Source organism: Nuphar pumila, chromosome 12 (assembly GCF_984573655.1).
Source record: "Nuphar pumila chromosome 12, dmNupPumi1.hap1.1, whole genome shotgun sequence".
Taxonomy (NCBI): Eukaryota; Viridiplantae; Streptophyta; class Magnoliopsida; order Nymphaeales; family Nymphaeaceae; genus Nuphar; species Nuphar pumila.
In genome coordinates this window covers 81598493-81670581 of record NC_143260.1, presented here as the reverse complement: position 1 = coordinate 81670581, position 72089 = coordinate 81598493, and the positions used below count along the sequence as shown (strand labels likewise).

Below are 72089 nucleotides of genomic sequence, written 5' to 3'. Positions count from 1 at the left end.
AATTGAGGCCCAAACACTAGCTCAACTGATTGAACTCAGCTCAATTGCAGCTGAAAGAGCTGAAATGGAATAAAATGGGCTCCTAGACACTTGAAATAGTTTTGAACTGAAACTGGAGTGCTTGAACTCCTAGTGAGCTCAAGTTAGACTCTGGGGAACATGACTGACTGGGAATGATTGACTCGGAGACAATTGGTTTGGATTTGAATGAGAAATGAGCTCATTTCTGAAGAAATGATCTCATTTTGGCTGGAATGGTCAGAAATGAAAATGGTCTGTTCATTGTGAGCTCAGATGAGCTTGAAATAACTGATACTCTAAATGTTCTGAACTGATCAGTGAGCTTGGTTGACTTTGACTGACTGAGGTCCGGGATGACCTAGGGGTAAAATGGTATTTTTCCTAATGAAAATGGGTAAAATGGTGATTTTCTGAAACTGACTCGAGGTTTGACTCCTACACTGACCTAACAGGGTTGTCACTGCACTAGGAGGATTATTTGAGAATGGATGATGAAAATTTGGGGTGTTTACACTTATCAAGATTATCTTTGGTATTTAACAAGAAGCATTTACTATCAAAAATTTTGAAATATGAGATCTTTGGTATACGATCATAATATAATTCAAAACATGTTTTATATAAGATTGGTCGAATAAGAACACGGTTTAAAACATAACATGCCGAATTTATTGCTTCAGCCCAAAAATATTTTGGTAAATGGTTCTAGCATATTCTTGCAAAGTTCTATTCTTTCTTTCAACAACTCCATTTTGTGGAGCCGCTCTAGGAAAAGCAAAGTTGTGAGATATACCATGTAAATCACAATACTTTATAAAAGATTCATTTTCAAATTCACCACCATGATCACTACGAATTTTAATTATAGATGTAGATTTTTCATTTGTAATTCTTCTACAAAGTTTGGAAAATTCAGAAAAAGCATCATTTTTGCTTTTTAGAAAAATCACTCATGTAAATCGAGAATAATCATCTACTATAACAAAAGCATACTTGCTACCATTTAAACTTTGAATTCTAGATGGTCCAAATAGATCTAAATATAAGAGTTCAAGAGGACATTTTGTTGAAACTATATCTTTTGCTTTAAAAGAACTCTTGATTTGTTTACCCCTTTGGCAAGCATCACATAAGTGATCTTTCTTATATGGTATTCTAGGTAGGCCTCTTACAAGATCATTCTTGGATATCTTTGAAATAATTTTAAAGTTAACATGTTCAAGTCTCTTGTGCCATAACCATTGAATTTCATTTGAAACAATAAGACATTTTTCATTAAAAGTTGGTAACTCATCTAGATAAAGTTCATACACATTGTTCCTTCTTTTACCTTTAAAAATGATCTTTTTAGATTGAAAATCAGAAACTAAGCATAAATCATATTTAAAAGAAACATGAAAACCTTTATCACATAATTGACTAATGGATAATAAATTATGCATTAAACCATCTACTAAAAGAACATTTTCTATCAAGGGAAATTTTGGATTACCAATATTACCAATACCTATTACTTTTTCCTTGTTATTGTCACCAAAGGTGACAGTTCCTCCATCCTTATTTTGGAGGGTGGAAAATAACTCTGGCCTTCCAGTCATATGTTTGGAACAACCGCTGTCCAATATCCATTTGCTCCTTATTTTGTGTACCTACAACAAAATTAGAAGACAAAGCATTTGACCCCTTTCTATTTTTGGGTCCATGAGAGTTAGTCTTAGGAACCCATATCCATTTGGATTTTGGTTTCCTTTGATAAAAAGTATTCTTTTTATAACAAGATTTAGCATTTCTCGAATAATCATGTCTAGGCTTATAAGCATTATAAGTTCCATGATTAGATGCATTTCTATTAGAACAGAAAAATTTAGTTCTGTGAACAAATGGTTGAGAATATTGTCTTTGATTCTTCACAAAATAGTTTGGTCTATTTTGAGTATCCAAGAAGCTATATCCCAATCTGGTTTTATTAACCGAGCATCTTTGAGAACCAAGAAGTCTTTCTAGATTCTCTTGACCATTTGTGAATTTGGTCACTATAGAAAGAAGATCATTTGATTTTTCTTTTAGACTAGTTATTTCTTTTTGTAAGATATTGGTTCTAATTCCAATTTCTTTTATCTCAAATGCTTGACAGGAGTTTTCCTTCTTGAGATCTTCTATCTCTTGAAGTAACACTTTGTTTTGAGAGTCAAGAGTTGAATTTTCAGTTTTTAACTCTTTGTTTTTAGAACTTAGACTCTTAAATTTGGCATATAAACCATTGAATGCTTCTAATAAATCATCATAGTCAAATTGACTTGCCGAGTCTTCTTGAGCTACAAAACACATGTTGGCGACTTCTTCATTTGATTCTTCATCAGAAGAGGAGTCACTATCATCCCAACATGCTTGAAATGCCTTTTTCTTCTTGAATTGGTCCTTGGGCTTGATTTTGAAAAGAGGACAATCTTTCTTGATGTGTCCTACCTTTTTGCAGTTAAAGCACTTGACTTTATTAGGATTGGAAGAATCTGCTTTCTTTACCTTTCTTTGAAATCTTCCCTTTTTGATGAATCTTTTGAATTGCATTATAATAAGGGCAATATCTTCATCTTCATCTTCATCTTCTTCTGAATTTTCAGAATCAGAAGTAGCCTTAAAAGCAAGAGATTTTTTTTTGGGTTCTTCTTCTTGTCTGTCTTGAAGTTGAACTTCATATGCCATTAAGTTACCAACCAAATCTTCAAGAGTGAGAGTGTTTAAATCATTTGCTTCCTCAATAGCAGTGGTTTTTCTCTCTCATTCAAGAGTTAAACACCTTAGAATCTTTCTGACTAAATCCACTTGTGAATATTCTTTTCCAAGGGATTTCATAGTGTTAGTTATATCGATCATTCTTGTTACCATGTCCGATATAGATTCATTTTGCTTCATTTTAAACAATTCAAATTTATGAACTAAAGAAGCAATTTTAGATTCATTTACCTTTGACGTACCTTCGTGAGTCACGAGAAGAGTATGTCATATTTCATTTGTTGTAGAGCATTGAGAGATGTGATTGAACTCTACCTTGTCAACGACACAATACAATGCATTCATAGCTTTGGCATTAAGTGAAGCAGTCTTCTTTTCTTCATCGGTCCATCGGTTGAAATCAGTTGATGGAGTTTGGTACTTATCTAAAACAACTCTCCAAATATCAAGATTCATGGATTGCAACAATATTGTTATTCTCACTTTTCAGTATCCATAGTTAGTTCCGTTAAAGAGAGTAGGACGAACAAAGGAGCATCCTTCTTTGTGCTGAGATGTTGTAGTTGCCATGCTAGATAATGATCAAATCAAAATAATAGTAAACCTGCTCTTATACCAAATGAAAGTGCAGTAGGATCGAGGCAACGAGCACTAGAGGGGGGGTGAATAGTGCTTTTAAATATCGTCTGCAGAATTTTGATGGATTTTGCAATTCGCAAAGCAAACACATAATGAAAACAATAATTTATCCTGGTTCGAACTTTCCCGACCTACATCCAGTCCCCAAGCAAAACCCGCTTGAGATTTCCACTATCAACCTTGTGTAACTACAAGATCAGACAGACCAAATCTGGTCCCACTACCAGTAACACACCTACTGAAAGCAAACAACTTCTTTAAACCAAGGACTCCTTCCTTTTATAGAAAATTGAAACAAGTAACAACTTACAATACAACCTATGAGCCCTTCTTTTGAATGCAAATGAGATGCAATTGGCTTTTGAGGTTGTTGAAATACTCTACTCACGAATTCACTGTCTCTCAAAGGAATTTGAGTGAAAAACTGAAGTGAAAAATATCACGTGAGTGAGAAAATAAATATGAGTGAAAAGCAGAGAGTAATTGATTGAATTGCAGTGCTTTGAGTGTAAAATGCACTCATATTTATAGTTGAAAGTTTTCATACGTTGAGGGTATGAAAGGGTGTCAAAACAGTTCATTTTGAACGATCAAAATGTTTGAAAAATGAAAAGACATGACTTTTTAAAGTTTCAGGAAAAATGGTAAAATTACTCGACTGAAACAGTAGTTAGTCGATTAATAATTAGTTATTAGTAGAGTGACAGTTATCGTCGGTCGACTGATCTGTTAATCAAGCCATTTGAAAATCTAAACTTTTGAAACTTAGTCGACTAGAGAAAAGTTAGTCGACTGATAATATCATCAGTAGACTGAAAAACCTTTCAGTCGACTGCTGCTAGAATTTTCTGAAAAACATAAGTTTTGTCCGGTCGACTGATAAAAGCATTAGTCGACTGCTGCTAAATTTCCAGAAAACAGACATTTTGTCTGGTTGACTAATAAAACCTTTGGTCGACTAATTTGATAAAAATGACTTTTTAGAAAATATGGCGCGAAAGGGTTAGTCGACTGGTGATTCTATTGGTCAACTAATAAACACGAAAATTTAAGAAAAGAGTTTTCTAAAAAGATTTTCATGAAGGGTTCTTTTAGAAAAGTTTTTCTAAAGACATTTTAGGTAAAATGCAACCTAAATATGCACTCTAAGTAAGGCTCTTACAAGAATCTAAGACTTTTAATGAATTTAACATTTGCACACTAGTCTTTAAAGATTCTTCATCAATATCTTCAATGTCTTCATTGCCTTAGCTGAAATGCAGTTGATTTCACTTGCTCATCATCAAAATCTTGTACTTGAAGTATCATGTACGGCTTCATTGTCGTAACATAAACATCATGGCGATTTGTAAATCAATTTGTATTTATGAAGTTACCTCGATTTATAGTTTATCTAGTCTGAATAACATCTCGATTTGTGTGATGGGTTTAGGTGGGGGAGTGACCCGACCTAACCCGTTGTCCAGGTCTAAAACCCTAATCTATTTAACCTCTCTTCATCTTTCTTTTCTATGGCAGAGCAACTTCTTCTTCTTCTTTTTTCTCCTACACCTTCATCTTCTTCTTCTTTTCCTTCTTCTTCTTCCTTGTATTTTTTCTTCTTCTTTGTTCTTCTATGTTCCTTCCACCTGTGCTTGATGGATGGGGTTTAATGTTGATACCATAGTTGTTTCATGTCGTGCAGAAAGATCTGTATAATCTTTGATAATGATTATAGTGGTTATCTTCTGTAGATACATCGATAGATTCATGACACATACGACTGTTATGTATTTGTCATAAAGTATATTGAAGCTTACGCAGAATATAACGACCATAATCATCCTCAATCTTTGTCATCATATCGGAGCAAGCACAAATATTCTGCATGATAGACAGGTGGGTGTTGATGACCATCTATTTGATCTATTCCTACTGTCGGACTCTCAATCGTTCGCAAACAATACTTTTCAGTTGGAAAAATATTCACCTAATCTTTGATATACTCCATGACAAATATGCTAGTCGTGTGGGCTGCATCTTCTCTGCATGTTGGGATCCATACCTTTATCTGTTGCCATTATACATCATGAAAAAAAACTTACAAACAGATAAGGACCTCTATTGGTAGATAGATTTGCCTCCAATCGTTCTCAGTGACCAGCAAAGGCTACTCAGTAAACTGAAGGTGTTGATGTTGATGTTGATGTTGATGATGTATGTTCCAATGCACATCACTATTTGGACATGGGTTGATGTTGATGATTATGCATGTTTTCTTTTATGATGGTCATGTATTATATCTAAGCCAAACCATTAGTCATGATGTATTGTAACTAAATACTCATGTAAATGAATGTGGTTGTAATATATCGTTAAAATTATTTATAATAACTAGTGCTAAATATCTTACGACTGTTACTAAGAATGCTAAAGATTACAACTACTTACACTAATGAAAGTTAAATGCTAAAGTGATACTAATTTGTACTAAGGAATACAAAATCCTGCAATGAGCATTATTTAAGAATGCAAACGATTACAATGATTTACAGTACTGAAAGTTAAATGCTAAAGTGATAATGATTTGTACTAAGGAATACAAAATCCTGCAACGATCATTACTTAAGAATGCAAATGATTACAATGATTTACAGTACTGAAAGTTAAATGCTAAAGTGATAATGATTTGTACTAACAAAGATAAAATCATAGAGCGATGATTACTTAAGAATGCAAATGATCACAACGATTTACAGTACTGAAAGTTAAATGCTTAAGCAATAACGATTTGTACTAAGGAATACAAAATCCTGCAATGATCATTACTTAAGAATATAAACGACTACAATGATTTACAGTACTGAAAGTTAAATGCTTAAGCGATAACGATTTGTACTAAGGAATATAAAATCCTGCAATGATCATTATTTAAAAATGCAAACGATTACAATGATTTATAGTACTGAAAGTTAAATGCTAAAACGATAATGATTTGTACTAACGAAAACAAAATTTTTCAGTGATGATTACTTAAGAATGCAAACGATTATAACAATTTACAGTACTAAAAGTTAAATGCTTAAGGGATAATGATTTGTACTAAGAAATACAAAATCCTGTAATGATCATTACTTAAGAATGCAAATGATTATAATGATTTATAGTACTAAAAGTTAAATGCTTAAGTAATAACGATTTGTACTAAGGAATACAAAATCCTGCAATGATCATTACTTAAGAATGCAAACGATTACAACAATTTATAGTACTGAAAGTTAAATGCTAAAGCGACAACGATTTGTACTAACAAAGACAAAATTTTGCAATGATGATTACTTAAGAATGCAAACGATTACAACGATTTACAGTACTGAAAGTTAAATGCTTAAGCGATAACGATTATTACTAAGGAATACAAAATCCTGTAATGATCATTACTTAAGAATGCAAACGATTACAATGATTTACAGTACTGAAAGTTAAATGCTTAAGCGATAACGATTTGTACTAAGGAATACAAAATTCTGCAACGATCATTACTTTAGAATGCAAACGATTATAATGTTTTACAGTACTGAAAGTTAAATGCTAAAGCGATAACGATTTGTACTAACGAAAATAAACCGATTACAATGATTTATAGTACTGAAAGTTAAATGCTTAAGCGATAACAATTTGTACTAAGGAATACAAAATTCTGCAACAATCATTACTTAAGAATGCAAATGATTACAACAATTTACAGTACTAAAAGTTAAATGCTAAAGCGATAATGATTTGTATTAACGAAGACAAAATCCTACAGCAATGATTACTTAAGAATGTTAAATATTTCAACGATTTATACTAATGAATGATAAATGTTGAAATGATTGTAAGCAATTTTAAACCATTTACATCATTTAATTGCAGACCATCTAAAATGAACTTAGCATTATCTTACCTTACATTGATTCTAGCTCACCGCAACGCGACAATATGCTCCCATGCCAGGCCTACAAAATCAATATATTAGTAAGACTATAACCTTCAACAATTTTTTCTTTCTACTCTTCACTTTTTATCAGTCATTATGTAATTCGTGATAAGACAAATCGTTGTATATGTATTGTATCTTAATCATTATACCAGATATTGTCCCAAAGCGATATACACAATGACGTCTGTACCGGTGAAGTTAACTTGATTTGTTTTTCACTAAGTCTAAACATCGTGTCGATTTGTTTATTTTTTCTTTTCTACCATTTTTGAATGTCATTGTGTAAATCGCAATGGAACGTATTGTTTCCTAGGCCAAAGCTCGTGAAGTAAAATCGCAATACGATATTTAAACATATTTGGTTAAATTATTTGATGAGTTTAGGTGGGATGGTTGTACAGATTGTGATGGAATACCTTCTATAAGAGACAAATTGCTATCTCTTATATACAATTGGTTGCAAGCCAATCGTGATCTCTTATAAAAAACAAATGTGATCACTTTTATTTATGAAGACCGAACATTACAACAAACTGTTCGGTGGCACTTGTGTGTTATACTTATTAAAAAAAGAAATAAACAATTAAAGAATGTCACGTTATAAAAAATAATTATAGAATTACAATAAATAATTATAGAATTACAACAAATCACTCTCGTTTAGTTAAGGGCACTTGACGACTCAGATGGACAATGGCGACATACAAATCGTCTCTTTCTTTTACTTAGTGGACTCTCATTCCTCGGTGGCCTCTTGGTTCCCTCGATCTTATTATAAACATCGGTCATCATCTCTACTAGTGACCACATTTGTCTCCCCAAATTGCTCACCTCCTTCTGTAAGTCCTTATTCACCCTCTCCAATAACTCGAACCTTGTGCCAGAGACTACATTCTCTTTTGTGAGCTGTGTTCGCTTCTCAACGTGTACTATTATTGAAATAGTCATTGTTGTAGCCAAAGGGAGATGATGAACGTGTTTTCTATGCTGGGATGCGACATGATGGGGGACAAAAGGAAGGCACGAGTTCCCAATATTTTCAATCTCCAGATTTTGATGTGATGATGCATGAAATGCACATCATTTTATTATTATATTCATGCATTTTTATGTGATTTTAAGGTTTAGAACCCATGATTGGAGGTATTTAGACATAATGGAATCTTGGTTCGAATTTCAAGTAAATCAGAGTTAAATTGAGTGAGATATTACAATTTTAGTGCTTGGGCATGGATTTCAAGGTAATTCGGATCCAGATCCGACCCAAATAGATCATCTTGGGCCTTGGATCAGTTCTTAAAACATCATAATCCATCTCACATGTGATCCAAAACCCATTTAGAAAAAAGAGGCGTAGAACAAAATTTTTTATTTTAAACCTCGTTTGAAATTTTGGAAATTTGAGCCAAAATATAAAAACGTCTTTTCTGAAAACCCTAGGCATCTTTGCCTAGGGACTTGCACCACATTTGTTGATTCTTGCTCCAGCCATTTCCTTTCCAGCCATCACACGCCATCATACTTGTTTTTCTTTGGGTTTTACTTGAGATTCATGCATTGTCCCTTGTTATTTCTCTTTGTTTTCATATATCTTTTTCATTTCTACTCCTCCTTGTTGGGTGTTGATCATATGTGCTCTCTTTTGTAGGTGTAGCAGAGATTGAAGACGTCAATCTTGCGTGGAGTGCTGTCTACTCCAACAAGATAGATCGGCTCTACCTCCATCTGATCCTCTACTCCAACCGATTGTGAATTGGATCACCTTCCACCTTCGGTGTGCTTCAACCGTGTTGCAACTGCAAGAAAGAGTTCCATCGTGCTGCTCCAGCATCATTGAAGAAGATTGGACAAATTTCCATTGGCAAATTCCGCTCTTTCCACCCCCACATTCGTCGGATCGCCCTTGAGGTAGGTCTTTCCCTTCTCTTTCTTTTAGATAATATTGTGTCATCCTATAGTCGAGTTTCTCTAAATCTCAGCCCCTTTCTTATTTTCCATTTCTTTTGACAGCAAAACCACTGTCATTAATTGAGTCTTTGCTGTGATTGAATGTCAAGTATGGTTTCAGTTTAGGCGTTAATCACTTTCAATAGTCAGTTTTCACAAAAAGTTCAAGAATCGGCTAGAAGTGATCTAGCCGATTTTAACGTTTTGTTTCGTTGTCTTTTCTGCGTTTTCTAGGCATGCAGCATGTTCAAATTGTGTCTTCTACCCAGCTATGGTTGCATTTGAGTTTAATTAGGTGATTTAATTGTGGTCGTGTAGGGTGTCTAGTTCAAGTGTATAAATCGGCTAGTTGTGTCTTGTTAAGGTCTAACGATTTTTTTTGTTTCAGTTTAGTCAATTCTTTTTGGGTTACAATTTCAGTGAGTTATGTTTTAGGCAGTTCTAAATTGGATTTAGCTGATAATTAGGTTAAAGTTTGGTTTTAATTTAGTTTGAAATATGTTTCAAAAAGAAAAAGAAAGAAAAAATTCTCATTTTTTTTTATAGTTTAGGCAAAACTCATTTTAGGCGTGTTAATGGCTGTCATTTCCTTCATGCAGAAGGTAGTCGTGGCTGTAGCTTAAATTTTAGGAAAGTGTGTCTTCATTCTATTTAGCTTTAGTAATTTTAGGTAAGTCAGTAATGTCGATTTAGGTGTATTATTCAAAATAGTTAGTTCTTTCCAATTCGTGTTTTACATGCTATTCATATTCTTTGAGTTATTTGTGTATAGGTTAATTTAGTTAGGTTAATGATAGATTAGATTAGCTAAGTAATTAGTTTTGCAATTTAGATAAAGGGCACTTGGGTAATTTTGGTGGAAAAACGATTTTGGTATGTTGAAAAATTCACTCAAATTCGTGGAATCCAATTGAGGAATTTTGTAACCCCCTTCTAGTCCAGCCAATATAGAAATATTTATTCTTTCAAAGTTTGGAAACAAAATTGAGTTTCAAATTCCTTTCTAAAATTTGTTTGTAAGGCTTTGGGAAAGAGTTTAAAAAGGGGCTACCTTCTTTTAATGAAACCCTAAAAACGTGTGGGTCCCTCAAGCTGGACGGTTTTTGCAATTGTGATCTTTCCAATTGGATTATTAAGGTAAGAGTGGATGGGTGTTGTCATTTCCAATTTCATTGTCTAGCATTTATAACCCTTCATTAAATCCATATCTTGACCTAGCATAGATATAGTACTAACCATTTTAGTAAGTGTTGAATTATCCTTAGATTTTAGAAATCGTGATTTATCATTTAGGTAGGTCTTCATTAGTGTTAATTGAATCCCATTTAGGCGTGTAATTTAGATAGATTCATTTAATTATTTTTCTTCCTTTTCAGTTTTAACAAATAGTCTCTTTTATTAGGTGTCTATTTTAGTTAAGTCTCAAATTTAGTTAACCCTAGTGGGTCCATTTAGGTAGGGCGTGAGCTTAGTCAAAGTCAAACATGAATTGTCCTACTTAGTGTCTTGAGTCAACTAACCCTAGTTAAATATTAACTTTAGTAGATTCAAATTCATATTTAACTCTAATTTAGAAGTATCTAACATGGATAGTGTAGTTAGTTTTGCAAAGTAGTTTAGCATAGTTTAAAAATAGTGTTTTGTTAGGATTAGATTTAGTGATACTTGTGTAATTCATTGCATGTTTGCTTAGTCACTCCATTTGATTTCATTTTCTGTAGTTAACAGAAAATTAGAACATTTATGATTGTTTTTACATATCATTCAATGTCATAGTGCAATTAGATGGTTATTTCAAATGAATAGTGCATTGATTTAAAAACTCGATTTTTACTGCATCTTGCACTTGTCATTTTATGTGCAAATTTTTGAAGTTTTTCCAGAATTTTTCTTCTATTCTCTTCATTTGGGTGTTCACTGTTAGCAGTCCAAAAATCAGCTCATTTCGAGTTGATTTGGTCTGACTTTTAACCGTTTTTCAAAATCAGTTTTTTCGGGTTTTTCAGTTTCGGGACATACGATTTCCAGATTTTTCACGAATTTGAAACGCTTATATCTGGAGCTTCAGAAGAATTTTTTAAAATACTTAACATCTGACAGATTCTTAAATCTGTCAGGAACAAAACAAAAGATATTTTGTGAAAATTGGACTTTGTTTTCTTCTTCAAATTCTCTGTTTGCGAAAAGTTGTCAGAATCCACTTTTGCACTAGTTGAGGGTAAAACAGTCATTTTCTTAGTTTTGTGATTTTCAGTAGTTTTAGTGTTTTTATGCATGTTAGTTAGTGCATTTGCAATAATTAACCTAGTTAGACATAGGATAATTAGTTGGTGCTCTTAGAATTGATATCTTAGTTAATTTTGAATTTTTATTATATTAATTGTTTGTAGAATTAGGTTTAGTATAATTTTAGATTTAATTATCATAATTGTGTGCTGACTTGTTCTTTTCTTTGTGTTAGGTTGATAAACTTACTACAGATTATAAGGTTAATCTTGTCAAGCGCGAAAAAAAAATTATACTTGGTGAAAGGACGAAATTGCCCTTGGTGATCTAGAGGAGAATTTAGATTTGTGTTTCTAGTTATTGTAATTTTAGTTGTAATTTCTTTAGAAGTTGTATCTATTAACTTAGATTAAGAGTTTGATATTAATAAATTGAAATCTTTAGAAGTAATTTGGATAGTTCTTGTTCCGTGTGGATTCGACTCATACTTTCCACATTTGTGGAAAGTCGGTTTTTATTATCTTTGGTTAACGATTTTCTAACTGTTTTACTGAAAAATATTGTTTAAAAATAACCACTACAAAAAGTGCAATCAAATTTTGGTGCCATTGCCGGGGAACGACGAATATATTCTGTTATTTCTGAGATTTCAGTTTATTAATTTGTGTTTAGTTAGTTAGTTGTTCTTATTTTTCTAGTTAGTAGGATTAACATAGTTAGTAAATATAGGATTCACTTACTGTTTTCCTAGGATTCACTGAATTTCATTATTCAAGGAGCGATTAGACAAGTGGGTTTTAGAGAACATAGTTTGTAATTTCTTGCATTTCTTTATTTTGGTAATTTAGATTAGGTTTTGTTTTGTTCTTTATCTAGCATAGTTAGTTAATTGTGACATAGTTAGCATAGTATTGTTAGTTAGTCTTTGCTTTTGTAATTTGAATTACAGTATTTAGATTAGTTTAGTTTATTTAGATTTAGGTTAGTGTATGCAGGGGCGAAGAGCTTTGGGTACTCCATTGCATCCGTTTGTTGACAACCCAGAGAGAATTTTACATTCTCCTCGAAGTTCAACAGCAGTGGGTGATATGGATCCTCCAGCACCAGTTCCTCCTCGCGCTCTGAGGGAGTACTTCACTCCCACAGACTATGTTCAGGCATCCTGCATTCGGAGACCCGATGTAGGAGCGCCTCATTACAAGATTAAGGCCAGTATCATTCAGATGCTTCTATCCTTCTACGACCTTAGTCATGAGGATCCCTATAGGCACTTAGATGAATTCCTTGAAATCTGTTCTACAGTGAAGATGCAGAATTTCGATGATGATGCTTTGAGATTGACCCTGTTCCCGTTCTCATTGAAGGACAAGACCAAGTATTAGCTAAAGTCCTTAGATTCCATAGAAATAGGGTCCTGAGATCAGTTGCAGCAGGAGTTCCTAAGAAAATACTTTCCTATAGGTAGGACAAACCAGTATAGGCAAGCCATCACTAGCTTTTCAGAGCTAGATGGTGAGTAGTTTCATGAGACCTGGGAGAGGATGAAGGATCTCCTTAGGAAATGTCCCCACCATCAGGTGCCGAGATGGCAACTGGTGCAGAGTTTCTACGATGGATTGTCTGACAGGAATCGTCAGATGATTGATTCTTCTTGCGGAGGGACATTCATGTTGAAGAGTGAAGATAAAGCATGAAGATTGTTTGACAGATTAGCAAAGAATTCCCTCCATCATGCTTCTAGCTCTTAGTCCGATAGAACCACACCTAGCATTCCTAAGAAAGGTGGTGTTCTCGAAATTGGTTCATCTACTGCATTACAATGCAAAGTGGGTATGATTGCACAGAAGTTAGATCAACTTCTCGCAGACCCATCTACCAGTCATCAGGTGTGTACTCTCTGTGTCAGTCCAACACATTCGATCACTGAGTGCCCTTCGGCAACTCAGTACCCTGAATTTGTGCAAGAGCAAGTTCAGGTTGCTCAGGGTTACGCCAGACCCCCGAACAATCCATATTCACCTACATATAACCTGGGGTGGCGTAATCATCCTAACTTTTCATGGAAGAATCCTCAGCCTTCTACTCAGCTTCCCCCCTCTCAGCCTGCTCGGTCACCACCATTCACTCAGACATTTCAGAGGTCGAGCTATCCTCAGAACACTTCTTCTTTTTCTCCTCAGCTCTCACAAGAGTCTACTCCGCAGACTTTTTTCGAGGAGAGACTTCTCCAAGCGTTCCGAGAGGTGAAAACCTCTAATCAGAATGCCTTCGAGAAGTGCAGTCAGATCTTGAGCTCGCACACTCAGTCCATTGCGAAGTTAGAATCGCAAATGGGGCAGTTAGCAGAAGCGATCAGTCGGAGACCTGAGGGTAGTTTGCCGAGTCAGGCAGTGATGAACCCAAAGGGCAAGGAATCAATAACAGGAGGCATGTACATCACAGAGTCACAGCAACAGGCCAAATCTGTTATGGCCCTTAGGAGTGGACGTGAGTATCATGTCGAGAGTAGAGAGAGGACAGATGAGTCAGACTCGACACACCATCTTCTGCGACTCAGTCCTTCACCTCAGTTCAGGAGCAGGATAGGAGTGAGCCTTCTCACAAAGAGGAGGACCCCCAGATGTATATTCCAAAACCACCTTATCCCAAAGCGTTAGAATCTCCCGTGGGCAGAGGAAAGCAAAGCACGAAGGTCCAGGACATGCTCAAGATCTTCAAGCATGTACGGATCAACCTGCCTTTGCTAGATGCCATTCATCAGGTGCCGGCTTATGCTAAATTCCTTAAGGAACTATGTACCCAGAAGAGGAAATCCAGAGGAAGAGTTCCTACCAAGATGCATCTGGCTGAGCAGATGAGTTCAGTGATTCAGCATCAGACTCCACCAAAGCTCAAGGACCCTAGAGCCCTGATCATTGCATGTGCCATAGGAAACATCCGCATAGAACACGCTTTACTCAACCTTGGAGCAAGCGTGAACATTCTGCCCGGATATTTCTATGATTCATTTGAGCTAGGAGAAATGAGATCGACTCCGATTACACTTCAGCTAGCAGATTGTTCTGTCAAGGTACCGAGAGGTGTCTTGGAAGATGTGCTAGTTAAAGTGGACGAGTTCTATTTTCCAGTCGATTTCATTATCCTTGACATGGAAGGAGTTGATAGCCAGCACCAGACTCTGATCATTCTTGGTGATTGTCAATGCATGCATCAATTGCAGAATCGGAGCTATGGACTTGTCATTCGACAATCGAAAGGTCAGGATGAACATTTTCAATGTCACGATGGGTCCAGTGAGAGATATGGAGTGCTTCCAAGTTGATATAGCACAAGATTTAGTGGAAGCACAACCAGAGTTGTATATGACAGAGGATTCCCTGGATATGTATCATACAGGAGATGATAGTTGTAGACTTAGTGTAGATGTGTCATTAGTTTCGTTAGGATTCCCTCCTTGGAGAGGGAGCATTGAGCCTCTCCCACCACTTGCTGAGACCCCAGCCAAATCATCGATAGAGTCTCCCCCGCAACTTGAGCTGAAATCCTTACCGGATTCACTCAAGTATGCATACATCAGTGTTGGTGAGACTCTGCCTGTGATGATCTCGTCACTGCTCATAGAGGAGCAGGAGCAGAGACTGCTAGACATTTTGCGAGAGCACAAGGCAGCGATTGGCTGGGGGGGTTGCTGATTTGAAAGGGATTGATCCTTCATTCTGCATGTATCAGATTCATTGTGACGAACAAGCCAAGTCCACGTGACATACAAAGAAGATTAAACCCTAATATGAAAGAGGTGGTGAAAAATGAGGTGGTCAAATGTTTGGATGTTGGGATCGTATACCCCATTTCTGATAGCCAGTGGGTCAGTCTGATTCAGGTTGTGCCAAAGAAATATGGACTCACTGTTGTGGAGAGCGAAAAGGGGGAAAGCATTCCGATGAGGACCACCACAGGGTGGCGAGTCTATATTGATTACAGAAAGTTGAATGTAGCAACATGAAAGGATCACTTTCCGTTGCCATTCATTGATCAGATTTTGGAAAGACTCGCAGGACAGAGCTACTACTGTTTCTTGGACGGATATTCGGGATATAATCAAGTAGTTGTCCATCCTGATGACCAGAAGAAAACCACATTTACATGTCTATATGGCACTTTTGCGTTCAGACGTATGTCGTTTGGGCTCTGCAATGCCCCGGCAACATTTCAAAGGTGCATGTTAGCTATCTTCTCTGACATGGTGGATGATGTCATGGAAGTTTTCATGGACAATTTTTCTGTGTATGGCTCTTCCTTTGAGGATTGCCTTCAGAAACTTACTTGAGTATTGAGTAGGTGTATGGAGACAAACCTGGTTTTGAGTTGGGAGAAGAGTCATTTTATGGTCCAAGAGGGGATAGTGCTCGGACACATTGTGTCCAAAAGAGGGATAGAGGTTGATCGAGCGAAGGTTGAGTCTATTTCACGATTGACTCCACCTACCACTGTTAAGCAGGTTCGGTCATTCTTAGGGCATGCCGGATTTTACAGGCGATTCATCAAAGATTTTAGAAAAATCTCTCGACCGCTTTGATCATTATTGGAAAAGGATTAGCCCTTTGAGTTTAGTGATGATTGTATGAAGGCCTTTGAGATACTCAAAGAAGCCTTGACCATTGCACCCATTTTGAGACCTCTGAATTGGATGATTCCATTCGAGATTATGTGCGATGCGTTCGATTATGCGATGGGGGCCATTTTAGGACAAATGATTGACAAGAAGCCCTATGTGATATACTATGCGAGCAGAACTCTACCTGATGCTCAAATGAACTATACCATGACAGAGAAGGAACTACTCGCGGTAGTATTCGCTTTGGATAAGTTTAGGTCCTATCTTCTCAGTTCGAAAGTGGTTGTCTATTCTGATCACGTTGCATTGAAGTACCTTCTTAGCAAGAAAGACACCAAACCGAGGCTCATCCGATGGGTTCTGCTACTAGAGGAGTTTGATCTCGATATTCGAGATAAGAAGGGAAGTGAGAACGTAGTAGCAAACCATCTCTCTAGACTGATCATGGAGACCACTCAGAATCAGAGATCGATCAGTGATTCTTTCCCCAATGAGCAGATTATGGCAGTTGGAACATCGCAGTTACCCTGGTTTGCAGATATTGTGAATTATCTGGTTTCGAGGCAGATTCCTGAGCATTGGAATAAGAATGAGCGAGAGCGATTTTTATCACAGGTGAGACATTATTATTGGGATGGTCCAGAGTTGTTCAAATATTGTGCAGACCAGATCATCAGAAGATGCGTACCAGAGGAGGAGTATGAGTTCATCCTCAGTTTTTGTCATTCATTAGCCTGTGGAGGGCATTTTAGCAGTAGGAAGACAGCTGCAAAGGTTTTACAGTCTGCATTTTTTTGGCCCACACTCCACAGAGATGCGCATGAGTTCTGTAGGAAATGCATCCGTTGTCAGCATACTGGGAACATGTCCAAGAGGGACATGATGCCCTTGCTCCCGATCTTGATTGTTGAGATTTTTGATGTTTGGGGCATAGATTTTATGGGACCATTTCTGCCATCATTTGGCAATTTATATATCTTAGTGGTGGTTGATTATGTGTCCAAATGGGTCGAGGTTGTGGCAACCAAGACCAATGATCATAGAGTGGTGCTTAAGTTCATTAAGCATAATATTTTCAGTCGTTTTGGTGTGCCATCTGCGATGATAAGTGATGGTGGCAAGCATTTTAGGAATGTGCAGGTAGCTTCTCTTTTGAGAAAGTATTTTGTCAATCATCGGTTCACCACTCCTTATCATCCGCAGACCAGTGGACAGGTTGAGGTTTCTAATAGGGAAATTAAGCGGCTTTTAGAAAAGACAGTTCATCCAGACCGCAAGGATTGGTCCCAGCGCTTAGATAATGCTCTTTGGGCATATAGGACTGCATTTAAAACTCCCATTGGCATGTCCCCGTATCGGCTTGTTTTTGAAAAAGCATGCCACCTCCCTGTCGAGCTGGAACACAGAGCATATTGGGCAATCAAGAAGTTTAATTTTGACCTCACCCAGGCTGCCAAAGAGCGATCATTGCAGCTCACCGAGTTAGAAGAGCTCAAGAATGATGCATATGAGAATGCCAAGTTATATAAAGCTCGCACTAAGGCCTTTCATGATAAACACATTATCAGAAAAGTGTTTGAGCCGGATCAGAAAGTGTGGTTATTCAATTCTCGTTTGCAGCTATTCCCAGGTAAATTAAGGTCAAGATGGGATGGACCTTATATCGTGAGAGAAGTATTCCCGCACGGAGCAGTGACATTATTTGACCCACAAACCGACGGCACATTCAAGGTGAATGGGCAAAGACTGAAGCCCTACATTTCAGATACCTTACAGGCTGGTGAGTGTGAGGTCTGGGATCTCATGAAGGAATAGGATTTGAGCAGAGGAATGTATCATATGTAGATAGTAGAATTAGTTTTGTTTTTCAGTTTCAGCATTTGCTTTTGTTCAGTCATTTTATTTCATATGAACTTACACTTATTCTGATTCATGCAGGTTTATCTAATATTTTATGTGTGAGGATTAGTTATCAGGTGCAGAGCACAACCTTCAGAGCAGAACATTGACCAGATTAGCAGAAACTATGCTTTCGTATATGCATAGTGGTAGTCCAAAGTCAATTTTATCATCAACTTCAGAGGCCCGACACATATTAGGTTGTATCTATCCTTTTTCTCGTATTTAGTTTATTGATCTTTAGTGTGCATTTGTATTGCATGTTTACACATTTTGTATGCCACTAAAGACAGTGTCATTCAAGCATGGGGGGGTGGTTTAGATACACACTAAAAAAAATTTTATGTCAAGTAGCTAAAAACTCAAAAAATTAGGTCATTAAGAACAATTTTGTAGCATATATGATTGTTTTTTGCATAATCTAACAATTTAGAATTTTTTAAGCCCCATGTAAAAAAAAATTCTGATCTGATCCAAATAGAGTAGTTATTTATGAAACTGTTCAAAGAAAAGATAGTATTTGAATATTAGAATGTTTTGAATCACTTTAGTATAAGTATGCACAGTATGTTTTGTGGGAAAACTAAGCAATTGAAAGATGTTTAGAAATATGAGCTTAAAAGAAAAGAACTGTGTTTAGTTGTTGATGTCTTCGCGATTCCCAGTAGTTGAGCTCAAACACAAGTTGAAGTGTTTGAGGCCTCTTGACGAAAAGGATAACGAAGGAGATCAGCTTCTTGTCTAGTCGATATATGTGGCCTATTTGGTTCGAGCAAGTAGAGTCTGAAGGGTGTTTTACACCTGGTGCCCTAAAGTCATCTGGTTTGGGAGCCACCGATTCGAAAGCTTGTTACATGAACTTCATAGAAAGCCTAAGAGATAGAGACATTTCACATGATGAGAAAAAGACTATACGTAAACTATTAAAATAGAAGGTCTAGTGACTCGAGCAATTAAGTCTGAGGGACACTCTGTATCTGGTGCCCTAAGGTCGTCTGGCCTAGGAATCACTGACCCAAAGCTCGCTACATGGGTCACAAAACTGGATATTATAAATAGTGCTCAAGTGAGAAGAATGCTCAAGAGAGAAGAAATGAAAAAAAAAATGGTGAAAATTTGAAAATCAAAAGAAAAAGAGTGAGCTTAATGAGGAAAATTCATTGCTTAGGAATAATTGTGAAATGTTGTGCAGAAAATATACAAGTGAGGATAAATGAATAATAACATGATAATAATTGACTTTCTGAAGAAAATCATAGATAATTACAAGTTTAGAAAAGTGAAAGAAAAAGGTTTTTACTGTGGTGGCATAAGAATTCTAAATTTGTTATGAGAGTGTACATTACATGAAATATTTGCTTAAACTGATTTTTTATTTGCCTAATATTTTTGAAAAATCATTCTTGCATGACATTGATGTTTGTGGGTAGCATCGCTGCAAATCCTCACGAGACCTTACTCGTCCACTGGGGTAACCCAGGGGTTTAAAGGGCTTGTTGCATGAGCTAAATGCAACCGTGATTCCTACAAAAGTGAGTTAGGATTTTAATTGTTTAGTGCATAGTTGTCTATTTTTTCAAGTTCATAACTCAGTTAGTTGTTTGTTAAGGGACTAACAAACATTCAAGCATGGGGGTATTTGATGATGCATGAAATGCACATCATTTTATTATTATATTCATGCATTTTTATGTGATTTTAAGGTTTAGAACCCATGATTGGAGGTATTTAGACATAATGGAATCTTGGTTCGAATTTCAAGTAAATCAGAGTTAAATTGAGTGAGATATTACAATTTTAGTGCTTGGGCATGGATTTCAAGGTAATTCGGATCCAGATCCGACCCAAATAGATCATCTTGGGCCTTGGATCAGTTCTTAAAACATCATAATCCATCTTACATGTGATCCAAAACCCATTTAGAAAAAGGTTTTCAGAAAACCCCTTCCAAAAGAGGCGCAGAGCAAAAATTTTTATTTTAAATCTCTTTTGAAATTTTGGAAATTTGAGCCAAAATATAAAAATGTCTTTTCTGAAAACCCTAGGCGTCTTTGCCTAGAGACTAGCACCACATTTGTTGATTCTTGCTCCAGCCATCACACGCCATCATACTTGTTTTTCTTTGGGTTTTACTTGAGATTCATGCATTGTCCCTTGTTATTTCTCTTTGTTTTCATATATCTTTTTCATTTCTACTCCTCCTTGTTGGGTGTTGATCATATGTGCTCTCTTTTGTAGGTGTAGCAGAAATTGAAGACGTCAATCTTGCGTGGAGTGCTGTCTACTCCAACAAGATAGATTGGCTCTACCTCCATCTGATCCTCTACTCCAACCGATTGTGAATTGGATCACCTTCCACCTTCGGTGTGCTTCAACCGTATTGCAACTGCAAGAAAGAGTTCCATCGTGCTGCTCCAGCATCATTGAAGAAGATTGGACAAATTTCCATTGGCAGATTCCGCTCTTTCCACCCCCACATTCGTCGGATCGCCCTTGAGGTAGGTCTTTCCCTTCTCTTTCTTTTAGATAATATTGTGTCATCCTATAGTCGAGTTTCTCTAAATCTCAGCCCCTTTCTTATTTTTCATTTCTTTTGACAGCAAAACCACTGTCATTAATTGAGTCTTTGCTGTGATTGAATGTCAAGTATGGTTTCAGTTTAGGCGTTAATCACTTTCAATAGTCAGTTTTCACAAAAAGTTCAAGAATCGGCTAGAAGTGATCTAGCCGATTTTAACGTTTTGTTTCGTTGTCTTTTCTGCGTTTTTTAGGCATGCAGCATGTTCAAATTGTGTCTTCTACCCAGCTATGGTTGCATTTGAGTTTAATTAGGTGATTTAATCGTGGTCATGTAGGGTGTCTAGTTCAAGTGTATAAATCGGCTAGTTGTGTCTTGTTAAGGTCAAACGATTTTTTTTGTTTCACATTAGTCAATTCTTTTTGGGTTACAATTTCAGTGAGTTATGTTTTAGGCAGTTCTAAATTGGATTTAGATGATAATTAGATTAAAGTTTGGTTTTAATTTAGTTTGAAATATGTTTCAAAAAGAAAAAGAAAGAAAAAATTCTCATTTTTTTTTTATAGTTTAGGCAAAACTCATTTTAGGCGTGTTAATGGTTGTCATTTCCTTCATGGAGAAGGTAGTCGTGGTTGTAGCTTAAATTTTAGGAAAGTGTGTCTTCATTCTATTTAGCTTTAGTAATTTTAGGTAAGTCAGTAATGTCGATTTAGGTGTATTATTCAAAATAGTTAGTTCTTTCCAATTCGTGTTTTACATGCTATTCATATTCTTTGAGTTATTTGTGTATAGGTTAATTTAGTTAGGTTAATGATAGATTAGATTAGCTAAGTATTTAGTTTTGCATTTTAGATAAAGGGCACTTGGGTAATTTTGGTGGAAAAACGATTTTGGTAGGTTGAAAAATTCACTCAAATTCATGGAATCCAATTGAGGAATTTGTAACCCCCTTCTAGTCCAGCCAATATAGAAATATTTATCCTTTCAAAGTTTGGAAACAAAATTGAGTTTCAAATTCCTTTCTAAAATTTGTTTGTAAGGCTTTGGGAAAGAGTTTAAAAAGGGGCTACCTTCTTTTAATGAAACCCTAAAAACGTGTGGGTCCCTCAAGCTGGACAGTTTTTGCAATTGTGATCTTTCCAAATGGATTATTAAGGTAAGAGTGGATGGGTGTTGTCATTTCCAATTTTGTTGTCTAGCATTTATAACCCTTCATTAAATCCATATCTTGACCTAGCATAGATATAGTACTAACCATTTTAGTAAGTGTTGAATTATCCTTAGATTTTAGAAATCGTGATTTATCATTTAGGTAGGTCTTCATTAGTGTTAATTGAATCCCATTTAGGCGTGTAATTTAGATAGATTCATTTAATTATTTTTCTTCCTTTTCGGTTTTCACAAATAGTCTTTATTTATTAGGTGTCTATTTTAGTTAAGTCTCAAATTTAGTTAACCCTAGTGGGTCCATTTAGGTAGGGCGTGAGCTTAGTCAAAGTCAAACATGAATTGTCCTACTTAGTGTCTTGAGTCAACTAACCCTAGTTAAATATTAACTTTAGTAGATTCAAATTCATATTTAACTCTAATTTAGAAGTATCTAACATGGATAGTGTAGTTAGTTTTGCAAAGTAGTTTAACATAGTTTAAAAATAGTGTTTTGTTAGGATTAGATTTAGTGATACTTGTGTAATTCATTGCATGTTTGCTTAGTCACTCCATTTGATTTCATTTTCTGTAGTTAACAGAAAATTAGAACATTTATGACTGTTTTTACATATCATTCAATGTCATAGTGCAATTAGATGGTTATTTCAAATGAATAGTGCATTGATTTAAAAACTCGATTTTTACTGCATCTTGCACTTGTCATTTTATGTGCAAATTTTTGAAGTTTTTCCAGAATTTTTCTTCTATTCTCTTCATTTGGGTGTTCACTGTTAGCAGTCCAAAAATCAGCTCATTTCGAGTTGATTTGGTCTGACTTTTAACCGTTTTTCAAAATCAGTTTTTTCGGGTTTTTCAGTTTCGGGACATACGATTTCCAGATTTTTCACGAATTTGAAACGCTTATATCTGGAGCTTCAGAAGAATTTTTTAAAATACTTAACATCTGACAGATTCTTAAATCTGTCAGGAACAAAACAAAAGATATTTTGTGAAAATTGGACTTTGTTTTCTTCTTCAAATTCTCTGTTTGCGAAAAGTTGTCAGAATCCACTTTTGCACTAGTTGAGGGTAAAACAGTCATTTTCTTAGTTTTGTGATTTTCAGTAGTTTTAGTGTTTTTATGCATGTTAGTTAGTGCATTTGCAATAATTAACCTAGTTAGACATAGGATAATTAGTTGGTGCTCTTAGAATTGATATCTTAGTTAATTTTGAATTTTTATTATATTAATTGTTTGTAGAATTAGGTTTAGTATAATTTTAGATTTAATTATCATGTTTGTGTACTGACTTGTTCTTTTCTTTGTGTTAGGTTGATAAGCTTACTACAGATTACAAGGTTAATCTTGTCAAGCGCAAAAAAAAAATTATACTTGGCGAAAGGATGAAATTGCCCTTGGTGATCTGGAGGAGAATTTAGATTTGTGTTTCTAGTTATTGTAATTTTAGTTGTAATTTCTTTAGAAGTTGTATCTATTAACTTAGATTAAGAGTTTGATATTAATAAATTGAAATCTTTATAAGTAATTTGGATAGTTCTTGTTCCCTGTGGATTCGACCCGTACTTGCCACATTCATGGAAAGTCGGTTTTTATTATTTTTGGTTGACAATTTTCCAACTGTTTTACTGGAAAATATTATTTAAAAATAACCACTACAAAAAGTGCAACCACGATGCATGGGTTCTTAATATTTTTGGAAATAGTTGGGATCATATTGTCGTTCTTTATAATCATACGCTATGGCATAGACACCTCCTTTGTTCCAGCTATCCAATTGTTTCCTGTAGCGTTTGTGTCAATTCATGTTCTTGGCCCCACCATTATTCATGTTCCTTCTCACTTCCACATGCTTCTTTGGGATAGACTGTCCCAAGCCAGATTATAAGAGAACTTGACTACCATGCTGCAACTTAGTTTTATAATTGTTAAATAACCAAATATCGCGGTCAGATAGTCTCACACCCTCAGCAACAAGCTCTTGGTCCTCATCCTCCCTATCTCTATATGGTCTCCACACAACCTGTACATTGGAGATTATGGTTTAGGTATAGACAATTATTCATGTTAATAAATGATAAATATTAAAATTATTTATAATAATGAATGCTAAATATATTACAATGACTATTACTAAGAATGCAAATGATTACAACAATTTATAGTACTGAAAGATAAATGCTAAAGCGATAATGATTTCTACTAAGAAAGACAAAATCTTACAACAAAGATTACTTAAGAATGTCAAACATTCCAACGATTTATACTACTAAATGATAAATGTTGAAATGATTGTAAACGATTTTAAACCATTTATCTCATTTAGTTGCAGACCATCTAAAATGAACTTAGAATTATCCTCCTTGACATTTATTCTAGTCCACCGACCGATCTTTGAAAAACCAAAAATCGTAGGGCTACACTGAGGATGTAACGCGATAATATGCTCCCATGCTCAGGCCTACAATAATAATATATTAGTAATACTACAACCTTCAACAAGATTAGTCTACAAGTACTAAATATGTAATAAACAAATACCTGAAAAAATGGCCAAAACCCCCCAACGGTTTTTGTACTCTTACGAGTACAGTAAAGTTGACTGTACAAGTGTGCGAGCATAGCAGAACTCCATGCTCAGTTGTCGACTTCATCTAAGTCTTTGAGGAACTGCAGCCACAAGTAACTTATTCTCGAAGCAAAACAATCGAAAAATAAGGTAAGACCAAAAAAATAAAGAAGGAAGTTGTGCAACTCTTGATCAGCTCTTTCAGATGCACATGTAGTGGACCAGCCTTCCCATTTATTATGGAAAGAAGAAACTTTCATCGATGTAGAATTGTTTCCACCAGAATTACATTGACTTCAGTCATCCATCGACATTCCTAAAAGGGTCGTGCACTTGTCCCTTGCTTATAGTTTGAATCTAATAATAGGATAGCACTTTCATGACACTTAAGGCCAGTAATCCATGCCACATCTTTTAGGGTCATGGCGATCTCAAAAGAATCGAACTGGAATGTGTTCGTCTGATGATTCCACTTATTTACCAGGTGGGTCATGGTGTTCCAGCACGTTTCAAAAAAATGTTGGTCCAGAAGACCACCAAAGTGCATGTTTCGTAATCAATCCTTTGGATATGCACTTAGCTGACCATACCACGACAGAACTACAAACCACTGAGACCGCCCTCTGAGCTTTTCACATGGTGCTCTACTTCTCTTCTGACCTCCCTGTAACACAAAATAGCATATTATTCGTATCAATTGTAAATTAGTCTCATTTGTACTTCTACACGTCGATATATATAGTAATCGCTATACATAGTAATACCTATCACAGTAAATCATTCACAGTAATCGCTATCACATTAATTGCTATCACATTAATCGCTATCACAGTAGTACCTATCACAGTAAATCGTGACAGATAGGATTGATTTACGTACCTTGGTCATAATTTTCTCATCTTCATCCCCTCCCTCTCTCTCTCCTCTGCCTTTTTTGTTTCTCTACTACCTCCCTTTGCTTTTCTACTTTTTCCTTCCTTCGCTCCTTCGCCTCCCTCCTCTGCTTGTTAATTTCTTCCTTCCTTTCTCTTTCCTTCTCTTCCTCCTTCTGATTTTTCCTTTCCCTTTCCTTCTCTTCCTCTTTTTGCTTCTTCATTTCTCTTTTCTTCTCTTCCTCCTTTTGCTTCTTCATTTCCCTTTCTTTCTCTTCCTTATGCTTTTTCCTTTCCCTTTTCTTCTCTTCCTCTTTCAGCTTCTTCCTTTCTCTTTCCTTATCTTTCTCGTCCTCCTTCTCCTTCCTTTGCCTTTCCTTCTCTTCCTCGTCCTCCTTCTCATTCTCCTTCTCCTTTATTTGCCTTTCTTTCTCTTCCTCATTCTGATGCTTTTTCCTTTGCCTTTCTTCTTCCATCTTCATTATTTGTCTTTCATTCTCTTCCTCATCTTTCTTCTTCTTCAATTGCTTTTCCATCTTCTCCTTCGCCTCCTTCTTCATTTGCCTTATCCGCCTTTGCTTTTCAAAATATTCTTGCTTCATCAGTTGCCTTTCCTTCTCTTCTTCCTCCTTCTTCTTCTTCAATTGCCTTTCCCTCTCCTCCTTCTTCTCCTCCTCCTTATTCTTTTTTTGCCTTTCCCTCTCATCCGCCTCCTCCTTATTCTTTTTTTGCTTTTCCTTCTCATATGCCCCCTCCTTATTCTTTTTTTGTCTTTCATTCTCCTCCTCCTCCTTCTCCCTTTACCTTTCTCTTTCCTATGCCTTCTTCCTTTGCCTTTGCTTTTCGTTCTCCTCCTTCTTCCTTTACTTTTCCTTCTCTTTGTCATCCTTATTCTTCTTCATCTTTAGTTCTTCCACATTCTTCCTTTGGTCTTCAGCCTCAATATCTGATGGATAATCCTTCGCATAATATAATTTCAACGCTTTGTACCTGTCTTTATCATTTTCAATCTTCATTATAATTTGATACCTTCAATAATGTTCATGTAGATGGGACTGGTGGGCAACTTCTCTAATATTCATTTCATAGAACAGCGGGGTATTTCTTGTCTGACGAGCTTTAGACATTGCTTACCTGCACAACACATAAATTTAACAGCATCATTATATGTTACAACCGCCTCCTCCACTATATAATAATACAAATTATTCCATTTGTTACACAATCACCAATATTACAAATCGTCGCAATATTTGGCTTTATAAGTAAACATCGTTGTAAGATTTAGCAAACTTAAGTACAAATCGAGGTAACTTCATAAATACACATCGCTAGTGCTTTAAATGTATAAATTGTTGCTACTTCAAACTTACAAATTGTTGTATAAATTGCATCCTTCATAAGTATATGTCGTTGTAACGTTTGGCTTTATACGTATACATTATTGTATGATTTATCAAACTTAAGTACAAATTATGGTAGTTTCATTAAATTGTTATTGTTTCAAACTATAAATCATTGTTGCATTGAACGTATAAATCATTATAGAAATATAGCCTTCATAAGTACACATCGTTGAAATGTTTGGCCTTCATAAGAACAAATATTGCTAACTATTTTTTGACGCCCATAAGGTGGATAGGTACAAATCGATTTGTTTCAGTATGAAAATAAGTATTATTTAGCATGAATAGTAAAACCAGTTGTAAGATTTAGCATTCATATTTACAAATCTATTTGTTTGCATAACAAAACCTTGGTAATCCGACAGTGGAGGAGAAACACTCAGAAGATAGACACAACTGATGGTGGCAACGATGCTGCCAATACGCAGACGATGGCAAAGGATGCTCCAATGACAGCAGACGACAGAAAAGGGTGCTCTGGCGACAGCAGACGATGACAAAGGGTCCTTCGGTGCAGACGACGGCAAAGGACGCTTTGACAGCAGCAGACGACGGCAAAGGAGAGTTCGGTGGCAGCAGACGACGGCAAAGTTTGCATCATCAAAGGGAGCTCATGTTACAGCAGATGGTGCAAAATTTTACTGCTTAGGGCAAAAACAAAACGTTTGGACTTTAAAGAGTTAACATCATTCTCGAACCGCCATTTCACTTTTCTAGATGGAGGATCTCGAACGGTCGTTTCCCTTTTTTTGAATAGAAAACATTTTTGTCATCTTCTTGAACCGTTGTTTCATGGCAAGAATGGAGGGAAAGGGTATTTAAGTCTTTGCAACCATACCAGATTATGATGCTAAGTGATGTCAACGCACACGAGGATACGAGCCCCATGAGCTTATATATGTGGCGCTCATTGGGACCCCGAACATGCACTGTGGCTAACGGCCATCTTCGGGGGGGGGGCATATAACCTGCTTTAATGGGGGAGGGGAGCAGAAGATTTGCCAGAAACCATGTACGTCAAAAACCATCATTTCAGAGAGCCTCTTGTAAGCAAGGAGCATGCACCAGGATAGGGGCAAGTTATATGTCCCCCGTACACCAGCAGGTGAGTGTACGACGGTGTAGGGTCTTATACACCCGACTGAGCACCATGTGGCACTCAGTCGAGACCCCAAACATGCATTGTAGCTACAGTGCGTGTTCAGGGAGAACACACAACACTTTCTCAACAGAATAGGTGGTACACCCAGATCACGTAAACTCAATAGCAAGAATAAGGCTCAACGATAATCTCCTTCTAAATGAAAAACTCTAGACTCTAATAAAGTTGAGTTTTCTTGAGCTAAAGCCATCTAAAATGATAATCTCGAGTATATCGGTTATTGAAGATAATGATGATCATAATAAGGAATTTGATAAACTTATCATGTTAAAGAATTGTAACCTATTTCAATCGGATAATGACAATTGACTGAGGCAAGAAAAGTCAATTTTGATAAACTCTTGTAAATCTGGGAACTCTATAACTATTTTAAATAGTGGAAAACTCCATGTGTTGAGTACAGAGTATCGTGGATGTAAGTGATCATCTCACCAAATCACGTTAACATTGTGGTAACTCTAAACTTATGCATTTATCTTTATGGTATAGTGTCCTGGGTGAGAGAGTGATTGTGCTCTTCAATGGTTTCAGCATCCATCGACAACTCTATTAAGTTCTCATACCTTCTCAATTTGAATGTGGCAAACTTCGTCACAATCAAGCCTTTCTGTTGTCAAAAAAATAATTGCTCGGCCTCATCGAAAGCAAGGACATGATTGGTTTTGTAGATGGTGAAACTTTGGTCCTAATTCAAACTATTGATGGTGTCTCAAATCCAAATTTTATTGCCTAGAAGAAATTTGATTGATTGTTGCGAGGATGAATCATGTGCACTCTATCAAAAGAAGTGCTAGGTCTCGTCATTGATCGTCAAACATCCAGTGAGATATGGAATATTCTCATTAAGGCCTTTGCTCACGTTTTCAAGGAATGTGAATTTTTGTTGTCAAAAAAGTTGCAATCATACCGAAAAAGAAATCTTTTGGTAAATGAATATGTCAATGGATTTAAGAAAATTTGTGATGAACTTGCAACAATTGGCAAGCCCGTGGAAGATGAAATCATGGTATTTTTTTTATTCTTGAATGAGTTTGGTCATGAGCATGATGTTTCTATAACAACGATGCTAAAGCCACTCATTCTTTCATATGATGACATGATTGGCCTGCTTTAAGGGCGTGAAACCATGCACACCATTCATGAAGAAGGTGTGAATGAAAATCCTGCCTTTATTGAGCAAAAAATTAACAATCAGTGAAATAGATTTAATCCAAAGCAATACTTCAGCTCTAAGGGTCATGGATTTATTCAAGCCGTCCAAGATGGTAGTAGATTCAATCAAAACAAAAGCAAAACTAGTTTACATCATTATAATACCATAATGGGCCAAGAAAAGGAAAAGGGAGTCTTGTGTCAAATATGTGGCAAGATAAAAATTACAGTGCCACCAATTGTTGGCATCCTTTTATTCATGCCTATCAAGTTGAAGATGTTCCACGGGCTCTTACTACCATTAAACTTGCTGATAGCGAAGATCAAGATTGGTTCCCTGACACTAGAGCTACCTCTCACATTACGACAAACTCAGGTAATTTTAAAACTTGTTCCAAGTATTTTGATCTAGAAAATATTATGACTGAAAATGGTGCTAGATTAAATATTACTCATATTGGGTCTATAAAGATTGAAATGGTGATCAATCTCTTCAACTAAATAATGTTTTGGTTGTTCTCGAAATTAAAAAGAATTTGGTGTTCATAAGTTAATTAACCATTGATATGCCCTGTTTGTTCAAGTTTTCATTTGATGGCTTTGTGATTAAGGACAAGAGAACTGGCAGGCAAGTGGCAACAGGGAGTAAAGTAAGAGCAGTATCCAATAACCAACTTTATTATGAGATTAAGTTGTAGAATTAAAATTGTCATAATGTACAAACAACTAAACATCTATAGATATGAAAAGCCACCATTTTTAGGGATCATATTTGGAGATATAATACACACTAAATTTTCTTGATAAGTACTAGAGTTTGTCATCCAACAATTAACTTTTTCTTTTATAGATGGTTATTAAGAACAACACAGTGCATTAGAATTTATAATAAATTTGAGTAAAAGTAAAATATATTTATTAATGGAACCTTGACTACTTAAATGTATATCGGTTATTTCAGTATGTTTGTATCACAAGCAGCGAAGGAAGACCCTGTGTTGCCAGAAAGTCTTTATTGGTTGGTGGACTCATGGCTAGAACTAGAATTTGATATAAATATAGTTGAATATCTACCTATTAAAGCGTTGATAATGCATTCAGGGTCACAAAGGAAGTGTATTATAAGTGCATGTTTTATTGCTTTGTCTTCTTCCTTTGTGTTCTTTTTTCTATTGAAAATGAGTTCAAAAATGTATATTGGTTCTTTATAATATATATCAAATTTAATGTTGTTTTTATATGATAGTAAATATTCTTATATAATTCAATTTTGTATAGTGTAGTCTGATCTAATATTATTTGCATAAAATTAATAAATGTTTATATATAGTCATTCACAACGAGGATGTTTGTGTTCCTTCTTCCCATGGAATGGTTCACCACTCGTCAGCCAAGGTGAACACCTAGACCAAATCCACTTTATATTACATGTGGGTGATACTTCAAAGAAGGAGGAGATGCCCCCTTTGACACCGCAGGCCTCTGCAACTCTAGAGTCATCATTGGTGACCTCAGGTAAATATTAGTCCAGTATTTCTTTTGTATAATTAAAATTTTATTACTATCATTTCTATTAATATATATTTGTTTCTTATAACAAATTAGCAATAGTAGAATCTTCTTAGTGCAAACGTGGGAAGAACAAATGTATAGCCCACTAAAAGCAAATCAAGTAATGAAAGGCTTCAGTAAGTATCAAGCCTAGGATGCAAGGAATCATGGGCAAGGGCACCTCTGTATTCTCTATGAAGCTTTTGTGCATTGTTAGACAGCAGACCAACATGACTCACAAGTCGTAGATAAAAATCTCAGAGAACAAGAAGTTGGTGTTGTGTGGGGCAGTTTATGTAAGTATATTGCCTAACTATATTTTGATAAACAAATTAATCTATAAAAAAATATTACTAACTATATTATGATAATTTGATGCAGACTGAGTTTGATTTAGAGAAGGATATAGTTGAACAGTGTGTTACCATAGATAAGCAGCTTCAACTATCATACTCAATGGTGCAAGAAGGTTTATACAAGCATTATAAGAGGTTTGAAAATCACAAAGAAGCAGCAAAACATCCTCCTGAGAGAGTCAACTTTGAAGTGTGAAAAGAGATTTGCAACTTTTTAACCGAAGACTATTGGACGGTAAGTATTGGATATATATTCATAAGTAAATAAATGTTTACATTTTTAGATTTTCGTAAATTAATTGATCTTTCTTTGGTTAACAGTGGACATTGAAGAAAAATTTTGTGAATAGAGTAAAAAGATGGTACAACATAATAGTAGATCATCTTCGTATATCTATAGGTTTCATACGAGAGTTTTTTATTCCCTAACTTTATTTTTTTTATATAGTAATATAGTGTTAAATATGTTTGATTTAATATATTATAAATTTGTTATTTGAAGACTGAAATAGATGGGCAAGAACCGATGACGTGAGTGTTCTACAAATAGATGCATACCCATTCAGATCACATGACATTCATTTGCAGCGAAGCAGAAGACACCTTTGTAAGTAACTCACACTTTGCAGTAGCAAAGTAGAATTCACATTCATTCATTATATTTTGTACATTATCATTAGTTATTGATAATCAAATATTAACGTTGTGCAAAATAAGTTGCACTCTTTAAAGATTAAAAGTGATGAAACATGTTCTTCACAAGGAGGCCCATCAATGTTGCAGTGAGATGTCTTTGCCAAAGTCCTCAGGAAATAGTCTGGACATGTGAGAGGGATGGGTGCATTTGCCATTATATCCAAAGGCAAAACTCATGTTTCAGAGCTATCTTCTCAGCCGGAGGCAACGCAGTTGGAGCTCCAACAATTAAAAGAACAATTGGAATGTGAGAAAGAAGACCAAGAGCGAGATCAAGAAGACTATAAACGAGAAAGAGAAGAAAAAAAGAAGTTCAAAGAGAAGATGTAGACTTTTATATATTCTCTTAGACAAAAGCCTCCATCCTAGATCTCTCTTATTTTCTTGTAGATAAAACCGCAAGATGTATATATGTTGGATGAACATGTCATAGTTTTTTATGTCATGTTATGTTTTAAGGACACATGTCTGATGATGGGTTTTTTTTTTCTATTTGGCCTGCATTAAATTTTTTCTGTTATAGTTAGTGTAAAACTATGACATTGTCATGCCTAGATGTCATGTGGCAAACATGAGTAACTGGAGGTGGACCCCATGATCAAGAAGTTAATAATTCAAGTTTGAGTGCAAGTACAAAAACAAATTGCATTATCATGAGTTATTAGATGAGCTAATATCAAGCCATTCATAAATAACTTGGTTCCTTTTTGAGCCTCGAGTCTTCCTGCTCGAGGATTGTATTCTTAGCAATGGAACTTCTAGTACATAGTCTGTCCTAGTTTATATAAAAACATCGAGACCCATGTGGTTTATGGGCCCCACCATGGTGATGCAATGGAGGAGCCTCTTTACCAACAGGGGCTCCGCTTGTCTGATAGGAGCAGCTAGTGCATGTCACTCTTGTGTTGGGGCATTGCAAGTTCAAATCCCAATGGTATTGTTGTATAACTGGTACTCTAGCTTTCCTTTCAAAAAAGAAAATGGAGGGGCCTCTTTTCTTGCACAAGGAGGCCCTATAATAAATTTGAATAGAGGCCTACTTCTGTAGTAACATTTCTTGTATTGCATGGTAAGGGAGGGGTTTAGGTTGGTAGGGTCTAATTTTCTATTTTGTAGATGAAAGCCTGGAATGTGTTACAATGACAAGAAAGTGTTATCTATGACATGAACAAACTCTAAGTTAGTGTTTGATTCAGTGCACCTGAACACGCTAGGCAACATTTGTTTAGGACTAGTGGGGTGTGACTCATGGGTTCCACCATGACCCTTGAAAACAAACTATTAATGTCTTTGTTTATCCTATTTGGGACTATAGACAACCCAATTTTAACAAATCACATCTTAAGGATTTTTGTCCAAAGTTTGTTTTATTGAAATACTGATGTATTTTATCCAAAGCAATTAGATCTTCAAATAAATTTTTGGCCTAAAAATAATGTTTTCAAGTTTTTCATCCAAAAGAAGAGTGAAATAAGACAACATAAGCTTTCCAACGCACTAGAAAACACCTCAAACTGACATTGAGATCAAAAGTTATGGCCAAAACAAGGTTTCCATATCTATTTCATATTGTCGCTCAAATTGAATTGTTGCCCAAACTGAATTGTTGCCCAGACTGAATTATCACCCATGCATTGTCGCCCAAGCCAAGTTTTTGTCTGAGCAGTATGGATATGGATCAGATTCAGTCTAAGTTGGTACATGTGCAAGTCAAGTTGTCATCTAGAGAATGGATCAAGTTTGGATCCAAACCCATTCCATTTGGGCGACAAACTAGGTTATAGCCCGTGCAGTCAAGCGTGGTGGAGCCTCGGCCAGTGTTGTCTATTTTAGGCCCAACTCATACTTGGAAGGTGTTTTGGACCCATAAACTTACCAAAAAGCCCAAAACTTGCCCCCAAGACTTTCAAAACCAATGTCTATATCCTCTCAACCTGCTAATTCCGGTTTCTTGGCTCCTAAGCTAAAAACCTTAGTCAATAGGATTGTGTCACCTTAAATCTCTAGCCAATCAAATTCAGGCACCAACATGGCATCTAGATCTGGTTTATATGACCTAGAATCTACTAGACCTAGGTTCAAGATCTGTGTGTGCAACTATAAATAGAGGTCTTATCCTTAATTTTGGGCATTTATGATATATGATCTATATCTAACCTCCCTCCATCTAGTATATCTAGTATTTGGGTCTTTATTTTATCCCCTTCATCTAGCACCTTTAGGCATTCAATACCCACACTCTGTGAGAATTTTCCCTAGTATAGTGCACACATATTCGCACCTTATTGAAGCCTAGACCCAAACCTAGATGTAGATCCTTTTCTCACTAGTCCTGAAGCCTCTTCTCAACTGAAGTTCTACATGTTTGTCATTGTGTTCATCATTGTTGTCGTAAAAAGAACTACCTAAGCCTAAGGTGAGACTTGCATCCATTGATTTTCTTTGTTTTATTTGTTTGTCTTGCTTGAATAAGTTTGGATTTGTCTAACGGTTTGCACATCATTCTTGTTTGGTCTTTTTTTAGACTTGGTTGTGTCCCTACACCATCAAGCTCACCTTTTCTTATAGGTTTTACGTATGGGTTACATGGTGCTGCACGCTAAAGCTTGAATTGAAGGAGAGCCAGAGTTTTTAGTAAGGTTGATATCTTCTTAGAGAAGGAAAGATGCTCAACTTGCAAACAAGGATCCCATATCACCTTCAACTAAAAAAAAAGGATCCATTTCAAAAATCACTTGTCAAAACCCTAGCGGATCCACTATTCACATAGATGCTCCCTACACAATGTATCAAACACAAGACATCACCCGAGCAAGGTCTATCCCGGCTTCTATGATTCAAACATGCCCTAAGGGCACATTTGATAAGCCAAAGAAACATGTCTTTGGACCGCTTTATCTTGACAGATAGCAGGTTGTTCTGTATTTGTAACACGCCTTGCCTGGGGACACATTGGTCCCCACAGGGCTGAACCTGGTTTTTGGGACATAAAAGTTTGACCTCTCAGGGCCCAACTTGTGTTCTAGACAAATAGTTTTTATCCATAGATGCAATCACACCCTAAGGGGGGCATTTCTATGGTAAAGATAGTGTCTTTTCCATGGGAAATGGCTTATTTTCTGTGGGCTTAACACATATATGTTGTGGTGATGCAAACAAGTGAAGTCCTTACCTTGAGCAAATGACACACACACCCCAATAAGAGAACCAAAGGCTGGAGGAGGGTGGACTTTTTTTTGTGATAACTCTTCGGAGGGTGGTACCATTTTCAAATTTTTGCTTATTATTCCATGTGGGCATTCGCACAATTCACTCTACCAAACAAAAACACCTTTCTTATAAAAATTTATTTTAAAAAAGGTGTTTGATTCGATCAACTAACCTTACTTAACATAATGCTTGGAAAAGATCAAGGTAGGACAAATGTGAATCCAATGGATGCACTACAAGGATGAGGGTCAATAGTGTTGATGTTTCTCACCATTATTGGCTTATTTATTGCCGTTATAGATCTATAACGATGACAAATAACGACCACTAATTTTTGGCCTTAGTTGAGTAATAACGATGACTACAGGTCACTGTTAATATGTGACCCAACAACAGTGACGAATCTCACTAGAACTAGAAACACCACTAGCGGTGACCCACCCTATAATGGTGACATATCTATAATTATGCCATTTTGGTGTCGTCATTTTAGGTTGTAACGGAGAGAATTAACTCGTTGTTATAGTCTATAATGATGAGAAGTAAGTCACCATTTTAGGCTATGATGGCAACAATTACATTGTTGTTATAGGTTGTAACAGCGACATATTGTTAAAGCCTATAACGATGGCACAGAAATGTCATTGTTATAAGCCTTAAACCTGCAAAAATAAATTTTTATATTAGTTTTAAATTTTTTTACATTACATTAATCAAAATAGAAAATACAATTCAAATATACACTTCAAACTTCTTCAAACATACACTTATTCAAATATATACACTTATCTAACCTCCTCAAACATATGTTCAAATATAAATATATACTTCAAAAAACATATTTTTCCAACATCTTCAAACATTTATCCTCTCTAAACCCCTCAAACATTCAACTTCAAACATATATTCAAATATAAACATACACTTTAAAAAACAAATACACTTCTCCAACCTCCTCAAACATTCATTCTATCCAACCTTCTCAAACATTCAACTTTAAACATATATTCAAATATAAACATACACTTCAAAAAATAAACACACTTCTTGAAACTCCTCAAACATTTATCCTCTCCAATCTCCTCAAACAATCAACTTTAAACATACATTCAAATATAAACATATACTTCAAAAAATAAATACACTTCAACAACCTCCTCAAACATTCATTCTATCCAACCCCCTCAAGCATTCAACTTCAAAGATACATTTACATATAAACATATACTTCAAAAAATAAACATATATCATTTTCAAATCCTTCTCTTATATCCTCGCCAAATGTGCAACAAACACACTTCAAGAATTACTACAATCTAACAATTCAATTATGACAATATTAATGAGTTAATATGTAATAACCGAAAATTTTATGCATTTTTTTATGAAATTAAGTAGAATTTATGTGTTTTGGGCCTAGGATCCGCTTCCCGGATCCATAAGAATCATACCTATGTAAATTATTATATATATATATATAATAAAAGTAAAGAAATAAATAAAATTATTTTGGGTTTGATTCACAGTTGGACCCATTTGGATCAAACCTATGGATCCACATTTATAATGTGATCGGATCCACATTCAAAACTGGACCCGGATCCACTTTATTGTTGGATCCCGAGTCATGGGTCGCAGGGCTCAGAACCGGACTCAACCCGCACCCTGTAAAGTGAAAAAAAAAAAAGGAGCCCGATAAGGGGCTGCCCGATAAAAGGGGTGTGTTAGGGTTCAAAACCCTAACACTTGCAAACTCGTAAGAGGGGAGGTGAGGGTAACAACCCTCCCTTTTCGAGCTCCCCTCTACAAAAAGGCGCCCTAAAACCCTCCTCTCCCACACTCGCTGGCTTTCTCTCTCTCTTCCACCCTCTCCTCCTTCTCTCTCTGTCTCTCACTCTGATTTCTCATTTTCATGCGCGGCAGTGGGACCATCGACACCGGCTCCTTCGCAGTGGAGAAATCGACGTTGGCAACCTCCCAACCGCGACAGCCACCTCCTCTTCTCGCCGAAACAGGTAGGATCTTGTACCTTTTTTTTGTAGGTCTTGAATGAAGTCGGTGTGCGATTAGGGTTTGTCAAAGAAAGGGAACCGAGGGTTCGATTGATTCTTGGCTGCCGAAACTCCCAAGTTCGTGGGTTGGGGTTTTCGGTAGCTATGACATCCGAGCAAAGGGATACACTGAAGGAGTTCTTGGTTGATCGGTCTTGAGTCAAACATGCGGGGTAGGGTTCTCTAGATTTTTTTCGGGGTTCCAGATTGTTATTAGAAAGGGGATTATGGAGTTCGGATTTCCTGATAGTAGGATCTCTGTAATCTTTTTTTTGTTAAGTATTGAATGTGTTCAGATACGATACTTTCTTTTTTCCTGCTATATGATTTGTGGTCTTTGAATCACTAATCCAAGTTTTAGGAAGAGGAAGAGATAGGCTATGAGCTGCAGCAATGGGCTGTAGTTGCTAAAGATGAAGTAGGGACTAACTTCTCCCTCAAATTTGCTTCAAGTTTTTCATTGTCTTGAGTGGGCATATGATTCTCTCTCTTTTGTCTCGTTGTTCCTCTGAGCTAAATACTTTGGAAGCCTTGTTTTATGAAGAATTTTTGTGCCTCAGCTCATTGATGATCTAATTCTCATGGTGTTTCCTCTTTTGCTTGCTATGGTCAATGGTCCCTGCATGAATCATGCATTTGCAGTGGTAGAAAGATAAGAAAATCTTTATGTCAATTCTTGTAGTGTTGTTGGTCCCTCATTACTAATTTTAGTTTTTTCAATATTTATGGTTAGAATAGAGGTCCAAGGGGAGTTGTGGCATTAACGACTTTGATATTGTTATGATGAGGCTATTAAACTTTTTTTTTTTCAAATGGCTGTTAGTCATTCAGTTCTAAGAAGATAATTCTTGTGATAATGCTGAAATATTCTTGTGTTTAAAAGTCATCTGATATTGTTTAGTTGAATAAATGAAATAGCTTCATTTACACTTTAGTTTGTGCATTAAGATATTTGGGGAGTTTCACTAGGTGACTTCAAATCTTATTTCCTAAGAGTTTTGTGGATGATTTTCTCAGTACACAAGATTTTCTTCATTAAGCACAAGTGCACAGTTTCCATATTTATAGCTTCAAGGCCTAAATCGAGAATTACTTCTTGATGCATGTGAAAGCAATGGTTATAGTAAATATACCTTTAGTGCTTTTAACAATGCCCTTTTAAATCATAGAACTATAAAAATCTCCTACCCAATTAAATACGGGTCAACTGCAAACATAGGCCCATCTTTGAGACAAGCTTGGCTATATTGCATCTTCGTGGGCTGCAAGATAACTTGTGCACTGAGACTTTTCATGTAGTTATTTCTCTGCTATTCAACTGTCTATACTAGGATGTTGCTTTTATTTGGGATCACATTTAGTTTCATGTAGTAGCAAGAAGCAACACATATTTGGAAGATTCAACATTTGGATCGAGAATAGGTCTATGGCCTTTGTAATTCTAGAAGTTTATATCTACAACATCTTCTCATAATACTTGGTGAACACATATTTGTTGTCTATGTTACAACAAAATGTGCAATTTTAATATCCGCAAATCCAAGTTAAAGTAACAAGATAGACGTATATGTTAAATCTGATAGACCGGTTTAATATGACAAGATTAAAAACATAAAGTTGGACAAACATTTTGCTCGAGAAAAGATTGAAGGTGAGCTTTAGGCTAAAATTTTATTTAAAGATTATGCAAATGACAAATTTGTTTACTAAGATCCTTGAAGGGGTGGTGTTAGTTCTAATGTTGAAAATATTTTTAGTAATATCTAACAATGGGATTTGTTACATAATGGCATTGATGTATACTAAGGCATTTATGGAACTTTACTGAGAACCTGTTATACACAATGAGATCAACCTAGAGGAGGCAGCCTATTACCTTTTCCTCTCTTGTTGTTGTCATCAAGCCTTCTCTCTTCTCTGATCTTTCATATGAGAGGTCTTATTTTGGTACAGGCGCATACATGATATGAATGTGTGCAGCCCTAAAATTTCAATTGCTAAATCTGGGTTATGTTCATGTGTGTGGATGTTAACGCATGAAAAGGTTTCTTGTGCCTACATTGATGGGACATGTTTATTTATCATGCATTTATGGATTTGTTTTGAGTACATGTGCCTACTTGAAGTCGATATGTGTTTAGCATGTAAAATCATGCATAAATGTTCTCATGTACTAATGAATTATGGATGAATGCATGTATGTTAAGTGATTACATAAAAGCACTTGCACGTGGATGGTGAACACATGCATATGATTATGGTAACTCATGCACATTGTTAAATTAGTTTGAATGGATGTGCATTTGGAGGCATGCTGACCTCATTGCTTAAATTGCAAGTTATGATTTTTGCATACGATGCATTGATGGTCTAAATGAATCATCACATGCCTGGAGAGCCTTGAGCTTTGGTTCGCTCTTTCCTTAATTGTTTAAATGCATCACAAAAAAATCATATTTTATATTATTGTTCGATATTGCATTGTTCAATGTATTTTCATGGGCTGGAGTCTGGTGATGGTTCTCGCATAGGTAGATGTGAGCTTTTGCCTTGTTTTTTCATGCGGAACTGCAAAACTCAATAATTGGCTTTTAATAAAAAGATAATGAATAAGAACAGTGTAATATATGTTCTTGGATATCTCATCTGGAGTATGAGAATCTTAGAGTTCCGGTCTTGGGGAGACTCTGATGATACAAAAACTTTGTGTGCTGCAATTTTGTCCCTTGAACCCGATATTGAGGTTCATTCTCCTGACCGCGGTTTTAAGGAGAGTCTGTCACTTTACCCAGGAGTAGTGTGTTGGTCACAGTTGTGAGTTCGTTATGGTACCAAAGAATTGGCACTTGTGGGTGTGGGGTGTCCCTTGTGTCCTCGACATTAGATATGGAGGTCTAATGTTCCGAAGGTGATTCGGTCGAGGACTAAGTTGGAACCCAGTAATAAAATACAAATTGTGTGTTAAGCTACCCTGGAAACCTACTTGACCTCGGGGTTTGTACCCGTTTGGTGTATCCGCGGGCAACGGTAATTAAAAAGAGGAACTTAACTTGTATGCATTTAATAGGGCATGCATATGGAAAGGAAAACTTAAGGAAAGATAATAAGAGAATTCATGCATTACACATAAGTCATGCATCTTCCTTCTATGCATTAGAACATGCATATGTTGTTTGTTCCTTTAATTGTTATATGTTTGGTGGATGCGTGATGTTTAACTTTCAATGTATGTTAAATGTCTTTTTGTACTAAAATTGTGCATCATGGTATGGTTTAATGTTTCTTTATGTATAATGGATGTACCTTGTGGTATGAATGCGTACCTGAATTATGAATTGTCATAATTGTATTTCTCTGAATAATTGTATGGATTCATACTCTAGTTGTGGGATATATAAATGTTGCTATTAATGTTACCTGTCAGTTAATTGTTGATAAAATGTTGATTGTCGTAGCATAGACCGTTACTTATTCTTGTATGTGCTGAAAATCATACATGACACCCATATCACATACTGGATTCATGATGTACCACATTAAAAGTTACGGATTTCCTACTTACACAGTTGTAGTCTAATTCCTATAAATTTCAGGTGAAGAATTGGAGTTAGAAGCGGTTGCGGGATGAGGCTTCGATCAAGATTTTGGATTTACTGTTCCAAGGATAGTGTGAGAACTCTGATCTTAATTTTCATTGATATTGAAATGAAAAGAATGTTTTGGTCTTGCTCCACCTATAATGTTCTGGAATGCTTAGCCCTATGGGATGACTGGTTTTCGCTGTATAAAAAAAATCCTCAAAAATTTGGGTTAAGATTTCGGGGCGTTACAGTTATGGTATCAGAGCATTGGAACACTAAATCAAAGATCACGGTCATGCCATATCCTGCAAGCGCTCTGTAAGTATAATTTATTTTGTTTTGTTATTGATCGTGTTACTAGTACTTTTTATTATGATGCTCATATTAGCATATAGGTGATTTCACGCCTACATAATTTCATATTGTAGATGATTGCAATATAGATGATTGTTTGAAGGAATCTATTATAATGGCATTTCATGATTGATGTGTATATCATGAATACTTGGTGAACACATATCTGTTGTTTATGTTACAACAAAATGTGCAATTTTAATATCAGCAAATCCAGGTTAAAGTAACAAGATAGAAGTATAATTTAAATATGTTAGACCGGTTTAATATGACAAGATTAAAAACATAAAGTTGGACAAACATTTTGCTCGAGAAGAGATTGAAGGTGAGCTTTAGGCTAAAATTTTATTTAGAGATTATGCAAATGAAAAATTTGTTTACTAAGATCCTTGAAGGGGTGGTGTTAGTTCTAATGTTGAAAATATTTTTAGTAATATCTAACAATGGGATCTGTTATATAATGGCATTGATGTATGCTAAGGCATTTATGGAACTTTATTGAGAACCTATTATACACAATGAGATCAACCTAGAGGAGGCTGCATGTTACCTTTTCCTCTCTTGTTGCTATCATCTAGCCTTCTCTCTTCTCTGATCTTTCATATGAGAGGTCTTATTTTGGTACAAGCGCATACATGATATGAATGTGTGCAGTCCTGGAATTTCAATTGCTAAATCTGGGTTATGTTCATGTGTGTGGATGTTAACGCATGAAAAGGTTTCTTGTGCCTATATTGATGGGACATGTTTATTTATCGTGCATTTATGGATTTGTTTTGAGTACATGTGCCTACTTGAAGCCGATGTGTGTTTAGCATGTAAAATCATGCATAAATGTTCTCATGTACTTATGAATTATGGATGAATGCATGCGTGTTAAGTGATTACATAAAAGCACTTGCACGTGGATGGTGAACACATGCATATGATTATGGTAACTCATGCACATTTTTGAATTGGTTTGAATGGATGTGCATTTGGAGGCATGCTGACCTCATTGCATAAATTGCAAGTTATGATTTTTGCATACGATGCATTGATGGTCTAAATGAATCATCACAAGCCTGGAGAGCCTTGAGTTTTGGTTCGCTCTTTCCTTAATTTTTTAAATGCATCACAAAAAATTCATATTTTATATTAGTGTTCGATATTGCACTGTTCAATGTGTTTTCACGGGTTGGAGTCTTGTGATGATTCTCGCAGGGGTAGATGTGAGCTTTTGCTTTGTTTTCACGGACTGGAGCCTTGAGTCTTGCCCACAAGTGTCACTTTACCCGAGAGTGGTGTGTTAGTCACAGTTGTGAGTTTGTTATGGTACCAAAAAAGTGGCACTTGTGGGCGTGGGGTGTTTCTTGTGTCCCCGACATTAGATGTTGAGGTCTAATGTTCTGAAGGTGATTCGGTCGAGGGCTCAGTTGGAACCCAGTAATAAAATACAAAATATGTGTTAAGCTACCCTGAAAACCTACTTGACCTCGAGGTTTGTACTCATTTGGTGTATCTGTGGGCAGCGGTAATTAAAAAGAGGAACTTAACTTGTATGCATTTAATAGGGCATGCATATGGAAAGAAAAACTTAAGGAAAGATAATAAGAGGATTCATGCATTACACATAAGTCATGCATCTTCCTGCTATGCATTAGAACATGCATATGTTTTTTGTTCCCTTAATTGTTATATGTTTGGTGGATGTGTGATGTTTAACTTTCAATGTATGTTAAATGTCTTGTTGTACTAAAATTGTGCATCATGGTATGGTTTAATGTTTCTTTATGCATAATGGATGTACCTTGTGGTATGAATGTGTACCTGAATTATGAATTGTCATCATTGCGTTTATCTGAATAATTGTGTGGATTCATACTGTGGTTGTGGGATATATAAATGTTGCTATTAATGTTACATACCAGTTAATTGCTGATAAATTATTGACTGTCGTAGCATAGACCTTTACTTATTCTTGTATATGCAGAAAATCATACATGACACCCATATCACATACTGGATTCATGATGTACCACATTAAAAGTTGCAGACTTTCTACTTAGACAGTTGTAGTCTAATTCCTATAAATTTCAAGTAAAGAATTGGAGTTAGGAGCGGTTGCGGGATGAGGCTTCGATCAGGATTTTGGATTTATTGTTCCAAGGATAGTGTGAAAACTCTGATCTTAATTTTCATTGATATTGAAATGAAAAAAAATGTTTTGGTCTTGCTCCACTTGTAATGTTCTGAAATGCTTATCCCTATGGTATGACTGGTTTCCGCTGTATAAAAAAAAACCTCAAAAATTTGGGTTAAGATTTCGGGGCGTTACATAATAAGTAGTATAAGAATTCAGTCTGATAACTTACAAATATTTTAATCACATTATGATTAAAGACTCGATAATGATTTTGCCTCTTTTTGCACTTACATGAGAATATGAAAAAGCATAAAGATAACATTAACAAAACATCTTTTCACATTCAATAAGATATTAACTTCAATAAGATATTACTTCCAAAAAGCAGAAAAAAGCATTTGATATATATATATATATATATATATCAAATTATATATATTCAAAATCAGTTTATATAAGACTTTTTTCTTCCATGTTTTCTATTTTTTGGTTTGTGTTGCAATATTGTGCTCACGCAAGTTGTGTAGCAATGAAACTTTGTTTTTACTAAGCATATCACATTTGCAGGCACTATGTTATGAGAATATGGTCATGGAAGCATGAATACAAATACATTGACAAACATTTAAAATGAGAAATCAATGACATCTTCATGTTTCACAACATTCAATAACACTATATCAGTACAAAGTGAAAAAAATTCACAAAAATGAAAATCTAAGTAATAGCTAGCAATAAGGCTATTTAGGTTTTTTTGGAATCCACTAATTGGAAGTAAAACACTTCTAAAAGACTAAATTAAGAGATCTCTCCATCTCAATATTATAAATAATTATTCAATTGATAGAAGGATTTCTTTGTATCTAAAGGTGATTTTGTCAATTTTCAAACCTTTTTTTTCATTGAATATCACCTCTTTGTTCATAATATCTAGCCGTTCTTTTAGTTCAGGAGAACTCACAGCTGTAAAAGAGTTTAATAGGTCATCAAACTCTTCAAGGAAAAGTGATTGATCGATTCTACAATTAAACAAATACAATACTTGTTCAAGTAACAAGTTCTCTAAGATATTCTATAAAGCTAATATCTCTACTTTTTGCCTAACATTTATTCTAATAGTAGAACTTGCAAACTTTTGATGCCTTTGACTAACCTACGAAGATAAACCTAAGACTTTTCATATCTAATTACTTCTCCGCCATAACAATGATCAGCTTCTACAAAGAGTAATAAAGATGACCCACCATTAATCAAAACTTAAACAAACATTTAGTAGTAAAAAACAAACATGAAGTGCACTTTGTGTTTTATATATATCACAAGATGATTTAGAATAAATATCTAAACATCCTTAAATGTATTGCAATCGAACAATAAAAGATAATGTATTTCTCATAGTATGCAAGGCTATCTATGAGAGCATGAAACAGAATCACAAATTCATGAATTGTTACAATAAGATAAAATGCAACAACTAAGAGGAAGAATAAGCATCTATTAGAAGTGATGTGCACTCTTTGAAATACATGTTTCCAAGAAATATTTTTCTAGGGATATTGTTATAGTTGTATGTACAATTGATAGGATGCCTCTAATAGCCTTGTAGGTAAATCTTTAAAGAGATATTCAAAACCTCAAGAGCCTTTATCCCTACTCCTATAGTGTTTGGATGTACATCTACTTTAACTCACCATGCATGTATAAGGATAAACCTAATCATATGGCTCAGAAAATTCACCTAAGATTGTCATGTCCCCATGGACATGACTTTTTTCTGAAGATATCACATATTTTTCCTAGGTGAAAGCAAAGGATAGTTACAAGCATAGCCACAAATATTGGTCTCAGTTATTCTCAGCAAGGGAAAACTTGCAATAATATAGGTTTGTTTGATAAATCTCAAAAAAAAGTTGACACTTAAAAAAAAATTTAAAAATAGAGAAATAGCATAAATACAAGAAAACAATACATTTGGATAATGTATACAAAGTTTGTATCTTCGTATGTTGGGTTTGATAGAGTTGAACACAACTAGAGTTGGGTTCAACACCTGCAGCAATGAGGGGAGAATAAGAAGAAAGAGAAAGAGAAGAGAAGAGGAGGAAGAAGAGAGAGATATCTACCTTCTAGAGGGAGGTCGGGGTCCGACGACATCACTCGAGTAGGGAGGAGGGAGATCAGGGTCCGACGACATCACTCAAGTAGGGAGGAGGGAGATCGGGGTCCGACAGCATCACCTGAGCAGGGAGAAGTGAGGCCGAGGTCCAGCGACATCATCTGAGCATGGAGGAGGGAGGTCGGAGAGAGAGAAAGAAAGTGAAATCTAAAAAAAATCAAAAGGGCATGTCAGACTCTAATTATAGACTCAATAACAGTGATATGTGTATCGTCGTTATAGAGTAATCTATAACAGTGACATAAATGTTGTTGTTATAGAGTCTATAAGCATACTATATAACGGTGATATACAAGGTCATTGTTATTGAGTAAAACCTTATAACAACATTTATATGTCACTGTTATTCATCTTTAACGGCGAGATTATTGATCGTTAAATGTTGTCATTAAAGTATTTTTAACATCAATATTTAAGGGTCAAATAATGATGTTAAAGATGGATCTTTAACGGGATATATAAAGTCGTTGTTATAAGTATGTTTATAACGATGACATGTGTACCATGGTTGATCATTTGTGATGACTTTTATTATTGTTATTAAAGTGTCACCGCTATTGACCATCATCCTCATAGTGGCCATATAATGCTATAAACATACCTCTAACGGTGATAGCTAAGGTTGCCAGTATAAGTATGTTTATAACGGCAACATAGTTAATGGTTATATAATGTTGTCGTTATAAATATACCTATAATGACAATATCTTAAGGCACCATTATAGACATGTCTACAATGATGATATTTTTTTAGGGCCAAGGTATTCACGGGGATATCTAAAGTTGCCTTTATTGTAAAGTCATTAGCGGTGACATTTTATATTATCATTAAAGAGTTGCTGCTATTGACCCTCGTCCTTGTAGTGATGCATAAAATCTTCAATTTTGCCTCAGTTGCTGTGTCCATAAATGGGAGAAGGGTCAGTTTTTTCAATCCCTCATGTGGGCTGTGCTGAGGGGACCCATTGACTCCTTTGCTTGTCATCATTGTTATAGAAGGCCTTAGCGATATGTTGGAAGCAGCTACTTCTCAATGTCTCTTCAAGGGTGTCCATTTGTCGGGTACTATGAATTTTATGCACCTATTATTTGCAGATGACGTGTGGGTTTCTGGTGATGCATTGGTTTAGAATTTCCAATTACTTTGGTTGATTTTGATGTTTTCTTCAGCCGTGTTGGGTTTACGGAGTAATGGTCCCCAAGAGCGCAATGATGGCAATGGCATCCATCTTTGGTTGTCAAAACGGCGAACTACCTATGTGATACCTTGGTGTTCCTTTAGATCTAGACATCAGTTGTGTGGATCCCCAAATTTCAAAAACTAAAAAGAGGGATATTTGAAAAATAATTTGGATTTTAAAACCATGTTCGAATTTGAGATGAGATGGGTCTGTTCTTTAAGTTGTGTTTCTTTTCCCCTCCACCAGATATTCAAAATCTTCAACGGTTGGGTTTTAGCTTGCAAGTGATTGTACTCATGTAGGTTTTAAAAAAGGGTGAGCTTGGTGGCCTGAGCCACCATCAAGGCTTGAAAACAAAAATGAAACCATCAACATTTTGGCGAGATATATATTTGAGATAATTTTTGATGTGTTAAAAAGTTATCTTCAATTTTAATTCATCTTTTGGAAAAAAACTCAAATTCAACAATTTTTAAACATGTTCAAAGGCCAAAAATAGGATTTTACATGTACTTGTTCTGGTCATTACCCTGCCATGAAGTTGAAATATGTTGGCATCGAACAAGGAGCCAATAATGCAAAGAAAGACCATCCTAATTCTGTCAGAACCAAAGGCAAAAGCTGCAGCTACTGCTGTTTTTGAAAACAGTGTCGTTTTTGCTGACAGTGTCGTAAGGAGTGCCGATTCCAAAAAAGTTTTTCTATCAAAAATAGAATGTTCTAAAAAAATGTATCACTAAATATATTGCAGCAACAAGGTCGCTAGATATGCAGAAACCACACTCATAAGGGTAAAATTGTTACAAAAACGTATAAAATGATTGGGTAAGTATGAAAAAAATATTACGATATCTTATAAATATACTATAAAATACTACTATTCTCAAAGGTAATACAGTCATTTTTTAATAAAATATTATTGATTTTTGCCCTGAAACATTATAAATTTTTGTAATCCTATTACTTCCAACTTTGAAAGAATGATTTTTTTTCCTATAAACAAGCCAGCTCAAGATTGGGCTTACATGAGTTCAAACCAGTCTTAGTTCGCCACAAGAATGAGCCAAGCTCGAACACTTGAAGTTCAGCACGTTTACCAGCCGTAATTTTCAGTAGATACATACCCATAGATGCTAACCGCATGACATCCACGCCAACACCAAGAACAGCTGATAAAAGCAATATCCAAAGAAACCAAAATGTTATTTTGCACAATTAAGTATACAAACCCACCTTCCTTGGAGGTGAATTACTTAGCAAATTCATGCAACAAACAACTAAAATACAGACATCCAGACCAAACAAAATATCACATAGCTGCATCTTCCGAGCTCCCCACCTCATTTTTTTGTGTACTCTGCCCCTAAAGTATGCTCTTCCTAAATTGAATTGCAGTTTCATGCAATAACCCTATGATGGAATGGTGGCTATATACATGAGAAAGAGAGAGAGCTAAATAACATGAGCATACTGTTTATTACTGTGGTGCCAACTTGGCAAGAATAATCATATCCAATATCTTAATATCAAGCGTGTCATCCACTTTTACAATACCGTCCGTGCCATCAATACCTATGAGCTTTCCAGTGATTCCACGCTGTGAGCCGCTCATTATCTTGATCTTATCATTCTTCTTTGGCACAACAATCTCTAGATCCGTTGGATGAGCAGTTACCACCTCTCTGTTACCCAATGTCCCCAGAGCAACTTTGCAAGATCCATCCTGCAAGAAATACGAGGAAAATGCAAGTTGGTGCATAGCAAGAACTGATTTGCTTGTGGTCTGAAGACTATGACACAGTTCATAACATTGTTGGTCAAGAGAAAAAAAAAAGTGCCCATCAAGATTCAAGACACTTATTTGCCATGATTCTGATCCCAGAGCATTATGTTAAGATGGCCAAGAATGTAAGAGACTTTAATGGTTGGGTAACATCCACGGGCTGTATATGGACAAAGATCTCACATCTCACCACTAGTTTGTGTAGAAGTAGGGGTGGCAATCGGGTCGGGGTGGCAATCGGGTCGGGTTGGCGGGTCGGGTTGGCATGTCAGCATACCTCAACCCGAACCCGACCCGTTTATTAAACGGGTCGGCTGTGGCAAACACGAACCCGACCTGTTTAATAAACGGGTAACCCGACACGACCCGCCAACCCATTTAATAAATGGGTTGGGTCGGGTAAACGGGTTTTCAGGTTCGCGGGTCAGGTTGGCGGGTCGGGTTGACAGATCGGGTTGGCGGGTCGGGTTGACGGGTTGGGTTGGCGGTCGGGTTGACGGGTTGGCGGTCGGGTTGACGGGTTGGCGGGTCGGGTTGGCGGGTTGGCATACCCCCAACCCGAACCTGACCTGTTTAATAAACGGGTTACACGGGTCGACCCGTTTATTAAACGGGTTGGCTTAAGCCCAACCCGAACCCGCCTAAGAGGCGGGTTGGCGGGTCGTGTCAGAAATTGCCACCCCTATGTAGAAGTTCCTTTTCTAATATACATACCATGAGCACCTCCCTCACGACTCCAATTTGAGGGTCTTCTCCAGATCTTCGAACGGTTACCAGTATGTCAGGCAAAAACCACTGCCCTTCTTCTCCACCTGTCGGAATGAATATCTTTGAGTTAAAAGGCAACAAATATTGAAACCAATTCAAAACATTATTTCCACTAAAAATACAACACTGGTCAGAAAAGATCAGAAGTCATCGAACGTTTAAGCAAATGCATGAGAGAGAGAAAACCTATTGCAGGAGACATAATATCCAAACCAACATTCCCAGGTGTCATTGGCTGTCCACCAGGAGTGCCAGGAAGATACGCTGCAGAGCTGGGTGTCATTGGCTGCCCACCAGGGGTTGATGGCAAGTATGGGCTAGGTGCATTTGCTGAACGTCAATGTTTCAATAGGTTAGTCTGGCTTTACTATAAGGAAACAAAAGATCGAGAGATTGCAGCTTGCTCTAGGTAGACAAATACTAACCATAAGCAGAACTGCTTTCTCTTGGTGTCCCAGAGTCAGCGAAATTAGCAGCAGGAGTAGGTGCCCAGCCTGAACCAGGAGTAGGCGCTTCATATGGTCGTACAGGAGTTCCTGGCTGAGAACAAGTGAAAAAAAAATCAGGATAAAAAATTATCAAAAAAATATTATCAGCATATTGGCTAGTTTTATGAATGAAATGTTCATCAGACCTGACACCGAGGGCTAGCAGCACCTCCCCAAGATCCGGGGTTTCCATCTTCAAAATTGTCCCTGTTTGATTATATTTTAATGTCTAATTAGTCTATTATAATGTGCTCCAAAAGATACTAAAATGGAAAATCAAGAAAATATCATATCATGAACATGAAGGCAAAAAGTTCTCAGCAATACAATATAAGATCAACCAATACCTACAACCAAATAAAAAGGAGGCCTCAACCTCCAAAAAAGAAAAACCATGTGTCACATTTGATGATAAAAGAATGGAACGATGGTCACAACCCAGTTAATGCAGTTGATTCACCAGCAACAATGAACCATGATTCATAGAAAAAAAATAACAATTTATTACATAATAGTCTTACTAAATAAAAGAAAAAGTAAGACAGAAAAGAGAGACAAAAATTTGTACAATTTTTACACAGCTTATCACACAAATAGTCATCGCAAGGACCTAGTGATGATTAAACAGTATGCAAAGCATCTCAAAAAGTGGGGCATATTAGGGTGATTTTCAAAGGTTGGGTTATTAAGGTGACTCATTGTTTTCATTGCAGCTGACCACTCTATGATTATGAGGTCGAAATTTTCAGTTTACCAGGCTTGCCATGCTTCTATCAACATCAGTCGATAGCCATGACCACATCCGACCACATCAGATTCAGATTTGGATGGGAAATGGTATTAAGAAATCAAGATTTTCATATGCAATCAGATCCGGATATCCATCAGGTTTGGTAGTAAATCCCCAACCCAAATCTGAATCCAACTAGTAACCTGGACTTAGTTTTACTGAATCTGACTAGGACTAATTCAAGTCCGACTTGGTCAGATCGGACACAAATCACCCCTAGTGTGTTTGGGCAACATCCACCACAACCAAAGACATATGGGTTAAAAAATATTTTGATTCAAGATTGAATTGCAGTGTACTGCAATTTTACAACACAATGTATATAACTGCATCTAGTATTATTATTTCCCCAGTAAGTACCATTACCAATGTTTAGAGGTAGGCACCTTGAATACTCTAGCATAATACATTGAACAATTACCAAAAAAAAGTTGTACACATACACACATTTTGAGAGAAAGCTTTATTCAAGTAAATGACATCTGCAACAAAGACACACTACCTTGCAGGACTCATTGGTGCATAAGGGTTCCAAGCACGGTCACGCATAGGCGTTCTCATGCCATCATGTATGGGTGTTGCTGTGAAGTCATAAAGGAGACACAAATTAGAAAATATACATTATTGTGGGTGCATAACAAAAGGCAGGTAACTGTAGACTAAAAATACTCAAGTTGTGAAGAAGATTGATACGAAAAAACACTCATTAAAATAGGAAAATGCAAAACAATAACTTACAAATGAAAAAATTAGGATCCAAAGGAAGCTTTTTTTCAAGTGTCAACTAGACTAAATCATATCACAAAAATTTCATGGGAACATGGGGATTAAAATACATGAATTGCAAGCTTCAAGCCACAATAATCCTTTATAACTGAAACTAGAAGGTCTTAAGTTCAGTGTAGTAAGCATTGATCAAGAAATCAAGGCTTAATAGTAAAGAAACCTCCAAAAAACCAAATTTTCCCATAAAAAAAATCAAACTAATCAAACAATGATAAACAAAAAGAGAAAAAGAACTATGTTCCAGTCTTGGGACCATATCATAGAAGAGGCATCTTATGTTTAATTCATTGTTTACATAGGGTTGGGCATCAACCGCAATCTAACAAGCCTGCACGCGCTTATCAACAAACAACTGCACACTCAAAACCTAGACCCTTCCAATAAACAATCTTGTTACGCTAGCTCTGGGAATGCAGCTTCATTGAATGGGCTAGGCCAACAAGACATTATCATGTCACTTCTACGCCCAATCAAATTCAAACCAAGCCTGTTGCAACTTGCAAGGCATCAAACCTGGGTCGAGCTCCATATCCTGAGAGCTAAAAGGCCGAAATGGGTCCATATCACACCAATCTAAGCATAGCCCAGTGTTCACACCCACATCTTTATCAACCAAAAAGACAATTTAATGCATCAAGTGCCACTAGTAATACACATGCGATTATGGTAACCCACCACACATCAAGCTGAAGACATGCAATAAGAATTACATATTCAACATAAGGCATGTAATGTAGATAAGAACAACAGAAAGGTTAGAAAAATAACAATCTCCAACAGGCAACACTTAGATCAGGAACTTTTGTAGAATGTACCTCCAGGATCTCGCAATGGGGTCATAGTTGGATGCATTGGAGTTCGTGAAGGATGCATGGGTGTCTCACTACCCAATCCATAACGATGTCCGTCACTGATGAGCACAGAAAATGTCTGTAAATAAGATCCAGTTGACAACCAGGAATGGCAGTTAAGGAGAATAAGTGGCTTACCGATACGGTGTTGCAACAACCACAGTATCAGAAATCTGATCACGGTCAACTGCACATTTACATGGAATGATTACACAAATGCATTACTTGTCTGAAGAACAAAACATAGGCACTTACCCGAAACAACTTTCATTACAGATTCCAGTTCAACTCGCACAGAAGTTCCATGAACATCTTTAACACGTCCACGGTATCCTTTATAGGGACCTTTGTGGATCTTGATGGTAGTACCTACTAAAGAATCAGGTCTCCCTCTCTCGCCTCTGTTTCTTCCACCAACTGCATGAAACTTGCAGGATGTTATTCTTCTTGAACTTAAAAGATACTTAATAAAGAGAGAAGAAAGTGATAGCTATCGATGGTGGGCAGAAGAGGGAAGGGATAAGCCTCAAGACAAAACAAAAAAGATAGAGAAAGAACCCATAGCTGCAACAACCCATCCATATATCAAATCTTTAACAAGATTCAAAAGGTCAAAAAACAACATACAATCTGCAGAAGGTCCTCTTGGTGGTCCTCTTGGTGGTCTCCTCGGTGACTGCAGGATGTTGGGAGCAGCCCTCAGACTATTAAATCTGCTGACTAGATGATCTTTACCCTGTAATTAGAAGTACGACAATGAAGCAAAATCATTAATGATAAGAAATGGAGCTAGGCCATAAATAATCAGAAACTATAATGTCTAAAGAAGAAATTTACATTCATATCATTGCTTCCACGTGATCCACCAACAAGAACACATGACTGGGATTTAACACAAATATAACCAGCATTTTCAAGGTGATGGCGGTCGTGTATAAAAAGGATTCCTTTATATATATGTTCAACTGGACCTTGCTTTCCCTGAAAGAAAAATGAAAAAGGTATATGCTCAGAAAGTTTGTGGTAAAAGTATCCTAAGCATATTTGGCTACAAAAAGAAAATGCAGATTTGCCTACATGACATGGACCATCACAAATCCTAACAACATCCTTCGGAGACACTATGTTCATAGCCTTATCCTGGGCATTCAATCTCTTCTCAACCTTATCTTTTATTTCCCTTAACCGAACAAGAACAACTTCAGCCCGGTCTGGAATTCCCTTGAGAACCTGAGAGAAAATGTATACAATTGTTGTTGTTCCACAGTTACAGATCAATGACAAAATCAAGTTATTCTTAGCAGCTCTTACATGAAAAGCTTCACTTTCTACACGTATAATCACACCAAAGTTCTGGTTGCTGCAAATAAAATAGCATTGTCCCATAAACATCAATGGCAAAATCATAGTCACACTGCACCCAGAAAGGTAGTGATAACTTACTCCAGGACCACAAGATCATGCAGCTCATAGTTTCCAAGTTTAATGAGACCAGAAGTTACTTCTGAGCTTGCCACAACATGATCCGCAAAGACTTTTATCTGGGAAACATGAAACATAAGGACTGTAAGAGTGAAAATCTAAGATTTAATAAAAAATTTAGGATCGACCAACTCTGAAACAAATATGGCAACCACTTACATCCTCCTTTGTGGTGTCTGATATGATGATAACATTATGTCCTTCAGTTTTAATTACCATACCAGTAGCCCCTTCATGGGCACCAGTCACCACTTTTACATGATCACCAGGCTCAAAATACTTGCAGAGCTCTCTCTCCTTTAGGCATAATGTTTCCTACACGATGCACACATCAAGATTATGCAAATCTCTTAGCATGGAATTCTTTCATTCAGGAGAAGGAAAAAAAGGTTACCAGCAATCCTGTTATATTCGCTCTTATATGGACATTATCTTCCTCTACTTTTTCAACCCGTCCCTTCAAATTTATTAGATCTCCTTGAACAACAACAACTGCATCACCCTTCACAAAATGTCCTTTCTTTCTGTTTGCAAATAAGCTAGACAAGCTAGCCATATCTCCATTTGCATCATCTCCAGATTTTCCAAATTTCTCCAGCTCACCCAAAGTTGGCTGGCTAATCTGAGAACTAATTGACTTAACTGACACAGTTTTGTAAAGAAAACCATCCTTAATCATATTACCGTCAACCGTGTCAAAATGGGATGCAGTAACTGGATCCCATTTGCGTTCAACAGGAAAATGCATCTCCCTGAAAGTGTAGAAGAGATAGGATAAATCAGATACATCTTTGTAATAACTAATAACCAAGTACATTGTTCATAAAATATATAGATCACTGCATGAACTTGCCTAATCTCACGCATGTAGATATGACGTGGAGGTGGGACGAATGTTTTTTTCTTTCCAACATCCTTGCCTTCCTGAAACAATAAAGGTATGACTTCTAGTTCTAGATAGAATTGCAAAGAAAAATGGAATAAAACATACTGACAATTCCACAAGTTTACAATCAAGATAAAGAAATTACCAGTTTGTTGGCTAAAGCCTGTAAATCGATCCTAGGTATAAGCTTAACAGTAACTCTCTGACGTACATTATCCACATCCACAACCTAAAAGAAACGGTAGGAGGTGAGACAAGATAAGCTAGAAATAAAATTGAAGTCATAAGAACTGAATGAATGTGCACCTTCGCCAGGTCTCCTTTGTAGGTCCCAAGCTTAACACGGACCCATTTATCCTTACAAAGCTCAACAGATTTACTTTCAACAGAAAGTACATCAGTCATTTCTTTGATTGGAACGAGCATCACTTTTGCAGAGGCATATATGTTCCGAAGACCTTTGATTGCCTGAGTTAAATAGGAAGAATTATGTATATTGAAACATGCATGTGAAGGAATAAGCATTAGTGGCAAACACATACTTCTTTTACATGGGCTTCTCTATCTGCTTCAACATAAATGTAGTTTTTAAGATGATCCAAAGCGATCACTGATCTTATCTGCAACTCAGTTCCTTGAGATTGTAAATCAAGATATTTTTGCATAAGGCAAACAGCTACCTCTCGTTCACGACCAATCTGAGATACATCAGAAAAGAACATGAGTGTGGCATTTCAAAAGCAAAAGAACATTTTACAGACATGAGATGAAAAAGAACCATACAACGCATTTGACCATCCACAACTTTGGATCCTTTACTGATGGTAAAAGAGCCTGCTGTTCAACGTCAGTGGTTTCCTCATCATATTCAGGTTGAGCAGAACGCCCATACTTCTCCTGAATTAATCTTTCAAGATCTTCAACATCATGTTCATCCTCCCTTGGTAAAAAAGGGCGACGGTGCACTCCCCTTGCTTCTTCTTCAGGCAAGTCAGTTCCCACATCATTTATAAAATCTGCATATCAACAGTCAACCTGTCAGCACACACATAATAGAAGGGATATAAAAAGCAGTAATGCTCGAGAACGTTATTCAAGGTCCATAACCGTAAAACTAAAAGGCCAATACCACCAACTGCAATCTATGTTCCAACTGATTCAATCAAATAGAGACCACCTCAAGCTGTGCAAGAGAACAAAATATAAACGTGTACAACATTTCAAGCAATAGTACAGTGATAAGCAGTTCCAGATGCAAAGCACACGATGAGGAAAGTTAAGGAGTTCTAGCTCGCCAAATCAAAAGCTTTTCCTGTATCCACTTACAAAATGAAGGGATACCTTTCACATCCAGTGGAACAGATTGCTTCACTAATAACAATACCACATTGCCAGATTCCTCTTCCAGAAAATAAAAGCTTGTTGGTTGAGAAAATGATTGAAAGGAGCATTCACTTGATCATCTTTATTGAAGACATGGTTGAAATCTCGAAAGCACTCCCAAAGAGGGAAACTGTGTGGAATAGGATGAACTCCACCATATGAAATTTCTCTGGACCCAAATAGATTGGCTGAATTCTTCAGATAACACCAATTCACATAATTGTCTCTTAATATCCACCAAATCCTCATGCCATAACTCCAAAAATGGCTTGCAGAAACTCGCTCCGAAATTGTTTGGGCCCAAGGCATTTTGTCCAGCCAAACTTTGCCAACAAGAGATTTAGGTGAGAGTGAGACCTTTAGGACTTAGAGATCTGATGGAAGTGAAAATTGGATATGTCACACCACTCAATAGCACTGCACTAAATATTCTATGGAATGAGTTACTGTCTATGTCACATGCACACTTCATAACTTGTGTCAACATGACATGACACTAGACATGCCACGATGCTTCATGGACATAGTCAACCCTATGTGAGACATGATCAACATCGTCTCGCTTTTCTGTTTTATGATCCCGATCCCTTCTTTTTGTTACTTGTGTATGTTTTTCATTTAAAAATTTTCATTGATTACATGCATTTTGATTTTCAACTTGGATTTATTAAAAAAAAATTAATCATGACCCAGAATTATTGTTCAAGCATTTGTCCTAAGATGTTATTCATCCTTTATTGTTTTAGATTGGGAAATTATGATGTACACAATCACACATAACACACCCGCATACACATGTAAGTATATGTACATATACAGTTCTGTCCCCTTTACATGCTGTGATGTGAAGAACATCACTCATTGTCCACCACTCTAATCAGTTAGATTGAAAAAACATGAGAATCCATAGGTTTATGAGTAGAAATGAATGTCAGTTTTCAAAATAGCTTCTGCATAAAGGTGCCCATGGACAAGTTATTTGTCATTCTCAAGACAAAGGCACCACTTAGATTTGATAAGAGCAAGGCAAGAACCAGAATTATAAATGCACTGCAAGTGAGTGGCCACATGTACAAATAACTAAGATACAAAAATGTTCACAGATTATGTACTGATAGTAGTGTATATAATGCAGTCCTCTTCCTCCCCTTCTTGACTTAGCTGAATGAGTGCAAAAATTATACTTGGGGAAAACTGAAGACGCAAGGCTTTACCAAAGCTTGTCATTTGTTCATCTAAGGGTTGTAACAGTGTTGTGAAAAGTGTTGAGGCGTAGTGAGGCGCTCCGCCAAAATCTGAGGCGAGGCGTAAAGCGTAAGCCTCAAATTTTTTTTTTTAAAAACTTAAAAAAACTATAAAAAATATCTAAAATTATAAATAAATAAAAAATGCTTTATTGATGAAGCAACAACTAACAAGAAATAAAAAATCTCAAATAAATACTGGAAAAATATGAGATTAACATGTAAAAGTAACATTAATGCAACAACTTGATCTACGTAAGTATCTAAGAAATCAAAATTCTCTCACAACATGAGATCTTATTTATGTTGTTTTTCAAACATTAGAAACCAAAATTCTCTTCAATTAAATTGATCTCTTGCCGCATTTGCAGGAAAAAAAACAGAGCTAAAAAAACATCCAAAGAATAGCATCTATAGTAGAGAAAGCATGGGACTCTTCTGTGTTCAATCCAATTTCAACAAGCTGATGAAAAACCGAAGCATAAGTGTTATCAAAATCTAGATAAAAGAAAATTTACAGTTCTATAGAATCATTCTCATGGAGTTGAATCATTCAACAACAAAGGAAAAAGACCCAAATACTCAAATGTGTATCAACAACTTAAAACACTCTATCAAATATGCAGCAATCACAATTGCATCAATTATTTAGATGAAAATAACATGTATACATCTATGAAGCATCTAAAGGCTGTGGTTTTGATATATTTATGTATATCTAATAAGTGAAAATCAATATTAAAAGTATATCATGTCATTAGTATTGTGTCTGCTGAATTTGCTAAAGAATCTAAATTATGTCTACAGACTCAACACAATACACATGCTCTATTTCTCCAACTTTTGTCATCATAATCTATCAGCTGCAGAACACCTTGGGGATAGCAAACTCGGCGAGTTTAGTCCCTAACTAAGATACTGTTTTTTAACTCAGTTAGGGACCAATCTGATCCAACTCGAGCAAGTCACGAGCTGACTCACCGAGTTTGCTAACCATGCTGCAAAGAGCTTGAATCAACTTTTATCTATTGAAATCTCGTTGAATCTATAAACAGCCTCCTCCTCCTCCTCCTCCTCCTCCTCCTCCTCCTCCTCCTCCTCCTCCTTCTTCTTATAGACGAGTGAGAGGTGGGAGACGAGCGAGAGGTGGGAGACAAGCGAGAGGTGGGAGAGAGCAGAGAGTGAGAGAAGGGAGAGACGAGAGGTGGGAGACAAGCAGGGAGGTGGGAGAGAGACTGAGAGACGAGATAATGAGGGACCCCGACTGAGTAACCCTATTTTTTGGTCAAATGGGGCCTTTGACCCCCATTTGACCAAAATAAGGTGAGGCACGTACGCCTCACCTTGAGGCGCACCTCGCCCTGAGGCGTGCGCCTCAGGGCTTTTGTGCCTTATGTCTGCGCCTCAAGGCACAAAGCCCTTTGCCTTGAGGTGAGGCGTGCTTTTTGCGCCTTGAAGCGCGCTTTTAATAACACTGGGTTGTAACTTGTAAGGAGGATAAATAGATTCAGGGCATGTATTGGTAGTTTCTATTCCAGTGTGTGGCATTGTGAACAGAATTCTGGATTCGTAAAGTTAAGGAAATTGTGCCAAGCTTTAGAGGAATTCAATCTGACCATATGAGCCATAGCTTGGAAAATGTTACCTGCATTTATGTTTGTATGGACGTTAGAATCAACTGAAAAGGAAATTTTATTTTGGAGCATGGAGAGTTGGAATAGGATCTTGCAAGATGGATTAAGAAAAGAACTTCAGCTTCTCCTGCCAATTAAATTGTGTTGGGAAATGAGAGTAGTGGGGAGACTAAGAATCTTGGGTTTTTGTGGTATCAAAATCAATGAATGGGGGATCAAGGAATGATTGAAATTAAAACAAAGATGTAGTGTCAGCTGGCCAATAGGTGGAGACCAATTTGCAAGTGTTTTTTTTTTCTTTCAAATGGCATTGGGTAGGGGGAGAAGCTTAGCTTGTAACATAATCATAGAGCAAACCTTTGTGGAGGGGTAAGACTGTTTTACTATCAATAACATATGTCACAAAGACACGAAGATGAGTATAAGCACAACAAAAACACGAATGGTATTTTATAGGGAAGATATCAAAGTAGTCCAGAATATTTGGACAGCTCAATTTGTGTGGTATCAAAGCATCCTATTCATTTGCAGGTAGACGATGGGTCAACTGTTGGCCTCTTATTTTTCAACGTGTGTATAATAAAGACTACAGAATAGTAGCAAATAAAATAATGATTCGAAACCAATGCAATCAGTCAAATCATGAACAACACAAGCAAGGCAGCTATGCTGGTTGTAGAATTTATCCTTATAGTGGGGCAGTGAGGAATTTAGTAGAAATAAGTGCATTATACTTAGAGAACACAAAAGAATTGCCCAAAAATGGAGGGGCAGATTGATGAACAAAGATCCACATATAGTCATATGTCAAAAATTCTATCGAAAACAGATAAACAGCTCTTCATCCAACGGTGATCTTTTGTTAACATCTAATCATAATAACGCAATTTTTAACACCTTCGCGCATGAGTGAATAATTCTCAAACATATGAGATCAAGCCAACACTGAACTCTCGTATCCGAGTGAAAACGAACTGACAATTGACCGTTAATTGTCCCAATTGAAGCCGTATCGCAGATTTGTAAAGGGGGAAACGAAAAAGACGTTTTTGGATCAAATAACCATTGAAATCTTCCAAACCAAACTTTAAAGTTGCAATATTAACGACTAGTGGTCAGAACACCCAAACTATCACCACCCAAATGCTTCAATCCGAATAATTGAACTCGTCAAGCATGCAAAGTAGCTTCTAAACGCAAGCCCTAGCCATAAAATCCCTCACACAGTTAGAGCCCCAAACCAATTCCTCATAAAAATTAGAAAGCCCGCATACTAAACGAAACCCTAGACCCCCCCACCCCACCCCACCCACCCCGACCAAACCGAGCTAACAAGGCAAACATCCCGCAACCTCCACAAAAGATCACCGAGAGATTAAGCATCAGCCCTAATTTCTAAGGTGGGGGAAGCTTTGAATCTTACCTTCCTCTCCTTCTTCCTCCTCCTCGTCGTCGTCGCTGGCGACGGCCGCGATGTCGTCGAAGAACTCTGATCCCGGGCGGCTCTTCCGCTTGCGCGGACGCTCGTCCTCCTCCTCCTCCTCATCGTCCTCCTCGGCCACGTCGTCGATGAATTCGGATCTCCGGTACTTCCTCTTACTCTTGCCGTTGTCCTCCTCCTCCAACTCCTCTGCTACCTCTTCTTCTTCCTCTTCCTCTTCCTCTTCCTCTTCCTCTTCCTCTTCCTCTTCCTCTTCCTCTTCGTCGTCGTCGTATCGCCTCGCCATCCTCTCACCGATGCCCTAGCACTCAACCGAGCGAAGTCAGAGGAGAGAGAGAGCGCGTCTTGTAAACAGGGGAGAGGGAGAGGAGAAACTCAGACAAACCGACGCAGACGAACAAACTTGCGGAACGCGTATGAACCGTTGGCTTTTATAGATCTGCAGTGGAGGATGCGGGCTTGATGTGGAGATTAACACAAGTAAACGCCAGAGATCAAAGGAGAGTAGGAGACCTTTTTAAGATTAAGTAGGTTGCCCGTGCCACAATTATCAAATTAATTATCCACAAAAAAAAAATATCACAAATAATTTACTTTTTGATAGAGCTGCTAAACCAGCTGAATGAGCCAAGCTTGAGGGTTTATTGGCCAGCTCTATGAGCCGATCACGAGCTGACTTGTTTTTATAAAAATATGTTTTTTTAATTTTTGTGCTCTAAAAAAATGTTATTTAAATTGTGATGATATATGTAATATAAAAAATATAATGAATAAAATATTTATAATATATATACAAAATATATAATTTGTAAAACGAGCCTACATGAGCCAAGCCGGACCGTGTTTCTCTTGTTCAGTTCTCCAACTAAGCCGAATAGTGAGCTGTTATGGTTTTTCAGCCTTACCTTTCATATTTGTTTACTCTTGTCTATGTTCTTATTACATGCTTGATATATTTTATACATTTTGATATTTTCCAAAACTTTTTCTCACATCCATCATAGACACCTAAGTGATAGATGACTGGGGTTATTAGGGGTGTCAACGGTCTGGTTTGGTTCAGACCCGGGTGGAACCTAGCTTCGATTTTCAGGTATGGTATCAGGTACGGATCCAGGTTTAATCGGACTCATCATAAGAGAAACCCTATAAGAACTACTTGAACCAGACCTGGGTCATACCCAGTAAAACAATATTTTTTATCATTTTTACATTGAAAAATTGCAGGTCTTAATCGGAACTCGGGTCGGGCCTGGGTCTGATATAAAATTTCACAATCTATACTCGGGGGGTCTATGTATTAATCGGACCTTTGGGTCTTCTTATTTATCACCATACCTGAACCCTATAGGTTTTGGTATAGGTATGGTTTAAGGTGCTAGGTATGGTTTAAGGTGCTGATGCTTTCATTCTGGGTTTGAGTGCCTTTCACTGGTTGGCTCTGTAAGGGCTTGGTGTTGATGAGCCCACCTGAAAATTACTCGCTTCACTAGAGAACTTTATCATAAAAAAAAATATTAGAATATTCATGATTTTTTTAGAAACAAGACTGATGACATGTATTTTGAGATACTAAAAAATATTTATCATTTTCCCCTATAACAATTAGAACATATTCTTGATCTTCTATGCCAAAGTTGGTGTGGGAAGCTTGGGAATTAGGGGAATTGTAATTTGATATTTATAACAAAAATTAGTGGCATTTATATCATTCTGCGACACAATAACATAGCGCATATTTTAATTTTTTAAATGATAAGTGCATTTTTTTAATTATGATGAAAAACTTAGTTGCTAATTTGAAAATTAGTTAACATTCTATCTGGAATCCATGCTATCTAATGATGATTCATTTGACCTTTTATTGGAAAGATACCCTTCCTACTTTATATGGGCGTTTTTCATGGAGTCAATGGTTCGGATCTTCACCTGGCCTGAATCAATTAAGACTTTACCTGACTTGCTTGCAGCATGGGTTATTCGTTTGGATCAGTAGGACCGTAGGATCCAAATCCATTTCAAAGTGGCATCCGTCACCAAATAAAAGGAAATGAATCTATTGGCCTCTATTAGGTCTTTTGTGTTGTTCTCCGCTGGCCTCCTCACCAGAAAGGCTGTCAATGGGCTGGTTTTGTCCTGGGTACCTGACTTGCCTTGAACTCAAATATTCCGGTAGAAGATAATTAAAAAAAAAATTAAATGACCCAAATGTTATTCGAATCAGCCCAAAACAAGTGAGCGAATCGGATTTAAGTTATGATTTTTGCTAGATATCCAACCCGACCCAACTAACCCAAGTGTTTATGTATGTATTTATGACCTAAATTAAATTATAAACACCCTTTAAATGAAGAATGAAAACCTACCCACTAAAAAACATGCCAAACCTACCAAATGAAAAAAATTTATTGTTTTTTTTTTTAATTCTAACTGTACAGATGTGTTGAGCATGATTGATTTACTAGAAATCGATACTTGGATCATGAATTTTGGATAGAAAAAATGATATTTGAAGCCTAAAAAATTTATGAAAATTGTACACCATTGTACAGTCTAAATTTTGAAAAAAACACCAAAACTCCAATAAAATGTAAGGTGGATAGGTTTGGCATGTTTTTTAATGAGTAGGTTTTCATACTTCAGCTTTAAATTATGCAGGTTGGTTTGATCAGTCCATTTTTTGTCCCAATAAAACCCAAACTCCAACCCAGTGCTTGTCATTTGGGTGAGTTTGGCTTGGAACCTATGCACGCCATTTTGGTGGGGTGTCTCTGGTGACACAAGCGGACACACTCGGACATGTGAACATGGGTGTAGACAAAAACAGACAATATTTTAATTTTATTTTAATATTTTTTATTGTTTTAAAATATTATTTTAATAAAATACATTTTAACATTAAAATATCAAAAAATAGTTTTATTGGTTAAAAATTAAAAATTTTGGTGTCCTCATGTCCTATTTCCTAAAAAAATTCCAAACTCGCAACACGTTGTGTCATAGCTTTTTTATTCTTTCAGTGCATCCATAAGTCCAAACCTGTACTTCCTGTAGTATCATCAGAATCCATAAAACTCCAATTCAACTATTCTTATTTGGATTTGTTGAAAAGGGCTTCAGCAGGAATTGAAATTTTAACACCAACTATGCCCAACATTCATGTACTCTATGAAAATGAACCAATATGAGAATTTCGTTGGGGCGTTCCCTACTGAGCGACGCGTTGTACTCTCTAGGCCCGGAGGCAGTGATAAATGGGCAAGGGTTGCTAGGTCGTCGCCCAGAAGCGACGCGTCACACCGGCGCCCGGGTATGGTGTCAAATAGGCAAGGGTTCCCTCACTTTGTTGGACGGGTGGGGGTAAAGAAGTTAGTCCAAGACCATAAAATTAGGTTAGCTACTTGGAACATAGGGTCTTTAGATGTTATGTGTAGGAGAAAGATTGATATTTTATGTCTACAAGAGACCAAATGGGTAGGTGAGAAAGCAAAAGTGATAGAACCTTGGGGATATAAGATTTGGTATACAGGAATAAATAGGAATAGGAATGGAGTAGGGATTGTTATGAGTCGTCAGTTTATAGATCATTAGTTGAGGTCCATAGGAAGGGTGATAGAATTTTACTTATTAAATTAGTATTAGGTACGGATATTATTAATATTATTAGTGTTTATGCACCTCAAGTAGGTTTAGATGATTCCATTAAGCATCAATTTTGGGAAGATTTAGATGGAGTAGTACAAGGTATATCTTATGGAGAAAAGCTTTTCATCGGCGGTGACCTTAATGAACATGTAGGCATTAGTAGAGATGGATTTGAGAGTATCCATGGAGGCTATGGTATAGGAGAAAGAAATGAAAGTGGAGAAACGATTTTAGATTTTTTTTTGTCCTATGATATGATCTTAGCAAACACTCGGTTTAGGAAGAGGGAGTCTCACCTAGTAACATTTAAAAGTGGGGTTAATACGAGTCAGATAGATTTTTTTCTACTTAGAAAGAGAGATAGGGGTTGTTGCATCGATTGTAAGGTTATACCGGGAGAAAGTGTAGCTACACAACATAGAGTCTTAATTTTAGATCTTAGAATTAGACAATGCCACAAAAGGGATAGACATAGGATAGATCCTAGAATTAAGTGGTGGGCACTGAAAAGAGCTAAACAAGGAATGTTTGTAGAGCAGGTAGTTAAGGAAGTTGATTGGTGTCTCGAGGAGGATTCAGAATCAATGTGGAATAAGATAGCGGGTGGCATGAGAAAAGTGGCTAAGGAGGTATTGGGTGAGTCTAAAGGCGGTGCACCACTAGGTAAGGATACATCATGGTGGAACGAGAATGTCAAATTAGCTATTAAGGTTAAAAGAGAGTGTTATAGAAATCTAAGTAAGAGTCGTGATAATGAGAATTTGGAGAAGTATATGATAGCAAAGAAGGAAGCTAAAAAAGTAGTTTGAAACGCGAGGGCTAAGGTATATAAGGAGGTTTATGACAAGTTGGATACCAAAGAAGGCAAGAAGGATATTTATAGGCTTGCAAAGATGAGAGATAGGAAATCGAGGGATTTGGGTATGGTTAGATGTATCAAAGATGAAACGCAAAGGGTTTTAGTTACAGATGAGGAGATTAAGGAGAGATGGAAAGATTATTTTGATAAGCTATTTAATGATAGTCATGCTCAAGATCTTGGAAACTTCTCCATTCCTTTTCATGAGATACATCGTGACTTCATGCGCAATATTCAAAAGAAAGAAATTGCAGAGGCTTTGAAGAAAATGAAATCTAGAAGGGCAGTTGGACCAGATGGTATACCTATCGAGGCTTGGAAATGCTTGGGAGAGAAAGGTTTAGAATGGTTGACAAATCTTTTTAACTTGATTTGGCGAACAAATAAGATGCCTAATGAGTGGAGGAAGAGTACTTTGGTGCCTTTATATAAGAATAAGGGTGATATACAAGATTGCACAAACTAGCGTGGTATAAAACTCATGAGTCATACTATGAAACTTTGGGAGAGGGTGATTGAGTCTAGGTTGAGGAAGGTTGTCATGATATCGGAGAATCAATTTGGTTTTATGCGTGGAAGATCAACTATGGAAGCTATACATCTTCTTAGACAACTTATTGAAAGATATAGAGAGAGGAACAAAGATTTGCATATGGTTTTTATTGATTTAGAGAAGGCATACGATAGAGTACCTAGGGACGTTCTCTGGTAGACAATGATGAAGAAAGGTGTTTCCCTAAAGTACATTAGTATAATTAAAGATATGTATGAAGGAGTAGTAACCAATGTCCGCACTTGTGGAGGGGTGACAACCAATTTTCCGATAACGGTTGGGTTACATCAAGGATCTGCTTTAAGCCCTTTCCTATTTGCGATAGTGATGGATGAGCTTACGAGATCAATTCAAGAAAATGTACCGTGGTGTATGTTGTTTGCTGATGATATTGTTTTGATTGATGAGTCTAGAGCTGGGGTTAATGCTAAGTTAGAATTATGGAGACAGACATTGGAAGCTAGAGGTTTTAAGTTGAGTAAGAGTAAGACTGAATATATGGAATGTCGGTTTAGTAAGCAACAAAGTAGTGATGAGAGTGTAGTGAAGCTTGGTGAGCAAGAAATACCGGTGAATGATTATTTCAAATATTTGGGATCCATTATTCAAAAGTATGGAGAAATTGATGGAGATGTAAATCATAGGATAAAGGTTGGGTGGATGAAATGGAAAAGTGCAACTGGAGTGTTGTGCGATCGTAGAATGCCATTGCGGTTGAAGGGAAAGTTTTATAGGACGACTATTAGACCCGCTTTACTATATGGTACGGAATGTTGGGCTGCCAAGAGACATCATATTCAAAAAATGAGTGTAGTTGAGATGCGGATGCTTAGATGGATGTGTGGAAATACAATAAAAGATAAGATTCGAAACGAGGAGATACGTAAGAAGGTAGATGTTGCACCCATTGAAAATAAGATGCGAGAGAATCGTTTACGGTGGTTTGGACATATTCGGCGAAGGCCTAATGATGCTCCAGTTAGAAGGTTGGAGAAATGGGAAAATATATTAGTTAAAAGAGGTCAGGGTAGGCCTAGGAAGACTTGGATGGAGATGATAGGAAAGGATATGAATGCTTTGAACCTCACCGAGGACATGGCATTGGATAGAAATGATTGGAGGAAAAGGATTCATGTGGAAGACCCAAAATGAATTTCTTTTTTGGTTCATATCGCTTACCCCAATTGTTTTGGGATGAAGGCGTAGTTGTTGTTGTTTTTGTTGTTGTTGTATGCCCAACATTCATGTGATCATCGCATGACTTTTACAATAATTTTTAGCTTTTTTATTTTTGTATAATTCAACAAAAAAACCTCATCACTAACTACACATTGGTTGGCCTTGGGTCGGTAAAACCCTTCAGGTCCCTCCTTAATACTGAAGGGTATGCCCAGCTTAGGCCTTGCCATAAGGGATGCCACTCATGAGTTTCGAACTTGTGACATCCCGACAACTTGGTGACACCCTACAAGAGGAGTGGGACCCTTGTGGGCAATAGTTTTTCAATCATAGGCAACCTAACACTCAACTCCTTTGCACACACATAATTTCATTCTAGTTACCCTTTTTTGTTTTCCTTTTCCCCTTAGGGGTGTGTTTGAATCACATACAACACTGGACAGGACAGTACGTTCGGTCCAGTACTGGCCATGGACTTTTCAGGACATGATGTCCGGATGCGTCCACAAACTATAAAAAAAAGGCTTTTTTTAAATTTTTAATTATTCGTTCTTGTTTATCCGCCACAGTTCTGTGAGAGGGCTTGGAACAGCGGCAGACGCTATTTTGGCATCCATGCATCTCATGTTTGAGTGGGTGTGCTGATGCGTGTGAGGCCCGCGCTCGGTGCATCCCAGAAGATGGGTGTGGATGTTGGTTCAAACACCCCGATAGTTGGCACATAAATTAGTTGACCTATCACCTATGTCAAGCATGCGTGGATCCTTGACCAAAGGTTACAAATATACAAACCTTGGTGTCAGTCTAACTAGGTCTAGGACTAGGGCCGTTTGGCTGGTGGAACAAAAGCCATTCATACAAGTCAAGCAAGCAGCTTTTGTTCTGTACATAAGAGTCCAACTCTCGAATCCCGAATAAGTTTAAATGGTGCCCCTCGAATAGGGATGACAGTGGACCAGGAAAACGGGGGGGCCACCCCACCTCCCTCCTTTTGGATCGGGGATGGAAGACATGATTGTATGCCTTCTTCAAATAGGAAAGGGCTTAATGCAGATCCTTGATGTAACCCAACCGTTATAGAAAAATTGGTTGTCACCCCTCCACAAGTGCGGACATTGGTTACTATTCCTTTGTACATAGCTTTAATTATACTAATGTACTTGAGAGAAACACCTTTCTTCATCATTGTCCACCAGAGAACATGCCTAGGTACTTTATCGTATGCCTTCTCCAAATCAATAAAAACCATATGCAAATCTTTGTTCCTTTCTCTATATCTCTCAATAAGTTGTCTAAGAAGATATATAGCTTCTATAGTTGATCTTTCAGGCATAAAACCAAATTGATTCTCCGATATCATGACAACCTTCCTCAACCTATACTCAATCACCCTCTCCCAAAGTTTCATAGTATGACTCATGAGTTTTATACCACGATAGTTTGTGCAAGAGTATATCACCCTTATTCTTATATAAAGACACCAAAGTACTCTTCCTTCACTCATTACGCATCTTATTTGTCCGTCAAATCTTGTTAAAAGGATTTGTCAACCATTCTAAACCTTTCTCACCAAAGCATTTTCAAGCCTCGATAGATATACCATCTGGGCCAACTGCCCTTCTTGATTTCATTTTCTTCAAAGCCTCTGCAATTTCTTTCTTTTGAATCTTGCGCATGAAGTCACGATTCATTTCATGAAAAGGAATGGAGAAGTCTCCAAGATCCTGAGCATGACTTACATTAAATAGCTTATCAAAATAATTTTTTCATCTCTCCTTAATCTCCTCATCTTTGACTAAAACCCTTTGCGCTTCATCTTTGATATATCTAACCATACACAGATCCCTCAATTTCCTATCTCTCATCTTTGCAAGCCTATAAATATTCTTCTCGCCCTCTTTGGTATCCAACTTGTCATAAACCTCCTTATATACCTTATCCCTCGTGTTTCGAACTACTTTTTTAGCTTTCTTCTTTGTTATCATATACTTCTTTAAATTCTCCTTATCACGACTCTTACTTAGATTTTTATAGCACTCTCTTTTAACCTTAATAGCTAATTTGATATCCTCGTTTCACCATGATGTATCCTTACTTAGCGGTGCACCGCCTTTAGACTCACCCAATACCTCCTTAGCCACCTTTCTCAAGTCACCCACTATCTTATTTCATATTGATCCTGCTCTACAAACATTTCTTGTTTAGCTCCTTTTAGTGCCCACCACTTAATTCTATGATCTATCCTATGTCTATCTCTTTTGAGGCATTTTCTAATTCTAAGATCTAAAATTAAGACTCTATGTTGTGTAGCTACACTTTCTCCTGGTATAACCTTATAATCGATGCAACAACCCCTATCTCTCTTTCTAAGTAAGAAAAAATCTATCTGACTTGTATTAACCCCACTTTTAAATGTTATTAGGTGAGACTCCATCTTCCTAAACCAAGTGTTTGTTAAGATCATATCATAGGACAAACCAAAATCTTAAATCCTTTCTCCACTTTCGTTTTTTTCTCCTATACCATAGCCTCCATGGATACTCTCAAATTCATCCCTACTAATGCCTACATGACCATTAAGGTCACCGCCGATGAAAAGCTTTTCTCTATAAGATTTCCCTTGTACTACTCCATCTAAGTCTTTCCAAAATTGACGCTTAATGGAATCATCTAAACCTACTTGAGGTGCATAAACACTAATAATATTAATAATATTCGTACCTAATACTAATTTAATAAGTAAAATACTATCACCCTTCCTACGGACCTCAACTACATTATCTATAAACTCACGACTAATAACAATCCTTACTCCATTCCTATTCCTATTCCTATTTATTCCTGTATATCAAATCTTATATCCTCAAGGTTCTATCACTTTTGCTTTCTCGCCTACTCATTTGGTCTCTTGTAGACATAAAATATTCATCTTTCTCCTACACATAACATCTACTAACTCTACCAACTTACCAGTTAAAGACCCAATGTTTCAAGTGGCTAACCTAATTTTATGGTCTTGAACTATCTTCTTTACCCCCACCCGTCCAACAAAGTGAGGGAACCCTTGCCTATTTGACACCACACCCGGACGCCGGTGTGACGCGTTGCTTTTGAGCGACGACCTAGCAACCCTTGCCCATTTATTATTGTCTCTGGGCCTATAGAGTACAACGCGTTGCTCAGTAGGGAACGCTCCAACAAAATTCTCATGTTGGTTCATATTCATAGGGTGTGACTAAGTTTTTATGCTAACTGTCACTGGCCTACCGCAGCCCTAATTCTTATAAGTAAAATAACTAAAATACCTTTAGGGATGCCAATGGATCAGAGAGAAATAGGGTCCGTCCTATTTGAACCGGGGATGGAGGACATGAAACAGAGATAGAGGCAGGGATGAAGGTTAAAATAAAAACTTGTGAAGGGATGAAAACGAGGATGAAGGTTAAAATCAAAACCCGTGTGAGGGGCAGAATTTTGATATGGGGCGGGGGTGGAGACCTTGTCCCCCGGCTCAGCCTCAGTCAACTTTCATCCCTAGCCTCATGATACATTTTGTCTAAGAGAGGCTCTTGTGTCTATGAGATTCAAATGCAGGACAATGCTGCACGGGGACTGCAGTGTTTGTCCCGCATCTCAAAGGCACCATAAATGATCCAACTTTTTGGATCCAGAAGAAGCATCTAAATGTGAGCCATATCAAGCTGAAACTCAGTTGCGAAACAGTCATACGTTTGAGCAGCATGCTTGGTATTGGGAGTCGGGACAACCTCTACCAGCAGTTACTCAAAACTTAGATTCATTTAGAATTAACAAATTAAGAATGTGACGTAACCATTGTGGTCATGATCCTGGGGCCGAGAATCCTATCGGAATTTTGCATCCCTGGGATGACGACCGTAGGTAGGTCTTCAATCCCGAATGTGATTTCTTGGAGTAACAAAAATAAAATAAAAACTTTGAGGTCATGGTCAGCACCTCATCAGCTAAATGATTTATTAATCATGATATGGTACAAAGTAGATCGGGTTTGGTTCAGACCCTGGTGGAACCAGACTTAGCCCCGACTTTTGGGTATGGTATCTTGTCAAGACCCGGGTCTAATCAGACCCATCATAAGAGAAATCATACACGGACCCAATAAGAAATACATGAACCAGACCCGGGCCGTACCTGGTAAAATACTAACTTTTATCATTTTTACATTGACAAATTGCAGGTCTTAATCAGAACTCAGGTCGGGAATGGGTCTGGTATAAAATTTCACAAACTATACCCAGATCCATGTATTAATCGGACCTTCAAGTCCGGACCCGGGTCTTCTTATTTATCACCATACCTGGACCCTGTAGGGTTTGGTACCGGCTGGGTACTGGTAAACCGAGCCCATTGACACCGTACAAAGCCAATTTGGTGACGTGGATTTGCAAAGAAAATCATCATCAGTTCGATAGTAAATTTGAGCAATTAATGGTAATGTATCGAAGGAGGAGGGTTTCTGCATTAAGGAAGGAGAGAGCATTTTTTATGTATAATATTAAGAAAGTTATTATTTTATTGTATAATCACAAAATCAAAGTTTTGAAAAGATAATGCAAAGATTAATATAAAAACTAAAAAGTAATATAAATCTGGTTAATAGTATTTTATGTGTATAAAAATATTAATCTATAATTATTTTTTTATGACGATGTTTCTTGTGAATCAGGTAATCTTCAGGTGGGGTCACCGACACTCAAGCCTCTACAGAACCCACAGGTGGATGACATTTAAAGTTGATAGTGTTTGTGTAATTCAAAAAAGTTTGTCTAATAGGTTTCGTAACAAACTTAAAACAACCACCCAAGTGGAATAACATGTTGTAAGTGGGGTCCTGTGTTAAGCTGAAGGCCTAGTATTGAATCCTTCTGATACATGGGATGGTTGTTGTTCTGGTAGGGGTCGGCTTAACCCCAGCTTGCCTTTCGAAAAAACAAACAAACTTAAAACAAACAATTTGTTTAGAATTAAGTAGATACATTTGCTTTAAAGTTTGTTAATTTCAACGTTTTTGTTATCATAGGGTTTATGTTTGGGTTTTATTGTTTTCAATTGGAATGTATTTAAAATAGCATAATTTTAACATATTAATATTGTACAATTAAAATACAAAAAAATGATTGTACTATTTTTGCAAAATAGTGTGCTTTCCGAAATGCTTACTAATTTGATGAAATCTCCCGCATATCCAAAATCTTTGATTCTTGACTTTTTTAGAACATTTTTCTTCTTCACACGTGAATATGCTGAGATTCGTTTGATATCTCAATACATTGGAAGAAGTTCACAACCTTTTAATAAAAAAAGAGATTTTGTAAACATCCGCAAATACAGTATGACTTTCACAAATATAGTACGACCTTCACGAATGTAACATGCAAAGTTCGCTTAAGTAAATGTTTCTTAAGGAGCTCTACAAATGCATGCTAATATTCGCAATAACATGTTATGAATATCTCTGATCTCTACAAATACAATACAACCTTTGCAATTATAGCACAACCTTCATGAAAGAAAATCAACCTGTGAACCTCACTTAAGTAAATACTCCTCAAGGAAGTCTGCAAATACTTGTTGCAATTGTCCTTACTCATTTGTAGATGTCCTTGTCACGTTCGCAAGATAATTTATGAACATCCTTTGTATATGTAGATCTTATGATCATTTGGTGACTTTATAAATATTAGCATATTAGACATGACATTCACAAATTTTCTCAAGACATTAATGCAAATCTCCTTATGTTTTTATAAATTTGTACGAGCATTAAATAGACCCTAATAGCCCTCAAAAGTGTTAGTTCACATTTGAGGGTTAGTTTTGCATAAGCTAAGGCTTTTGTAGTCCCCAACTTTTTTTTTTCCAATGTGTTTGCAAGCCATGGACTTTGTGAGTAAGAACATTTGGTTGCACAACATGAATGAAGTTAAATGCCAAATAACTAGAAGAGTGGTTCGGCAGTTTAGGTATGCTCAGCAACAACCCTGTCACCCTCCAATAGTTAGTAAAAGTATATCAGCATGTTTGAAGGATCGGTCCAATAATTACTCTAAAATATTCTTCAATGAAATTAAAAATTGGCATAACAATGGCGATGACATCGGCTTGTATT

The 72089-nt window shown here is 36.7% G+C and overlaps 1 protein-coding gene and 1 pseudogene across 1 annotated transcript; one reads left to right on the top strand and one right to left on the bottom strand.

Annotated features, from left to right (window-relative positions):
- Nucleotides 1-13857: 13857 nt before the first annotated feature.
- Nucleotides 13858-30991, top strand: LOC149821074 (uncharacterized; annotated as a pseudogene).
- Nucleotides 30992-47353: 16362 nt separating this feature from the next.
- LOC149821073 (putative transcription elongation factor SPT5 homolog 1) lies at nt 47354-60111 on the bottom strand. The gene is made up of 22 exons (XM_089983492.1): nt 59688-60111; nt 54787-55019; nt 54546-54701; nt 54310-54471; nt 54149-54232; nt 53967-54041; nt 53512-53865; nt 53277-53432; nt 53079-53176; nt 52947-52995; nt 52713-52865; nt 52473-52616; nt 52263-52371; nt 51891-52052; nt 51774-51822; nt 51600-51694; nt 50501-50579; nt 49355-49415; nt 49146-49260; nt 48907-49050; nt 48667-48764; nt 47354-47892 (listed from the first exon to the last, which is right to left on the bottom strand). The coding sequence occupies exons 1-22, from the start codon at nt 59989-59991 to the stop codon at nt 47647-47649; spliced, it is 3126 nt and encodes a 1041-aa protein (XP_089839618.1). The 5' UTR covers nt 59992-60111; the 3' UTR covers nt 47354-47646.
- Nucleotides 60112-72089: the final 11978 nt, after the last annotated feature.

Coding starts and splice junctions, on each gene's coding strand:
- LOC149821073 (XM_089983492.1), bottom strand. CDS start 59,991: ATGGCGAGGCGATACGACGACGACGAAGAGGAAGAGGAAGAGGAAGAG. Junction 53,433..53,511: donor CGAATATAACAGGATTGCTG/GTAACCTTTTTT, acceptor TGCATCGTGTAG/GAAACATTATGCCTAAAGGA. Junction 50,580..51,599: donor CCCATTGCGAGATCCTGGAG/GTACATTCTACA, acceptor ATGACTTCACAG/CAACACCCATACATGATGGC.